At 37.2% G+C, this 72,089-nt stretch overlaps 1 protein-coding gene across 1 annotated transcript; it reads left to right on the forward strand.

The window, feature by feature from the left end:
* The first annotated feature begins 3,814 nt into the window (after positions 1 to 3,814).
* OPRM1 (opioid receptor mu 1) lies at positions 3,815 to 58,965 on the forward strand. The gene is made up of 4 exons (XM_019831412.2): positions 3,815 to 4,330; positions 43,862 to 44,214; positions 45,178 to 45,698; positions 58,495 to 58,965. Exons 1-4 carry the CDS (start codon positions 4,038 to 4,040, stop codon positions 58,531 to 58,533), a joined length of 1,206 nt encoding a protein of 401 aa, XP_019686971.1. The 5' UTR covers positions 3,815 to 4,037; the 3' UTR covers positions 58,534 to 58,965.
* The last annotated feature ends 13,124 nt before the right edge of the window (positions 58,966 to 72,089 follow it).

Raw genomic sequence — 72,089 nt, forward strand, 5'->3', positions numbered from 1 at the left:
CAGAATATACTGACTTTAAAAAAATAAATGTTATTATTATACTCATAAAGGTGTTTTGTTTTCAAGCTGTGCCATTTAAAAATCACCCAGATTATTTTAGATGAAGTATTGTCTTACTCAGTTTGGGCTGCTATGATAAAATCCAGAAACTAAGTGGCTTACAGACAAAAGAAATTTATTTCTCACAGTTCTGGAAGCTGAAAGCCCAAAATCAGGGTGACAGCATGGTCAGATTCTGGTAAGGGTCTTCTTCCAGGTTGCAGATTGCCAAACTGCTCTTTCCTCATTGTATCCTCATATGGTGAAAAAAGAGCTGGAGAGTTCTCTGGAGTTTCTTTTATAAGGGCAATAATCCCATTCCTTTTATTTTTTAATGTTTATTTCTTTGTTTTGAGAGAGAGAGACCAGGCAAGAGGCAGAGAGAGAGGGAGAGAATGCCAAGCAGGCTCCAAGCTGTGAGCATGAACCCGACACAGGACTCAATCCCATGAACCATGAGAATCTGACACTTAACCCACCAAGCCATTCAGGCACTCCAACAATCTCATTCCTGAAGGCTCAACCCTCATTATCTAATTGCCTCTCAAAGACCCTATGTCATAATACCACTACACTGATTGTTAGGATTTTAACATATGAATTTGGGGGGGACACAAACATTCCATCCAAAACATTTATGAAACGTATGCTGGGCACCTGGGTGGCTCAGTCAGTTGAGCCACGACTCTTGATTTAGGCTCAGGTCATGGGATTGAGCCCTGCATCAGGCTCTGCGCTGAGCATAGAGACTGCTTGGGACTCTCTCTCTCTCTTTCTTTCTCTCTGCCCCTCTCTCCTGCTCACTTGCTCTCTCAATAAAAATAACAACAACAAAAAAAACATATACTAATTATGTCTCAATTAAATTAGCATATTATAGATGGAAATATATTATACATTTAATACATACAGATGAAAAAGTCCACTATGTATTAAATACCATGTAGTGAATGGGCCTACCCTCAGGAATCTTCTTGCACAGTGTATAAAGCTGAGAGAGTAAATAAAATATATAAAGTAGGAAGTAGGCATACAAAAGATGACAAAATCATATTCCAAAAGATTTTCTTAGATTTGAATCATGAACTAGATCTAACAAGATATCATTTTAAAATTAAAAATCTATGGGGCGCCTGGGTGGCGCAGTCGGTTAAGCGTCCGACTTCAGCCAGGTCATGATCTCGCGGTCCGTGAGTTCGAGCCCCGCGTCGGGCTCTGGGCTGATGGCTCAGAGCCTGGAGCCTGTTTCCGATTCTGTGTCTCCCTCTCTCTCTGCCCCTCCCCCGTTCATGCTCTGTCTCTCTCTGTCCCAAAAATAAATAAACGTTGAAAAAAAAATTTTTTTAAAATAAATAAATAAAATTAAAAATCTATTGTGTTGTGCTCAGATCCCTCTAAACAACTATAAATTTATAGGACAGGAGAAACATGACTTATAAGGCATAAGAAGTAAGCTCCAATTGTATCTAACTTTTAAAACTGCAGAACTTGGCCCAAAGTAGACCTTTAATAAATATCTATTGAACTCATTTGGCTCATGTTTAGGGAATGTCGTCAAGACTAAACATAAGGACATAAGGAGAGTCAAGAAAGTAATGTGACTTCAAAAAAAAAAAAAAGTCAATGGGGCCTTCCAATAACTATATTGGTAGAAAGAAAAGTTTGTAATATTGCTAAGTTTTTATTGGTCAAGCCAAACTTAAGGCACTGTTTTTAGCTCTGGAGCTGTACCTTAAGAACGGGGGGGGGGGGGGGGTGAAGGGAAAAAAGGAAAGGGAAGGGAAGGGAAGGGAAGGGAAGGGAAGGGAAGGGAGGAAGGAAGGAAGGAAGGAAGGAAGGAAGGAAGGAAGGAAGGAAGAGTGAAAGGGAGGGAGGAAGGAAGGAAAAAGGAAATAAGGACATACAAACTATAATGTGACTAGAAAAAAGGCAAGGTTACAGAAAAAAACCAAAACTACATTTTATAAGGAACAGCCAAAAGAAAGTAATATTTAAATTGTAGAGAGACTACTTAATTATTGTCAAATATATGAAGTGGAATAATAATAAGTTATCATTTATTAACTACTATGGTATTATATATCTCATTTAATCCTGTTAACAGACCTATGAGGTATTATTAACATTTTTTTTACTGATAAGAAAACTGTCACTCAGTGTGAGAAAGTAACACATTCAGATTCACACAATTAGAAGTTATAAATCTAAAATTCACAAAATGATTTGAGTCAAAGGCCAGGGCTTATTCCATTGTGCCTATTTGTCTTTCACATCAAGTAAAGCTTAGACTGCTTCTATGTGTCCTCAAGAGACTAAATAATGTCAGAGAGATTTCAGTTCATTGTGAGTGAATTGATATACAAGTTCATACAAGAATATGTGGTAAGGTATTTTTATTAGTCTTTGGGAAATCTCTGTAAACTTTTATTGCTGAAATTACACCCTTCAGTATAAAAGGATAAAAATAATACTGAACATTGGCCAAGTAACTTATGGTTAGTGGAGTTTACTTATGAGTTATCTGTTTTCAAGAAAATGATAAAAAAATTGGAATTAAATGTTCTTTCCAAGCTCCTTAACCTACTCCTCTCTCTGTTCCCCAAGAAGGTTGCTTTTTACAACCAATTGGGGATACCTAATCCCAATGCTTATTGTTAAAAGACATATACATACACAAATACACACATGTACAGATAGGAGAATTACTTCAGAATTAGTATTAACTTACCAAAAAACAAAGAAACAAACAACAACAACAAAAACATCTTACCCCTGGTTGATTTAAATTTTGTTTCTAAAATAAAAATATTTGGGGTCTTGGAAGTGAGGTATCAAATTTTTAAGTGTATCAATATTCTTCAACCTTGTGTGGATATCAACCAGTTCCAGATATCTATGAAATTCCTCTAGGAATCTCTATAGGAGGAAACAGACTGAAATAATGCGAATGCTTGATGTTGACACGCTTCTACTGAAAAGCACATTTTCATGTGCCTGGCAATAAAAGAAGTAATAAATAATTCTAAACAGATCTGTGAGAGTTAAGTGTGGAGGATCACCTTTATCTTTCGTTGACTTTCCTGAATGCCACAATCCCCTGATTGCTGTAACCAGTTCTTGTGCCTTTTCCCCACCAGGATAGAAATCAGTTGCAACTAAAGCTTCTGCTCTAGGAGAAATTAAAGGAATATGGACTGAATGAAATAAGTTTCCTACACAAAAGTTTGTTTCTCGCTTCTTTTTCAGAAAAAGGACATTTGTTTCAGACAGGTTTGTAGGGTTGAAAATTCTCGTTCAGTGATGTAAAAACACCTTTGCTATGTGTAGACACGCAGGACTGAGACAAGGAGACTAAAGACGAGGAATTTGTGTGCCCTATGCCAAAGATTTCAGCAGACTAGAGGGCTGGAAAAGGGTTGGGGGGTAAGGATTACTCAGGTTGTACCAGGCCAATGTGCTTCCTGTCGTATTGTATTATACAGAGAAAACGGCGCTAGGAAAATAGAGTGATGTCAGCCCCCTTTCTTATGCTTTACTGCTGCCAAGAACTAACTCTCTCTCCCCCCAACCCTTCCCTCCAACTCCCTTCCCCATTCTGCTCCTCCTTAGATGTGTTTGCAGGGACGAGTGCCGAATGGGGAGACAGACCAACTCGTTAGATCGCTTTGCGCAAAATCCACCCCCCTTCTCTCTTCTCCCTCCCCTCCAGCCTCTGGATCCCGCACAGCCCTCCCTCCCCTCCCTACAGTGGTGTTGGGTTGAGGATGTGTCTCTACTACTAAGGCGAAAGGGGGCTACAAACAGTGGATAATGTCAGATGCCCAGCTCTCCCCTTCTGCCTGAAGCTCCTCTCAGGCTGCACCAGGATTGGTCTCTGTAAGAAATAGCAGGAACTGTGGTAGCGGCGGCGAGAGGAAGCAGCTGAGACGCGTGGAACCTGGAAAAGTCTGGGTGCTCGCTGTTACCTCACAACGAGGTCCCAGCCAGGAGTCAGCACCATGGACAGCAGCACCGTCCCCACGAACGCCAGCAATTGCACTGATCCCTATTTGCACTCTTCAAGTTGCTCCCCAGCACCTAGCCCGGGTTCCTGGGTCAACTTCTCCCACCTAGATGGCAACCTGTCCGACCCATGCGGTCCTAACCGCACGGAGCTGGGCGGGAGGGACAGCTCGTGCCTTTCGACCGGCAGTCCTTCCATGATCACAGCCATCACCATCATGGCCCTCTACTCCATCGTGTGCGTCGTGGGTCTCTTCGGAAACTTCCTGGTCATGTATGTGATTGTCAGGTAAGGAAGGCGCCAGGGCTCCCAGCAGAGATTTCAGCAGCTAATAGGGGCGTAAAGGGACACCTGACCCCTGGGTAGTGTCTGGCGGGAGGATGAGAGAAGAGAAGTAAACAGGGGGGTATTATGGGAGCGACAGTGGATAGAGTGGTTGTTGTGAGTACAAAAATCTACTTTTCTGTTTTTCTCTCCACTGTTAAAGAATCAAAAATTTCAGAAACAGAGAAGTTGCTTTGGTAGAAGCTGTAAAGCTCCGGGGGAAAAAAAAATAATGATAATAATAATAATAATAATAATAATAATAATAAGCTCTGTCTTAGAGCTCACTTAAACTGAGCCAAGGGGGCTCTTGGGCACAGGAACCCACAGTCCCTTGCACAGGAGCTGTGGACACAGTAATCTGTGAATAATGAAAGAGAAATTTTAGTTAGATTTCCTAATTTGGGGGCCGATCTCCTTTTGAGTTCTTTTCAGAGAAGAACCTTGGCAACTCTCCTACCCCTGCTGGTTTCCGTGTCCTTTGCTGCACCCCCTGCCCTCCTCTTTCCTTGTCACATTTGTCTCACTTCCCTTGTGGCCATCCTGAGGCCACACTCAGTGAGAAAGTTTTTCTTGTGTCTCTCCACAGTAAATAATGTTTTGTTGTAATAAATATGACAGTTGGGCTGCCTAGACCATTTTGCAGTTGGCAGCTGTAGATCTGCTATGGGAGTCACAAACCGAATTGGGAATAGAGTGTGGTTCAGGAGAAATGCAGGGTATGACTGTTTTTCAAATCCTCTGAAAATGAGACCCAGTTAAAAGTGACCAAAAGCGACATAATTCTGGGTTATAAACTATAATATAAAGAAGTTACAGTGGTTGCTCATGGGGAAAAAAGTGTCTTTACCCAGTGAAATTATTTCAAAAGAATTTGTGGGCCATATTCTGTTTACTCATATGCTCCAGGTTTGTTTGGCAAAGAGTGTACGAGTTTTCAATATTAATTGAGATTAATGTAGACTGCGTTAGTGCTGGTGTGTATATTCAAATCCTACATGCTAATATGGAATATGATATATTCATTTTTGTTAAAGTAAATAAATATTTAACACCTTAAAATGGGGTTTTCTTCCTACTAGGGGTTATTTGTATGTAGTGAACATGGTATTTTCATATTTAGTTACAATATTCACTCCATCTATTCAGCAAGTATTGCAGGGCTTAATGGAGCTCCTCAATCATTAAACAATCATGTTCCCTATTATACTTTCATGATCAAGGTGCTGCAAGTTGCTTGTAATCGATTCTTTCTTATATGCCTGATCTCTTTAATTAATGATTGTTAAAGAATAAAACTAATTTCTCTAATCTTTTGCTGAGGTATAAGATAAGTAGTGTCTCTGAGAAAAGAGCACCATCTATTGAGAAGAAGGCTAACAACAGAAGGGAAAATGCAGGAAGGAAATCAATGGAAGAATTTATTTTTGAAAACATTTACCTTGTAATAATCCAATACAAAGATTCAAAGATAAAAAAACAAGTCTAATTTGCAGTTATGATAATAAAAATAAATAAATAAAGCATAATTAAAGGACTGCTTTATAAAGAGAGAATACGATTCTCATTTGTCCTAAGAAAATTCATAGAATCACAAGCTGATAAGGCTGGAAGGGACCCTAGAGATTACCTATGCTAGATGAGTAAACTGAGGCACAGAAAATATCAGTGATTTCTTCAAGGACAGATAGTTCATTAGTTCTATAATACTGTTAGTTCAATATAATATCTATATTAGCCAATATAATTTTCTTTTTATTAGAGTGGCAAATTATGATTTGAGTTAATTCAACTAAAAGACTGATGGAATAGATTTAGTTAGCCGTCATAATGTGGAAATAATAAAGTACCCCAAATTTATGTCTGGAATCATGGACACAATGAAGAGAAATTACTAAAGTGTCTAGAAATCCTGCTGTTTGAAGCATAATCTTTTATTTCCTTTTATTTCTTCTCTTGGTATTTTCCTTCCTTATTTTTCTCCCCTCTAGTTTATGCTTTTCTATAAAGAGAGAGCCAGTAAAGCAGCAATTTGGCTGTGAAATAAGAAGGCCGGTCTTATTTCAGTGTTTAAGAGATTGCTGGTTAGGTGAGTTTGTTTTAAAGGCATCTGACCTCTTGATGGCTTGGAGACAGATAGTGACATTGCATCTTAGTGAGAACACGATATTATGCTTTACTTCTCTGTTCTAACAAAATGCAATATGATTTGAAAACTCACCCCCAACACCCACCTGTGGCAAGTTGGGTGTTTAATTCCACAGTCAGGTAACCCTCTGGGAATATGACTGTGAAACAGAAAAATAGACAGTATAGTGACTGATGAAGTGATGAAGAAAGCATCTGGGGTTGAAGAAAATATGTTTATTTAGCTTAGAATATTTAATTGGACTGTCTCCAGGCTGTGGTGTTTTTACTACCAAAGTTATAGTTCGGAGATATTATTGCCCCTGTTAAAAAGGTGAGTAAAATGATACACCCATTAGAGTATTGAGGTAAAATGCTCACTTCCTGCTATTATTTAAAGTTCAACAAATACTTTTGAAAGGTCAAGTACAATTAATGGTCAAGTTGCAGTTTCCTAACCAGATTAAGGTAATATTTATTAGTATGTTTTAATACACCAAGTGAATCATGAGGCTCAGGTGACTATGGCAACCAAAACAACAACAAAAATAACTGCTAATGCAGATACCATGATTAATACTGCTCTGTTCTGTCTCAACTCCATCATCATCATACCTTCATCAACATTATTAAATAGTATAACTTAAGTAGGATTCTTACACAGTGCTGTTCTGAAAAACATGAGGGAGGAAAAGAGATACCATCACCATCATATGATCTAAAGATTTAAAATCCAGATGTCAAATGATAGAAATGTTATAGCTATTCATCACACAAAAACTTTTTTTGGTTTTAAAGAAAAAAATTACTTGCAAGATAATATTATAAAATTTACCACACAAATTCTAAAAACTGTGGTGATAAAATATTACAATATTTTTTTAAAAATCAACCAGAATAGTACACAGAGTTATAGCCACCAGGAATGTTTCATTTTTTGAGAGCACTTATCCAAAGCATAGAATTAATCATAAATATAAAAGTTGATATTGTCCCACATGTATTTATTTTTGTTTTTTTTCCAAAAAGATTTGTCCATGTAGTCATGAACATTGTCTATGCAGACACTGTTAAGAAAGAAAGAAAGAAAGAAAGAAAGAAAGAAAGAAAGAAAGAAAGAAAGAAAGAAAGAAAGAAAAAAGAAAAAGTAGAGAGTTGGAAACTGTTAGATCTCTATGAGTTGTATAAATCATCCTGACCAATAAAGTTCCAATGAAGAGTGCCAAATAAATGATATTGCCTTCATTTTTCAGATTACTTCTTAATTTGACTAGATAAATTCTCAATATGACCAGTTACCAGAGCAGAGAATGTATATATATGCAAGATGTTATTGTCATTTTTCTTTCACTAAAAAGTATTTCTGACTTTAAAACAAGTCCTATGAGCACATACTTGTTTTATATACTAAATATTTGATTCAGATTTAAACTACAAAATTAACAGGCATGACTGATTAGAACAGAAGTATAAGCTTTTTTCCTCACTTCAGATATAAGTAGCTGAAAAAATAAGCAATAACAATGTTTTATCTAATATATATAAATATTAGATATATATTTTATATATATATTATATATATATATTTTATCTAATACACACACACACAAATACGTATATGCATATGAGTTAATTTTAATGCATAAGTCCCTGAATATGGCCACTAGTAATTTTAATAAAATAAAAAAAGATAATTGTTTATTTAGAAATCTCAAATACTAACAAAGCTTGCTTTCTTTTTTAAAACTATAAAATATCCTAGTTAGAGGATGATTTTTTTTGAGGATGGATTTAAAGGAAAAAAAAATCCTACTAAATAAAAATCTGTCCTTTACATAATAGTTTACATGAATAGTTTAATAAAATAAAAAAAGATAATTGTTTATTTAGAAATCTCAAATACTAACAAAGCTTGCTTTCTTTTTTAAAACTATAAAATATCCTAGTTAGAGGATGATTTTTTTTGAGGATGGATTTAAAGGAAAAAAAAATCCTACTAAATAAAAATCTGTCCTTTACATAATAGTTTACATGAAAATATAAGAATTTAATTGTATTCCTTTTACTTGCAATACAGAGCTCCTGGTAGTATTTCTTACAGTGGCAACTTTAACTATTTCACATATAGGTGCTAATTCTACCATAACACTGTTCTTCAGTGTGTCCTAAAAACACTAAGTTGCTTTTCATTTCCTCTGTGGTAGGTTGTGTTTCTGTCATCTACATAGAGTTATCACTGAGTTTCTTTTCTTTCTCTCCTTTCTTTCTTGAAAGAATGAGCTATCTCATATTTTATTAAATGTTTCCAGCACAAATGAATGTATAGAGAGTAATAAGATTCTTCACCTTCAAAAATTATATGTATAATTATAATAATTATATATACTAGTAATATATATTATATATTACACATAATAATATATATTATATACTTTATATAATACACAATACATGATTGTATGTTTTATATATTATAAGTTGGGGCGCCTGGGTGGTTCAGTCGGTTAAGCATCCGACTTAGGCTCAGGTCATGATCTCATGGTTCGTGGGTTCGAGCCCCACATCAGGCTCTGTGCTGACAGGCCTGTTTCAGATTCTGTCGATCTCTTTCTCTCTCTCTCTCTACACCTCCCCCACTCGCGCTTTGTCACCCTCTGTCTCAAAAATAAATAAACATTATATATTATAAGTAATCCATAATATATAACAATTATATATACATAATAACATATAATATGTAAATTATATTATACATATGCTACATATATATAAGAAGCGGCCTCATTTCTCCTATCATACTGACTCCCCAGAGACTATTATTATTGTAAATTTGGTGGTTATTATTCATAGGCATATTTTAAACTTTTATTTTTGCTGTGCTTCCATAAAGTATAATCTTTTAAACATGTTCTTTGAACTTTATATATTAAATGTTTATATTTTATATTAATGTGAATAGACATAATTTCACTATTTTCCCAGAGTTGTTCTAGTTCCAGCAGATCATAGAAACGAGATGTTGAAGAATTAACTTTCCTTAATACTGTTAACTTATCTCTAAATCTGTGTTAAAAATTATTGTGAAGATTTCTTCACAAGTGTTTTCCTGAACAAATATTTTCATTAATACTTACATGCAGTATTTGGGGAAAAACTTCCGGCAACTGCTACAATAAGTAAATTTTGTGAATAAAACCTAGGTATAATTTCTCTACTTCTAAGGAGGAAATAAAAATAATTGGTTTCTGACTACTTCAAAATGTCATTCATGCTAAATGCAAACAATCCTTACTTTGGGATTTTGAATGTCTTAGAGAACTCTTTACACATAAAAGCTTAAAATGTTATTTCTTCTAGAATTCCGCTTTAGGTATTAATTGAAATAAAATTATTTTGGTTAGCAGGAGCAGATAAACTGGTTTTGATAAATAATGTAAAACAGTGTGACATCTTAAAATATATTAACGATAAATACCAAGACTAAATGTTGTGTGAAGTTTTTAAAATATGTGAATTTCATATTTTTAATCTTCATAAAGATTAATGTATATTAATTAACTAAAACAACGATTTATGACTATAGTCTCCAAACTTGAGTTTAGATGTAGACACTTACTTCAAGAACTCCTAAGTCAATATATTGGAGTGCCTGGGTGGCTCAGTAGGTTGGGCAATTGACTCTTCCATGGGCATTCAGCTCAGGTCATGATCTCATAGTTCATGGGATCAAGCCCTGTATTGGGCTCCGTGATGACAACATAGAGCTTGCAGAGAGATCAATCTCTCCCTCTCTCTCTGCCCCTCCCCTGCTCCTATGCACTTGTGATCTCTCTCTGTCTCAAAATAAATAAGTGAACTCTATTTAAAAAAACAAACTCATAAGCCAATATATAAAGGAAATCAAAGGAGCTATTCAGGATGAATCACATGCTGGGGCCACAGAGCACTGCTCAACTGCTCGCCCCATCCTACCCTCCATTGCTGTCCTCAGAACACTTTCATGGAATTTCCAGAGCTCTCTCAGGTAATATTTTAAAATAGTGATTTTCATATCATTTCAGACCTTTGTTGTACCTCACCTCTCATCCTGCTGTTCACCTTTGACTTCAGTGATTAGTATGGCAGTTAGTTTTGCCCGGATATATCTTGGTAACTTTCTACCCTAGCTGCATCTATAGCCCTTGTTTTCATCCCTGGAACTTCTCTGACTCTACCACCCTCCACAGAAATCAGCCTGGTATTCACAGGTGAGAATGTGTGAGGAAGTTGCCACCCAAGAAAGACACCTTGACTGGGGAAATGGGAAGCTGTGGACAAATGGTCCCCTGTGCTTCCCTCTACCCTTAGGTACACAGTTCTGAGGAGCAGACCACAAGGCACATTAGAAACTCTGGTCTTCATTGTGACCATTTCAAGAACATGCTTTTCCTTCTTTCCTTTTTACCTTCTACTCCCCCACTTCTGTTCCCACTTGTATTCCCTGCAAATGCTTTCCAAAATGATTTACCTTCACACCAATTTCTGTCTCACTCTGTAAAGTGCATCATTCCTGTTATTTTTATGACTGGTTACAATGTGTTGGCACAGTAAAATCCAATTAATAAATAGGCCTTTGCCAATTCATTAAATATAGGTTTTCCTGAACAATTAAAAGTTCTTAAGAAAAATTCTAATCGGTATCCCATATTAGAACAATGAAGAGAATTCATGAGCGAAGATTTTCCTTTTATTAGTTTTCCTGTTTCAGGATTCAGGAAAGGTTTTAGTAGATTTTCCCTTAATGGACAGGAAGTAGGTAACAGTCATGTGTAGTGTTCAGATTCCTTCTTGAGTTCAGGGTGATGGTAGCAATATGCTCTCAGATATGTAAAAGAAATAAATAAAGCCTCCTGTGCCTTCTAATAAATTATCTGAAGACAAAAACTACCACCCCCTTCTCCACTGGTTCCAAGTTATATAATACCCATAAAAGTTCTTATGATAACTAAATTCAAGAAAATTTCAGGGTCCTCAAAATGAGCTGAAACAACAGATAAAAGAAATGTCGTATACAATAAACATCATGTAATGAGTTTGTCTTCGCATCTCCTTTCCCTAGTCATCCATTCTTGCTTCAGGCCATTTTATTTCCCCACAAATTCTTCAGGCCGAGGGTCTTTGAATTCAAGATATACATTGTAGAATATAAAGGTCACATAGAAAAAATGTTTTTTTGCTTTGGCTCAGGACCCCAAGTGCCACTTGTGGCTCAATTTCAAACTGTTCTGTGCCTCATTCTCCTCACCTGTAAAATGTAAGAATTGAACTGAAAAACTCTTGAAGTCCCTTCTAGTACTAAGAATTCCTATGGCAACTTCAAGGACTACTTCTCCATAATTTTGCAGCTATACTATCTAGAGAAAAAAGAGTAATGATTTACCAAGTTAAATAATGTTGTGTTCAATTACATCTCACCCTCTTGCATTTTAGATAAGCTCAAATGGATTCTGTCAGAGAGAGAAATTGCTGAGATGCCAGTTTGGTGGTAGTCAATTAATATAATGAGGCAGACTGAAGGCAACAGTCAAGGCTTCATTCACTTACTGTGAGAATATAAGCAAGACACAAAACAAGATAAAAGCGTCCGCTCCCCAGGGTTCTGTTTCTCCCCACATTAAGGCACCAGGTCACAAGAAGAGCTAGGAGCGGGAAAGTATTGAGTCAGAGAGAAGAGTTTCTTCAAGGACTCCTGATAAGGAGGTCTCAGCAGAGACACCTGGAAATAGCTTTGTCAAGGCCTACTCAATAAGAAGGCTCCAAATGGAGGCAGTTGGACTAGTGATGCATATACATCTTAGAGCATTGCTGTTGAGGTGGAAGAGGGGCATGAGTCCTTGAACACAAATTCCTCCAGATTATATACCAAGTCTCTTGTGGGGAGGACAGCTTCTCCCCATGAAGTCTACCAAGCAGAGCCTTTGTAGTTGCCTATGATTGAGCCTCAAAGGTCACACACAGTATATGGCCTGGACTCAGACTTCTCAGATTCAGCTTAAACACTGACACTTCTCTTTCCTCTCCTGTTCTCTCTCCCTCCACTTCTTTTCTCCTCTCCTCCCTCTCTAACTCCCCCTCTCCTCCTTCCCCCTCCCTCCCTCTGTCTCATTCTCTTTTTAATTCATGTAAAGATTATTTTAATATTTGCTTTCAGAAATTAATTATATTCAGGATGTTGCATTCTAAAGTAGGGCAGATAGGACTGTTACACATGAGGGAACCTGGATGGGTTCAAATGAGAGAGAGATCACTCTGTTCTGGATATAAGTTTCTGCCCAGGCAAGAATATTGTCAAGTATGTTTTTTAAATTTGATCATGTGTTATCTTATTAGTTGCATATAAGTAGGTGTCCTAAAGAGATTCAAATGTAACCATTCACACTTAGTAAAAATTATTCTTTGTAATTTAAGGTTTAAATATATTAAACCAACATGATACATTCAGTCTCCAAATATGCTACATATTAATTTCTTCTATAAATTTTTATTTTCCCCTGTCATCTACTTTTTCTAACAAAATCCTTATTCTTCAAGTCTCAACTTAAAGCCATTTCTCTTTGCAGCCTCCCCATAGTACTTCTACAACCAAGTTCCCTGCACTGTAACCCATGATAAAGGCTCTGATTGTGAAAAGTCTGGACATTTTCTCATGCTTTTACAAAATGTCACTTGATAATCCTTGAAGACTTGATATACAACTATCTCTCTGTGATAGTTAAGAAATGTGATAGTTGTTCAAAGTTGAACAACAGAAGCATGCATCTTTGAAATATTTTGTAATTCCAAGTTTTCAGCATTTCAGATTCACCTCAAAGTATTCAGATGTAAATTTTGATTCAGACAATTCTCTCAATTCACTGCTTTATTCATGGGTATTTAGCTTTTATAACTTGAATCATGAAAACTGATCTGTATCACTGGATTAATATCAGAAAATCATAAATTCACACACACACATATATATCTACATGTGCATATATGTGTAAGTCCAAAAACATTAAATTGGAAATAGATTGTGCTCTTATGATTGAAATACAGAAAGATTTTAAAGAGTGAAATTACTAAAAAGTTAATAGTCAGTTCTCAATATTCATGATAGTTATGTTTTATGAAGTCATTGTGATTAATAAATTAGACAAGACTGAGCTTTGCTTCTAGGGAAGATTTAGGGTTACGTTCCTGTGAGCCACAGTCACATTTGCATCAGTTAATCAAAACATAACTTTCTGTTATTTGTGGTTCTGTATAAAGGCATCCATTTAATCTTTATTGTTGATTCATTAACATTGAATGCACAGTCAACGGCATTGTAACCAATGTCTGCATGAAACTCATCTAAGATATTAGACACATCACTGCCATCTTATACTTAGGCACACCAGACAGCACTTCAGCACTCTGTTTGAGGTCAATTTTAAATAGTAAGATTACCGACAAACAACGCAAAAATGTTATAAATGTGTCACAGAAAGGAGACATTTGTAGTCTGAGAGTTGAAATGGGAAGGCAGAGTGTTGCTTTGTTTGACCTCCGCTGAAAACTTGTCCATCAAAGCAACTCAAAGTTTCTGTCACTCTGTACATAACTGCAAATGACCATAAAAACACATCAGTATAGAGTTTAGGGTTAAAATAAAATTTAACAAGCAAGGTTGTTTGCAAATACAGAATCCATTAATAATGAGGATCGACTGCATATACAAATGTTTTCCCAGGAAATATTTTAAAAACAGAGCTGAAGAAAAAAATCAGAAAGTATGTTCTATATTAAATATGATTACAATTTCATGTCATGAAGGCACGTTTTGTATTTTTAATCATTATTTATCATAATCAAAGGGAATAGCTTGAAGACAAAATGGGTTCCCATATGAATCAGTATATCACTAGATACCTATATTAGCACACAAATTTAAGAACATGCATGATGCACAAGAGTCTCTTTTTCTCCATATCCATGCCAGTATTTGTTATTTCTTGTCATACTGACATTCATGAAGTGATATCTCACTGTGGTTTTAATTTACATTTCCCAAATGCCTAAAGATGCTGAACATTTTTCCATGTACACATTGGCCTTTTGTATATCTTCTTTGGATAAATGTCTATTCAGGTCCTTTGCCCATTTTTTAATTGGGTTTTTTGTTACTGAGTTATATGATTTCTTTATATATTTTGGATCTTAACCCCTTATCAGATATATGGCTTGAAAATATTTTTCCCATCCCATGGATCATCTTTTCACTTTGTAAATGATTTATTTTGTGTGTCTAGAAGCTTTTCGGTTTGATATAGTGCTGTTTGTTTATTTTTTATTTTGTTGCCTGTGTTTGAGTTGTCATATCTAAAAAATCATTACCAAGACCATGTCAAGGAAACTTGTTCCTATGTTTTCTTATAGGAGTTTCATGGTTTCAGGTCTTACATATAAGTCTTTAGTCTATTTTGAGTTAATTTTTGAGAGTGGTGTAAGATATGGGTCCAGTTTCATTCTTTTACATGTGAATATCTGATTATCCCAGCACCACATATGGAAGAGACTGTCTTTTCACCATTGAGTATTCTTGACTCCATTGTCAAATATTAGTTAACCGTATATGTTTGGGTCTGTTTCTGGGCTCTTAATTCTGTTCCTTTGGTCTATTTGTCTGTTATTATGCCAGTACCATACTGTTTTGATGACAATAGTTTTATAATATAGCTTGCAATCAGGATATGTGATGTCTCCTGTTTTGTTCTTCCTTCTCAAGATTTCTTTGGCCATTCAGGATCTTTTTTGGTTTCCTACAAATTTTATAAGTGTTTTTTCTACTTCTGTAAAAATTCCATTGGGATCTTGATAGGGGTTGCATTGAATCTATAGACAGTTTTTGGTAATATTGACATTTTAACAATATTAAAATGGGTTGGGTTCTTCCAACACATAGTATGAGATACTTTTCCATTTATTTGTGTCCTCTTTGATTTCTTTCATCAACATCTTATAGTTTTCAGAGATATTTTTTTATCTCCTTAGTTAAATTTATTCCTAAGTATTTCATTGTTTTGATGCAATTGTATATGAAATTATTTTCTTAATTTCTCTTTCTGATAGTTTGATATTAATGTATAGAAGTGCAGCAAATTTTTCTGGATATTTATTTTGTATCATGCAACTTTATTGAATTTATTTGTTAATTCTAACAGTTTTTTGGTGGAGTTTTTAGGATCATGCATATATATAGTATCATGCCTGCAAATAGTGACAGTTTTATTGTTCCTTTATAATTTTGATTTTTATATTTCTATTTCCTTTTCTTTTCTTTTTTCCTAATTGCTATGGCTATGACTTCCAATACTATGTTAAATAAAATGGCAAGAATGGGCATCCTTTTCTAATCTTTATTCCTGAGAAAAATTTTCAGTTTTTCATTGTTGAGTACTATGTGAGCTTTGGGCCTGTCATATGTGGCCTTTGTTACATTGAGGCACATTCCCTCTATACCCACTTTATTGAGATTTTTTATCATAAATGCGTGTTGGATTTTTTTAATGTTTTATATGCATTTATTGAAATGATCACATGATATTATCCTTCATTTTGTTAATGTGATGTATGTGTCACGTTGCTTATTTGCATTCCTAAAATAAATCCCACTTGATCATGGTGCATGATCCTTTTAAAGTATTGTTGAATTTGGCTTGTTAATATTTTGTTGGGGATTTTTGCATATGTTCATCGGGAATATTGGCCTGTAATTTTATTTTTCTGTGGTGTCTTTATCTGATTTTCATATCAGGGTAATGCTGGCCTTATAAAATAAATTTGGAAACATTCCCTTCTTTTCAATTTTTTGGAAAATTTTGAGGACAGGTATTAATTATTCTTTGAATGTTGGGTAGAATTCACCAGGAAAGACTTTTGATCCTGGACTTTTTTTGTTGGGAGGTTTTTGATCAACGATTTGACCTCCTTGCTAGTAATCATTCTTCTCAGGTCTTCTATTTCATCATGAGTCAGTTTTGTTAGGTTGAATGTCCTTATGAATTTATCTATTTCTTCTAGGTTGTCCAATTTGTTGACTAAAGTTGTTCAGAGTAGTCTATTATGACCTTTTTTATTTCTGTGATATGAGCTCTAACTTCTCTTTTTCATTTCTGATTCTATATCTGTCTGTATGTCTATTTATCTTTCTCTTAGTGAGTCTAGCCAAAGGTTTGTGAATTTTGTTTATCTTTTCAGCTCTTACTTTTATTAATTTTTTCTATTGTTTTTTTAGTCTCTATTTCAATTATTTCCATGTTATCTTTGCTGTTTCCTTTCTTTACACTACCTTTGGGGTTTGTTTATTCTTTTTTTTTTTCTAGCTTCTCTGGATGCAGAGTTAAATTGTTTATTTGGGCTTTCCTTGTTCCCTGAAATAGGACTGTACTGCTGTAAACTTCCCTTTTAAAATTGCTTTTGCTTCATCCCGTAGATTTTGGACTGTTGTATTTCCATTTTAATTTGTCTCCAGGTATTTTTTGTATTTCTCCTTTGATTTTTTTTTTTACTCATTGATTTCAATAGCATGTTATCTAATATCCACACATTTGATTTTTCAAATTTTCTTCCTGTGATTGATTTCTAGTTTCATTATATATTTAACAGTCTATATCAAGTTAATAGCATCTTAAGTTTGAACATGTTCTAAAAGTTCTATATTTTTACTCCCGCCCCCATGTGTTCTGTTTCTGATACCATATTTTGCATCTTTTCTTTTGCCTATCCCTTAACTAATTATGATAGTTATAGTTAATTTTACTACTTTTGTGTATTAACTTTCATATTAACCTTGTAAGCGGTTAATCTACTGTTTACTATATATTTGCATTTATTAGTGAGATTTTTACTCCCATATGTTTTCCTGTTACTAATTAATGCATTTTCTTTTCAGCTAAAAAAAAAATCCCTTTAGTATTTCTTGTCAGTTTAGTGTTGACAAACTCCTTTAGTATTTGTTTGTTTGGAAAACATTATCTCCTTTTCAGTCTGAATAATAACCTTGCTGGGTAGAATATTCTCATTTGGAAGTTTTTTTTTTTTCCTGTCAGCACTTTGACTATATCATGCTACTCCCTTCTGGCCTGCAAAGTTTCTACTGAAAAATTAACTGATAGTCTTATCAATTTCCTTTGTATGTAGCAAGTTGTTTTCTCTTGTTGCTTTTAAAATTTTTCTCTTTATATTTAACTTTTGACATTTTAATTATAATGTGTCTTAGTGTAATCTCTTTGGGTTCATCCTATTTGTAACTCTGTTTGCTTCCTGAGCCTAGATGTCTCTTTCCTTCACCAGGGAAGTTCAGGGAAGTTCACCAGGGAATTTTTCAGCCATTATTTATTTAAATAACTTTTCTACCTCTTTCTCTCCCTTCTACATCTGGGGCCTCTGTATGTAGATGCTTTTTCTTTTGATATTGTCCCAAGGGTCCTTTAAACTATCTTCATTTTGTTTAATTCTTATTTCTTTTGTTCCTCTGATTGGGTAATTTCCGCTGCCCTATATTCCAGGTTGCTGATCCATTTTCAGCCGGTTTTGTCTTGTTCTTTCATTTGGAATACATTCTTTTGTGTTCTCATTTTGGGCAGCTCTCTTTTTCTCCTTATTAGATGAAACAGCTCTCTCTTCAAGTCTTGAAAGAGTGGCCTTGTGTAGGACATGAACCTTATCATTCAACCTTGCCCTGGATTGTGGTTGTTTCTCAGACTTCTTTGATTGTCTAAATAGCATGATTGGTTTTTGATGGGTCCTAGTTGTTGAGAGTATGCCAAGACCTGTCAGAGTTCCAAAGGTTTGGATCTCAGACAGGGCCTGGTTTTAGGCTAATTGTAAGCCAGACCCTCTGGCACCAGCTTTTAAGATGATAGATAGATGATAGATAGATAGATAGATAGATAGATAGATAGATAGAGATAGAGATAATCTTATGTATATATAGATGTGTCTGCAATCATAAACCCTGCTGATTTCTAGACCAGGAAATTTGGAGGTATCCCCTCAGCAACACTGGCAAAAAAATGCATTAGTCATATATATAAAATCTCATTTCTTGGATGCATCAGGGAGCTGTAGCAAGGTCAAGGGAGGGCTATAATATGGTATCTCCATGCCCACACTCCCTGGGAGCACTGCTGTAGCATCTGGATATGTGGCAAAGCCTGAAGCCTGACCAAACCTGAAGCCTGACCCTCAGGCTGAAGCTCCAGGACAAGAAAATAGGCATTTGTCTCATGAAGACTGGGGACATGTTTTAGTCAGCTGTTTGTTCAGTACCTAGGGATGGCAGGCTGCTAAGAACTGTCTCTCTGATTATCTCAGACTCATAAGGCTCAGAAACACAATTCCCACTGGCCAACAGAGCAGGCACTCAAGAGGCCTGCCTTGTGTGGGCTGCACATGTCTATCATCTGTGGCGAGGCTGGCTGTGGTTGTGACGTACCAGGACTGGGACAGGACAACCCACAGCTGAGATGCAATGTGAGGTACTTGTATGTCTAGCTATGGTGCAAGAGGGGCAAGGCATTCAGCGACAATGGCTGCAGTGTGAGGGAGTGAGGCTCCCACTAGAACTAACAGACCAGAAGATGGGTGCAAAAAATGGTACCCACCAGCCCCAGCACCAGTAAGGCAGAAGGTGAATGCAAATATGGCACCTGCCAGCACCTCCACCCCCAGAGTGAGTCTCAACAGGTTCTTGCCTTTCTGGCAGATGCTTTAAGGTTAACATAATGAGTCCCCTGATATGGATTAGTCGCCTTTCAAATTGTTGCTCTTTTTATGGGTCCCCTTGTAGTGGGTCTATGCTGAACCTTTTGAGTGGATTTCTGTTCCTCATAGCCCTATTGTTCTCCTGGAAGTAAGCCCTGTTTGTTTATGTTTTTTAAAGTTTATTTATTTATTTTGAGAGGGGGGGAGTGCACACAAGCAGGGGAGGGGCAAAGAGAGGGGACAGAGAGAGAATCCCAAGCAGGCATGGGGCTTAAACTCAAAAACCATGAGATCATGACCTGAGCTGAAGTCAAGAGTCTGACACTTGACCAACTGAGCCACCTTGTCGCCCCCAGTCCTGTTTGTTTTTAAGGCCAAACTCTAACTCTTTGGTGGCTCATTTGTCTGATGCAGTTCCCAAGGGTTGGGGTGTCTGATATGTGACAAAAAAAAAACCCCTCACTCATCAAGGGACAAGTTCTGTATTATAAGAACCCTCCTGACTATGGTCATTACATCTGGGGTGGGGTTTCTTACAAGGCCATGTCTCTGCCTCTTGTACCCATATTGATGTAGCCTTTTTATCCTTTTTTGTGTAAACACTGTTCAGCTAGCTTTCAGTTCCTTTTCAGAAGGAAATGTTCCACATATAGCTGTGGGTCTGTTGTGTTTGTGGGAGGAGGTGAGTTCAGGATCCTCCTATACCACTACCTTTAACCCTCATCCCCCCGGAAAATCAGCAATATTCATTACCATCCTTAGCCAGTGATTAGGGAGCAAGTGCTTAGAAAATAGCGTGCTGAAAAATTTCCCTCAATTGGACATGCTTTGTGGTTATCTTAAATCAGTGCAATTTTTTAGGCTCTCTCACAGTATTTTCATCTTCAACTATTTGAAGCTTTCAGGAAAAATTGAAACTGTCATCTGCAAATTCGTATTAACTTCTTAGCAGATACAAAATCTGTCCTCAAAGACACCTATGTCTGCACACCAGCCACTCTGCACCCACCCCCATGCACCCAGATGGTGACTGGCAGCTTCATTTCACTCAACCTCTCATTATGCCCTTTCAGGCACAAAAGCTCACTGGTTGGATTTTTTTTTCTTTTCTTTCTGATTTATGTAACTTGCTCATTTAAAAAAAAATTGTTTTCTGCAGTTCTCCAAGTTTCCTTTGAAAAATGTTATCTTTTGTGTTTTAGGACCAGACTGGCTAGCTCGATAAAAAAGAGCACTAGTTATGCCAAAGTATTCTGTGGTGTTTGTAACCCCTTGGTTTCTTGTCCATGGTTTTACTCAATGGTTTTTCTAAGGACTCTCTGAAGTCTCTTTTCTGCCTAACTCCACATCTTTAATTTGGTTCCCATCTGTCTCCAAATGACTGAATCTTTGAATAGTTGTGCTCAGATAAAACTTTCTGGCATGTACAGGAATTCTTTAGATTAGCCAGATAGCTGCTGGGTCTAAGTCTGCAAGGAGAGCAAAGTTGAGGAGAGATTTAACTGGGCAATATACAGTCCAGCCAAAAATTCTAAGGTTCCCAGAATCTCTTAAATGAGAATGAGATCTATATTTTATCAAGGAATCCAGACAGGTTAAAATAAATCATTATTTTTTTCCAATTAACTTATTAACTCATGGAACATCATAACTATTGCATAAGTCCTTGAAATATGCTTAGACGCATAGAAGAAGGCCTTCCAGATCATCTATTCCAGTGGTGCTCTATCTTCGTTGCATATCAGAATCACCCGGGAAGCCTTAAAACAAAAATAAAAGCCTAGCTCCACCTAAGGCTATGGTTGATTAAATCAGAATCTCTGGGTTAGTTTTTAGACATAGGAAAGAAGGCCTCTTAATGTGCAGCCAAGATTTAGAGGCACAGATCTGGTTCAACCTATTCACTTCATGGAAGAGGAAATGGAGTCTTATCTGTCCAGGAGGTTTACGAGGTCTGTTCATACGCCTTGCTTCTCTGAACTTTAAGTTGTTTATAGTAAAAGTAGTAAATTAAACCACCTCTCAGAAAAGCTAAAGTTCAGGGTGTTTTCAAAATATCCCTAAAATTGACCAATTGGCTCTCTTCCTAATAGGCATGGTGGAGCGGGTAGAGTCCTAAGAAGACTCATGTTTTAATCTCTGCCCCTTGCTAGTTAACATTGTCACCCATCCTCCCTAAATCGTACTAGTAAAACTTTACTAGAGAAATAATAACCATATTCAATCTCACATGGATTTTAGGTCCAAATTAGATAAGATATATGGAAGTGTACATTGAACATTAAAAGTGCTATATAAAAGTAAGGAGTTTTGTTACTTGTTCCCCTCCTACTGAGAATTCATCTTCCCACCCATTAGGCTCATGCCATTAGCATGTAGTGTCTCAGCACTCACCCAATGCTTTGCTTCCTCATAGGTCAGATATATTACCCATTATAATATTTTGAAATGCAGTTTATTACTTAGAATCACAATTTCTGCAGAGGCAAGGCAAGGCACTGCATGGGTGTCACTGTTGTCATTCTCTTGGTTCCAATCAGTTCCTTCCCAACTGGATCATTCCAAAATCATCTTGCTGACTACCAAGATGATGTGAAGAGAGCTCTAAAGACAGAGAAGTGCAACTTACTTGGTTCCTTATTGATAAGTCTTTCCATACTGTCCACTGAATAAATTCAGTGGGTAAAAAAAGATGCAAACCAATTATGGGGGAGAAGGAAAATAGCTATTTTGTTACTTAAGTGTTTCACATTTAAGTTGAGGTTACAGTCAGGGCATCTGAAGCAAAATTTAAGTGTAAATGCTGACTGCACGTGATGAAACTCTTTTTAGCCAGCAGCATTGTTTATTTACTTATAATACTGGTGTTCTCAGACACTAGCTTTGGAAATTTAGTCATTTAGATTCCATCTCTGATAAGACTCCTAGCTTCTTTTATGAGTCTGTGTCACTCACTAATCACAGTAAAATTGGTCAGAAAGGTGGAGCTCTTCATAATGGATGCCTTAATGATAATACAGTGAGTCTGTGTGTCTATCTTTTCTAACACCTTCATGATAGATTTTTTTTTTTTTTTTTTTTTTTAAATTTTTTTTTTTTAACGTTTATTTATTTTTGAGACAGAGAGAGACAGAGCATGAATGGGGGAGGGTCAGAGAGAGGGAGACACAGAATCTGAAACAGGCTCCAGGCTCTGAGCTGTCAGCACAGAACCCGATGCGGGGCTTGAACTCACGGACCGCGAGATCATGACCTGAGCCGAAGTCGGCGGCTTAACCGACTGAGCCACCCAGGCGCCCCCATGATAGATTTTTTTGTCAGAACTTGCAAAGCAATGTCCATAAACGTCCTAAGGATAGTAAATGGTATAAATAAGCAACCACAGGGTAGGAAATAACATCCATGGGGCTTAGTGTTTTCCAGAATGAAGATCATTCTAAGTACAAAAGCTGTGGAAAACAAGATCCATGAAAGGGAAGGTCTTCTTTGTTTCTGAACATTTTCCCACTGAAACAGTGGGTTCAGTGCCAACGAGAGGTTGAGCATTTTCTGGGGGAGTATTAAATGTTAATTGAAAAATTCTGCCAGCAGTATGACCTGAACATCAGAAACTGATTGTGCCTGCCAAGAAGAACAGGGGAAATTATTACAGACATTATAATTTCATACTTATTCAGCCCCCATTGGCTATGAAAAGGCAACCACATGAGTTGAATGAAATTAAGAATGAGTGTGCTTCTGATGCTGCTGTGATCCAAGACCAAAGAAATAAGAGGTCCTATTAAAATCAGACAGTGCAAATTGAGATCCTGCAGTCTGTTCTTCTGAGAACAACAACAACAACAACAAAAAAAGCTTATTTAACTTCTTTGCAAAATAAACGATACACATATCTAAATAATAAAGATTATACCTTACAATTTTAAAGGACTTTATATTTTTCATTACATTGAGTAATTTGAGTTTCAAAAAATTTTTGTGATCATAGACAGGGAAAAAATTGTTAACTCGACTAATATTGAAGAGGATGAAACTGAGGCTCTGAGCATTTATTTGCTATGCTTATTGGCCACTCACCATGTACAAAGCACTCCCCTTGGGGGTTGTAGATATACCAGTGAGAAAACTGATACAGTGTTCCCTGTCCCCAAATGTACAGTCTGGTGGAGAAGAAAATCAAACGATTTAGCCAGTTGATAAATGCCTAGGATAGGACCATAACAACTAACCTATGATCTTTAACCACACTATCAGGCAAACACTATTCCCAAGCTTTTTAACAATCAATCAGTATAGTTTTTCTTTCTCTATCACCAATCCCAGCAATGGGATACTCCTGATTTAAGTGTTTATTCACTTTCCAAATTTTTTAAAGGTATTATTTATGTCTCAGAGACAAGATAGAGAAAAGTGAGTGGACAGGGCTCTGGTTAATTTAATAAAACAATGAAAGAGAATCTTATCAACCATAATTTACAACTTTCTCAAAGCAGTTATTATAAACATTTTACAAATAATAAGGATATTGCAGCAGAATAGTAGAGTCCTGAATGAATGGGATATAGGGGAAGAAAAATCTCAAGAATCATTGCTAAGAGATTCATTAGTGTCACTATACTGTAACCATGGCCATCTTCTTCTGAACATTTTGTAACATGCACACACACAGGCAACAGAAAACTCAAGCTGGAAGTCAGACAGGAAACTTGTATTCTTTAAAATTACTATCCTTTGTGTGGAATCTAGGATATAAATATCAAAGGAAAAATTGATACCATCTTTTGAAAAGATTATTTCTCTGAACATAAGAGATGTTTCCTGCATACAAATAAATATGTCACATTTCCACAAAAGACATTGTTCCATGAGTCAATGCCACAAAGCGTATATTAAAACACATAAACCACACCAACGATCATTTCCACAAGAGTATTATTTTCTCAACAATTTAGAAACTCAAAATAATAGTACATGAACAAATGAAGTAGCATGCCCATCTACACAGACTTGCTTTAATTGCCTTTTAAAATACATTTTATATAAAGTTGTAGGTCTTCTGCACTATCAAATTAATTCTAGTACAGTGACAGAAACCATGCTTTGGTGTGGCTGAGATGTTTTGTTCACACAGTTGTTTGAAGTTAAACTGATGTAAAATATAATATAGCAGTCAGCATTCTAATTAAAATAGATGATGTTATGGAACTTAACAAACCAAAACATTTTGTGGAGAGATAATTGGTCAAAGAAAATAGTTGTGTTTTTTAGAACAATCATTGGTCAGGATGCATCTTTAGCACACTTGAAAAAAATGTTACAAACATTATTAGTATAAGCAAAACAAAAGTAACACTTTTATAAATATTAACATTTACCAGGGTCTTTTGGAGAATAGTGTCAGCCTCATTAAATTTGAAGCCCATGAGAAGCATAGCCATCATTTTAGCTAACATTTGTTGAAAGTTAATACGTGTTAGACTCCATGTAAAAATCCTTAAATAAACCGGGTTTTTTTTTTAATTTCATCATTACACAAACCATCTGAGGAAGGTACTAGTTATATTCCAAGTTTTACAGAAGAGAAAAATAGAACTCAGAAAATTTAAGTAATAAGCCCAATTTGTCCAACTAAAAATTAGAGAGCTAAGATTTGAATCAAGATCTATGTAACCCTGAAACTTAACTTTCAAAACTGTTATGTGTAATTGAATCAAGCCAGTTTGCAAGGCTTCTATCTTCTCTTCTACAGCATACTTCTAAGAATATTCTCTAATTGACAATCTGTTCATGACTTTTCCTTTATTGATTGGCTATACTCCCACTGAAATGAAAATGAATTAAACAGAACACTTGTCTCCTTATAGGTCTAAATCTGGAGTTTTTCCTTAAATTGGACTGTGACATTTTGAACTGAACTTATGTCTTTGAACTAACTGGATCTAGGTCTCTATCTTTCAGCTGAAAGGTAGACTGATTGGTTCTGATTAATAGGATCCATTAATTATTTGTGAAACTGTTAATTACAAAAGCTCAGCCGTCATCTAAAAGTGCAGTCATATAGGGGATAGATCCCCAATAGCATAACTTGATCTGCTGACAAGTGGATGCTAATACTTCGTATCTGATGAATACAACACACTGATCAGGGGAAGGTTTGTATGCCAGACTCAGTGCTGACAGCTATAGGTCAAGCTTGGTTTTGGATCTATTATCTAGCCAAGCACCATGCCATTTTCAGATTTCCATTTACATCAGCAATCCCTTTCTACATTTTTGGAAAAAGGAAGTTTCCAATTTGGAGAAGGTAAGCTCCTTGAGGATGTGACTGTATACTTTTTTTTTCCACTCTTTTATCTTGAAACCAAAAGAGTAAGAAACAGTCATAGGACATAGGACATTGCTGAAATGTTTCAGTCCACTTACTTGATTATACTGTATATTAATGCCAGATTCATTTCAGCCCTCTGTGTTTAAATGTCCTGATTCTGGTTTGTGAAAATTGTAACTTTCGTATCATTGCTCCTATGAGAGTTAATGGTTGGTATAAACTTAGAATTCCTAAAAGTAAAATTCTTATAAATATCATTGCCATTGTTTAATTTGGGAGCAAAGATATTTTCTAAGCTTATTTTCCACATTCAAGAAGAGAACCTGAGTCCATGGAATCTGCTTTTTCCTTCTTCCAACTCACTGTCCCGAGGAATCCAAATGGGATATGGGCTAGAAGGAGGTAATAATGAATGAGAACCATTGAATCTGGGAGAATTAACTCTAGAAGAATCTGAGAAGAACCCATCTGGAAGAAAAGATAAGCTTTTATTCAGGATTTTGCTAAAAATTCACCTAATTAAATTCAAAAAAAAAACATCTTATACCATGCCCTTTTCTCCCTGGTGAGCAAAACACCAGATGGAAGGCAAGTTAGCTGGAATTACTGCCGATGAAAGTAGCAAGATATGTCAGTGTTACTCCAGAGAGCCTAAATAAAGTAAACAGAAACCTTCCCTTGTCACTCATGACTCTTACCTGTGACACTTGTTTTTGCTTCTCAAATGGCTTATGGAGCCACTTATGAAACATATGGAACTATATGGTCAACTGATCTTTGACAAAGCAGGAAAGAATATTCAATGGAAAAAAACAGTCTCTTCAACAAATAGTGTTGGGAAAACTGGACAACAACATACAAAAGAATGAAAACTGGACCAATTTCTTATACCATATACAAAAGTAAATTCAAAATGGATGAAAGACCTAAATGTAATACAGGAAACCATCAAAATCCTAGATGAGAAAGCAGGCAGCAACCTCTTTGACATCAGTCACAGAAACTTCTTACTAGATATGTCTCCAGAGACAAGGGAAACAAAAGCAGAAATAAACTATTGGGACTTCATCAAGATAAAAAGCTTCTGCACAGCAAAGGAAACAATCAACAACACTAAAAGGCAACCTTTGGAATGGAAAATGATATTTGCAAATGACATATAAGATAAAGGGTTAGTATCTAAAATCTATAAAGAACTTATCAAGCTCAACACCCCCCCCAAAAAAAAAAACAAACAAACAACCCAGTTAAGACCTGAATGCACATTTTTCCAAAGAACACATGCAGATGGCTAACAGACACATAAAAAGATGCTCAACATCACTCATCATCAGAGAAATATGAATCAAAACTACAATGAGATATCACCTCACACCTGTCAGAGTGACTAAAATTAACATATCAGGAAACAGATGTTGGGTAGGATGGGGAGAAAGGGGAATACTCTGACACTGTTGGTGCGAATGCAAACTGGGGCAGCCGCTCTGGAAAACAGTATGGAAGTTCCTCAAAAAGTTAAAGAGTAAAACTACCCTAAGACCCAACAATTGCACTACTAGGTATTTATCCAAAGGAGACAAAAACACAGATTCCAAGGGGCACTTGCACCCCAATGGTTACAGGAGCACTATCAATAATAGCCAAATTATGGAAGGAACCCAAATGTCCATCAACTGAAGAATGAATAAAGAAGATGTAGTATATATTTACAATGGAATATTACTCAGCCACCAACAAGAATGAAATCCTGCCATTTGCAACAATGTGGATGGAGCTAGAGTGTATTATGTTAAGTGAAATCAGTCAGTCAGAGAAAGACAAATATCATATGATTTAACTTATATGTGGAATTTAAGAAACAAAACAGACGAACATAGGGGGAGAAAGAGAGAGGTAAAACATAAAACAGTCTTAGCTATAGAGAACAAACGAAGGATTGCTGGAGGGGAAATGGGTGGGGGATAGGTTAAATGGGTGATGGGGATTAAGGAGCGCACTTGTTATGATCAGGCTTGAGTGTTGTATATAAGTGATGAATCACAAAATTCTACTACTAAAAATAATATTATTCTATATGTTAACTAACTGGAATTTAAATAAAACTTAAAATAAAAAATACATATACAAAAAAATTAAAATGTCTTTATTCTAAAAAAGAAAAAATAAATATATTCTATGACAATTAAAGACATGCTTATAATTCTTCAGATGTTCTTTTTCATAATATAAAGTCTCATGTAACTCTTCTCCTAAGATATAAGAAATGTGAAGTGTTTAACTTTGATCACAAAGTTAGAGTATTAAATACAACAAAATATTATCAGAGTTTGTCTCTACATGTTAAGCTTATGATGTTTTGTATTTTACTTTTCATATATTCTCCAGATTTTTTACAATGGATATGCAATGGTATAATGAAGAAAAACACAATAATATGAAAATAAAAGAGGAAAAAATTTTAATGTAATAGATGATCTTGAAAAGCAATAAAATATTCATCAGATGGCTTTTTCACTAAAATATAAGTTGAGACATGTTTGAAGTTCTCCCATTAAAAATACAGTTACATACATTAATTTGTGACTAAAAATGTTGATAGTGCCAAATAAGTCTATTCCAAGTTGGAAGACAACTCCATGTCGACTTAACAACTCGTTTCACACCATAAGACAAAAATTTCAAATTTTAAAGACTAATGGGACTTTTTTGCTTTGCCAAATTACTGGTTTATTCATGAATCATTTTTTTTTCCTACTAACAAGTGCTATTGAATTCCCCACAGGGGAAAGAAATACCTTCCAAAAAATCTCTCTGCATGAAAATACTTAGAAAAAAAAATCTCAATAAACTGCCTTCTTTTTCTTAGAAAAATCCCAGGTCAGCATGATCACTAAGTTATAAAAAATTTATAATGCTTGGATGGAAAACAGTCATCATAAATACACTACTTTACATAAGTGAAGATTGAGAGGAACTAATTGTATTAACTTTATTTCTCCTTCAATTGGTCTTGAAAGATTTTGGACAGCTACTGTCACTGGAATTAATTGAATGCCAAAATATTTAGATATTAGCAGGTTCTATGACACATTAAAAGAGATAGGCAGGGAATGCTCATCAACAGTTTTGACAAACGGAATTTGAAATTAGGTCTTCGTGTATCTTAATTAAATCTCTCAATTGCAAAACTCAGGAGTGGGGCACCTGGGTACTCTGTCAGGTAAGCAGCCGACTCTTGAGCTCAGTTCAGGTCTTGATCTCAGGGTCATGAGTTCAAGCCCCAATTTGGGTTCCACACTGGGCATGAAGCCTAAAAAAGAAAAAAAAAACCCACTCAGGAGCAATGAGAACATTCCTATTTCAACTCCCTACATGATAAATGATTCTTTCCAACATGCTAGACTATTGTTAAACACTGGTAATGTTTATTTCTATAGGATACACACACAAAACCACACACAAAACATCTAAATTATATAGGCATTTTGCTTGCATAGCAACAAAACACCCAGGTATCTCAAATGTATAGTGCTAAGCGTGTCTGTCTTTGACACTGCTCCAAACCTTTTCAAAGTTCTCTTTTTTTTTTTTTTTTTTTTTTAACCTTGGAGTTGCCCTTTGGCCAAGGGTCTGCCTGCTGGCCTCCTGAATAAAGCTCAAACTCCTTTCCTTTCCTTTTTTTTTTTTTTTTAATTTTTTTTCTACGTTTTTTTATTTATTTTTGGGACAGAGAGAGACAGAGCATGAACGGGGGAGGGGCAGAGAGAGAGGGAGACACAGAATCGGAAACAGGATCCAGGCTCTGAGCCATCAGCCCAGAGCCTGACTCGGGGCTCGAACTCACGGACCGCGAGATCGTGACCTGGCTGAAGTCGGACGCTTAACCGACTGCGCCACCCAGGCGCCCCTCAAAGTTCTCTTTGAAACAGGGCCAGGGGCTCCTAGGTGGCTCAGTCAGTTGAGCATCTGACTCTTGATTTTAGCTCAGGTCGTGATCCCAGGGTCATGGGATTGAGCCCCAATTCAGGCTTCACACTGAATATGGAGTCTTCTGAGGATTCTCTCTCTCTCCTTCTGCCCCTCTCCCCCACTTGCTCTCAGTCTCTCTCTCAAATAAAAAAAAAATAAATTTAATAAAATGGGGACAATAACCATAGTTGTTTCAGCTATCAGTAGGATTTTTGTGAGCATCAGTTTACACAAATGTATGCAGAAACCTTATTGCACTTTATAAAAGTATTTATTATATAGATAGCTTGTATTGCATGGTGTGTGTTATAGCAGTGCCATGTGATAGTGAAGAATATAAACTGTAACAGATGTGGATTTACATCCTGCTTCTGTCACTGTCATTCTTCAGTGGGTTGTTTAATCTCCATGAAGCTCTTTTCGATGATCTACCAAAGAAAATGGATATGCCATCCATAAGCCTGTTACAAAGATTGAGTTAGGAAATCCAAGTAAACTGCTCCTGGTAGTGCCCCCTTATCTTCAGTTTCACTTTCCAGAGTTTTGGTTACCAGTCTCTTAGCGGAAAACGACCCTTCTGGTGAAAATAACATCAGAAGGTCAATAGGCTAATGCTACATCACAATGTCTGTCATCATTCATCTCACGTCGCCTTATCACAGGGACATTTTATCATCTCATATCATCACAAGAAGGAGGGAGAGCACAGTACAATAGAAAATATTGATGTTTATGGAGACCACACTCACATAACTTCTATTAAAGTATATTGTTATAATTGCTCTATTTTATTATTAGCTACTGTTAATCTCTTATTGTGCCTAATTTAGAAACTAAACCTTATCATAGGTATGTATGTATAAGAAAAATCAGTATACACAGGGTTTGGTACCATCTATGGTTTCAGGCATCCTTGGGGACGTATCTCTTGAAGATAAGGGGACTACTATATAGCAATGCCCAACATAAAAGATTCAATAAATATTGGCTAGGGTTAAAATAATTTAAAATAGCACCCATTACCATCATCATTTAATGTGTTCTCATAGTAATTTTTAGAAGTAATGTAATCACCTCTTTACAATTGTAAAAAGTGAAATTCAACCACTTGGCCAAGATCACAAGACACAGTACTCAGACCTGTGTATCCTAATTCTAAACCATATCTTCCTACTAGGCTATGCAGGACTGTTTTACTCTTATCTTTTTTTTTTTTCAACGTTTATTTATTTTTGGGACAAAGAGAGACAGAGTATGAACCGGGGAGGGGCAGAGAGAGAGGGAGACACAGAATCGGAAATAGGCTCCAGGCTCTGAGCCATCAGCCCAGAGCCCGATGCGGGGCTCAAACTCACGGACCATGAGATTGTGACCTGGCTGAAGTCGGACACTTAACCGACTGCGCCACCCAGGCGCCCCTGTTTTACTCTTATCTTGATCACGAAGGTAAATTGGGAGGAAATTTAAAAAATCAAGGTAGTTTTGGTTATTCACTGCTCTGTGGGTTCATAACACTTTAACAGGACTGGCCTTGCTCCTCAAAGTCAACAGTTTCTATGACTTGAGAATTGCCAGGAATGTTCCTACCTTAAAAGGTAAGATTTTTGGTTACTTAATCTCCCAACACTTAACATTTTAATTAAGGAAATACTGGATTTTAAAATCTAAAATATCTCTAGAAGATATTGTAAAGGAACACTATAAATATAAAACATAGGGCTGTAATCGAACAAGAAGGTTTTTTGCTTCAATGACTCCTAGACCTAAGGAACACTACTTGAAGGAATGGAATGCATTATAGGTGAACGAGTTACCAAGGGCCTGATGAGGATCCAGCCAATGGCTCAATGCATGGTCGTGGGCTCTGAAAGAAGGGAACAGCCCTGAAAAAAGGGGAACCCCCAGTAGCATCTGCTACAGGCAGACAATGAGTGAATACATTTGCCACGATTCCAGTGGTGCAGGCAGCTGTTGTGGCTGCAATGCCCTCTAAGTGGCCTGTGCCCATCTGTGGACATCACTGGAAAATTCCTAATGCTCCTTCCAATTGCTGATTGCTGTTGGCCCGCTGGTGCTGGTACAATCTCCTGAGCCAAGTACGCTCTACTATCAATGCTCACCAGCTGATAGCCACAGGGAATACACCTGGAGCCAAAGACAATTAAACTTATTAAGCTTGCTGCAATGAGAACACCACAGGAATTTTAGTGTCTGGTGATTTAGGATAGGCTTCAAGGAAGCAGAGGTCTATTTGCATAGGGTGCTATCTCAAAGCAAGAGTAATTTGATGCGTGAGCATCAGTGATTTTTTATCTAGGACACAGAATTCACAAAGTAGGGCTGGAGTCATCACTGAATAAGAGGCAGCCATCACTTAATGTTAACCAGGAGAGGGAAATGGTTAGCATTTTTATGGCTGTGGGTGATTTGGATTTTATCTCTGTTCAGGCGTAGTTATAGAGTGGATTGTTTTTGTCTTGTTGCATCACGGCCATGAAGAGTTCTCCTATGTTGATATTCTATAGAGCTATGTTCCACAAAAAAATACCACAGCCTGGCTGTCAGCAACTTGGCTAACTCCCTGAAAGCTCCCTGGGGCTTTTTCCCTCGGATTCCTCAGCCTCACTACCATTAGGCACCACCCCCTGCTCTCCTCTGGCAATAGGGGAAGGATAAAAATGGGGATCAATACGGCGTGGTAAGAGCACATAGGAGGAGAAGATACGATTTGTTTCTGTTGGGGATGATGAGAATCCCTTAAGAATATGAGATGAACAGGAATGTCATATTTAAAAAGATATATAGATGTCGGCATTTGGGTCAGGAGAATTCATCACGTTGCTTGGGCAAGCAGACAGTAGGGTAGACAAGGAGCATGGTCTCTGGACTCCAGAAGCTTACAGACCAAGAAACAACACAGCTAATTCTAGCATAATCACCACATATGTTACACAGCACTAAGATTTCATGCACGAGCATGCGCAAGGTTGAAATGTACTCTCAAATTCATTAATAGCACGAGATTTCCCTTTATTGACTACTCAAATATTTGTTGAGAGTAAATATTATACAATGTTTCACTTCCAGATTTGAGAACAAGCACAGCACTCCACTCTCATCCCCCAAACTCTAGACCAACTTTCAGAAATTATTTTTTAACTAACATAATTTTGAGCAATAAATCAATGAATAGCCAGATATAAATCTGTGAAAATTAGAGAGGAGTTCTTGATAGGCCATGTGGATGTTTAAAGGGACCCATTAAATGCCATGCCTACTTTCCATGAGAATGTTTGAGCCAACCGAGAGAGATGTCATGATTCCGTGAATGGAGAAAATACATCAGCATGATTAGGATAAGTACTTTGCTGGTAGGTATGCCTTAGATATGTAGTATTAACAGTTTCCTAATTCTAACCCCAGAATGAAATACACTAACCCACCTATTTGTAGTCCTGGACCACCAGTGACCTCCCTATAAGGAAATCAACCTCTTTAATATTTAGAATGTGAAGTAGCTGGATATGACATGAACAGGAATGCCAACTTTTAACTTCCCTTATGGTGTGTGTGTGTGTGTGTGTGTGTGTGTGCACGCACACACACATGCATGTTTTTCACAAAGGCCTCTTTTACTCTATTTCAGACACTATTAAAAATTGTCTCTGAAATTTCCTTTCAATAGTTTAAAAATGTTTTTTAGAATGTATTATTATTATTTTTTAATTATCATTATTTTTAGAGAGAGAGTGTGAGCTGGAGAGGGGCAGAGAAAGAGAGAGAGAGAATCCTAAGCAGGCTCCATGCTCAGCACAGAGCCTGATGTGGGGCTCGATCCCACACCTTGGTATCATGACCTGAGCTGAAATCAAGAGTTGAATGCTCAACCAACTGAGCCATCCGGGCACCCCAGAATGTATTTTTAAATTAAAGAAAACAATGATGCATCTTAATGTAAAAATAAATAATACAGGGAAGTACAAAGAAGAAAATAAAAAATAAATTGGAACCCAACTTCCTGGAGATAGCATTTTGGCCGATATCCTTCCAAACAGCTCATACATGAGAAGAGTAACATTTATTAACACTGCTACATTCTTGTTATTGAACTAAGCAATTTATGAAATTTAAGAGAAATTGGCATCTTTCATCACCAGGATGAAATTATATTCAGGGATTTCTTTGACAGAGATTAAGTGTATTTTTTTTAAGTAACTAAATAAAATAAGCATTTTTGATTGCCTACTGTGGGCTGGAGGGAAGAGTACCAAGACTCAAACTCTGACTCTGAGGGACTTTTTGTTTGTTAAGGGGGAAGGAACACAGAGTAGTAAACAGACATGGGGTCATCCCAGTTCTGTCCCTCACTGGTTTTACAACCTTGTGTTAGCCTGCTTATCACTGAGCCTTAGTTTGCTCATCTGCAAAAAGGGAAAGATAAAGTGCCTGTTCCATCATGAAGGACAGAGTTTGAATTGGACTCACTGGTGATAATTCACTGTAGCTCGATTTTAGCCTCAGTTTTCCTAGTCACACCCTAGAGCTATTCTCCATCAAGAACTCTGAAATTTCCCCTTTAAGGACCCCCTACTCCTTTCAGACTAATAATACCTCCTCATTCTCTAGACCCTGAATCTGGTGCTCCCTCAAAACTGACCATCCCCATCCATCATTCTAACCACTTGTTTTGCAAACTACAAATCTCAAGTGAGCACCCAACACCGCCAACCAAATGTTTCTTTGCTGAATTTGCTCTCCTGCTCTCCTCCCTGGCAGATCCCCCACCTTCCTTGCTCCATCACCTTCATTCATTGATGCCCAGACTTTTACTTTGTTCACTCATTTAACAAATATTTATTGTGTGCCTACACGGTAGAATTGAAGGCTGTGAACATGGATTGTTTTTTTTCCAGCAGCTTTGCTGAAACAAAAAACAGAAATGGACACCAGGAAATGAAAAATGAGGTCAAGAGAAGGATTTCACTGGAAAAAATATAAGCAAGCAAAAAAGGTCTTCAATGAGTCTGCAGACCTTTTCTGTATCTGTCCCCCTACTTTTAGTCTTGCTGCTAGTAATAATCAAGAAGAGACCATGTATGCTATGAGTCCCATCTCCTTTCAGTTTCTCAAGGACATTGCTGCCACCAGTGCCCTCTATTTCCTCTGATTCATCAGATTCCCAATGCTGGTGTTTCTATCAGCGTACATACGCTCACTGATATATACCAGATATATGATATATACCAGATCAAGGTTTAAAAAAAAAAACCTTTCTTGGGGCACCTGAGTGGCTCAGTCGGTTAAGCGTCTGACTTCAGCTCAGTCATGATCTCACAGTTCATGAGTTCGAGCCCCACATCAGGCTCTGTGTTGAAAGTCCAGAGCCTGGAACTTGCTTCAGATTCTGTGTCTCCCTCTCTTTCTGCCCCTTCCCTGCTCACACTCTCTCAACAATAAATAAATGTTTAAAACAAAATTTTTTAAGTAAAAATTAAAAAACCCTTTCTTGACTCACATTCCCTCTGTTCTGCATAGCACAACATCTCAAAAGCATTCTATACTCTCCTTCCCCCTTGCTCCCCTTTGCTTTTTAACTCTTAACTAAATATCTCCCAACCCCACCACTCCACGGCACTGGTCAAGACTGTTAATAATGTGTATTTTGCTAAAGCCCATAAACATATCCCTGTCCTCATCTTACTTAATCTCTGCAGCATTCCATGACTTTGACCACTACAGACTTCATGACACTCTTTATTTTCTTGGTTTCCTTAACCCCAGCTCTGGGTTTCTTCTCTAAACTGGGGCTATTCAAGGGCACCTGGGTGGCTCAGTTGGTTAAGTGTCCAACTTCAGCTCAGGTCATGATCTCACAGTCCATGAGTTCGAGCCCCGTATCGGGCTCTGTGCTGACAGCTCAGAGCCTGGAGCCTGCTTCAGATTCTGTGTCTCCCTCTCTCTCTGCCCCTCCTCTGCTCATGCTTTGTCTCTGTCTCAAAAATAAATGGAAACGTGAAAAAAAAAAATTTAAGCTGTGGCTATTCATTACCTGCCATCTTTATTAGGACTTTAACCTGGGCCCTTTTTTCTACCCTATACAGACTTTCTTCTTAAGCTTTATATATTATATATTATATACCTTAGTAATTAAGTCTTATTGATCCTTCTTCCCAATTATCTCAATTCACCATTTGTTACATCTTTTTAAATTATGTTACTAATTATTTTGCTGTTGTTGATTATGGTGATGGTGGTGGTAGTGGTGGTTAGGGGGTAAGAAAGAATAAATACTTTGGGGGATATATTGCATTTGAGAAGCCAATAGCAGGTGGAGATGTCCAAAAGAGAGCTGCAAAGGCAGTCATAGAACTTGAGAGAGAGGTTGTGGATCAGCTAGGATTATGAGAAAGTAAAGCAAAAGACATGAACTCAGCTCTTCTTTTAAAAATATGATTCTGCTACAACATTCAATATAATGAGAAAATGTCTCAAGATTTCCAAGATGTTCCCAGCATGGCCATTTTTGAGAGGAAGATTAAGAAGCTTTGCATACCTACCATATTTTAGCTAGATAGTGAGTCAAATATTGCTGGGGCAAACTACTTTGCAATGTTATCAGCAATGCACTCCCAGAAACGTACATGACCCACATCACAGTACAGAAAGCACATTATAATTTTAGGTGGAGCCTAAAGAAATGGAGGGGGAAAAAAATCTCAAAATTTGTACATCTCTCTGTTTCAGGGTCTCTTATCATAAAACAAGGTGACCAGACAGCGTGGTTTTGAAAGCCCCTCTCAGTTCCTACTTCTCATTACATGACCTTTTTGACCAAAGTTCTCTTTAATATGACAGTGATTTGACAAGGAAAAAAGAATATTCCCTCTTCACTTTTACTTTAAAAACTTCTGGTTCCCAAAAAACGTTTGGCTTATCTTACTACAATAAATAAAATAACCCAAGCCCTTCTTTCCATATTTAATTCAACAAGCATTTACTGGTCCCCATTTTGTGCTGAGTTCTGTGCTAAATGGACAATTTTCTCTATTTTTATTTCTTTTATCTTTTCCATTTGTGTTATCTTTCATATTTTACTTATATTGAGTGATTGTATGCGCATCAACACCAAAAGTGTAAAGGAAGCCTTATATTCATTCTTTCATTAAGTACAATAGGTAATAATTTCACAGGCAGACTATGCCTCCTAAAAATTTATAATCTTTAGCATATGCTTGAGCTTCTTCAGAAAGCAATTTTCTAATATTGATGGTGGTAGAATTGTTTTATCATATTTTGAAGTTGTATCCTTTTTTGTTCCTTCATTATTAAATAAATGCCTAGGGATATATTATTATTTGAAGTTAGTGATAATGTACAACTCGATTATTTTTTGTGTACAAAACTGTCAGATTCTAAAATAGAAGAAATTTCTTTTTCTCTTAGAACTTCCAAATTTGAAATCTAAGATATTTCTAAGTTCTCAAAACCAGGTCTCTAAAATAAAAGTGAAACATTGTTTCTATGAACCAAAAGGCTTTACTCTGAGGTAGATAGTCTCATGGTATATTTGAAGTCCGTTAGTCTATAGAGATGAGATTTTCTTGTAAACAAAAATATAAAGTTATAGACAAGAATATTTCAACCAGCAATGGTGGTTAAACACATCAGAAAATTTAGCATAGTAATATTTTTCTATGATACATAAATATTATTTATCACAGAATATAGGTATTAAGTAGGCAAAATATATTTTTTTTCATATAAGCTTTGGATGAAATAAATGCTATCCATGTCCTGAAGTAAAATTTTCAGGAATGAAATAAAGCAGTAAGTAAGCCCTTCCAAAAGGCATAATCCAAAAAAATGGTTAACCAAAGTCTCTTAGCCAGAATGGAAGCCTCTCATATTTTTTTCCTCTAACCAGAGGCCATGTTCTCACTCCATCATCCACCTCAGTTCCATTTCCGAAAGGAGAATTTGAAAAGCCTTACAAAATGCACACAATAAAATAAGAGAAATAAAGATGAAAATAGGCAAAGAGGAAACCGAAAGAGAATGAAGTGATGAGACCATCAGTAAAGTTGATAAGATAGAAAGGTATGCGATTTTAATGTCATTAGGATTCTACGCAATTATTAATAGGAAATGCAGATTTTACTTTGATTTTTCCAAGCCACAAATGCAAAAAAAATATGTAATCACTTATTCATTTCACATTTTCTATTTAAAAGATTCCTCAACTCAATCTACTTCAAGAGAGCAGATTTTTCCCTCACTGTGTGTGAAAGATATTTTTCTCATGAATTGTCATTAATGGGAGATGGAGGAGGAATAAAGTAAGAATAAAAAGAGAGAACAAAAAACGAAGGGGGGTGTGGATAAAGAGAGAGCAACACTCAGCCAAAAAGATTCTGATTGTCCCCACATTCTGGTGACAAGGAGACGGAAAGAGCCAATTAACCTCTGGAAGGAGGTGCCTCTGTGTTTATTTCCTGTAAGCCTCTCTCTGTCTTGTCTTGTGAGTCAGACTGGCAGGCAACACTCACGTTCTTGTCCACAGGACTCAGAGGTCTGAGGTTACTACTCTCTCCTTTTTCTAGTATAAGCTTATTGGAAATTTATTTCAAAACCACTTTGAAATAAATATAAGTGAAATATTTTAAAACATTCTATAACAAAGTGAGGAAACCCCCTGTTCCCTCTTTCCCTAACCTAGTGGAGAATATAACAGAAAATAACAAATGAGTATACGGTTTCTTTCTATGTTAATACCTAATGAGAGTATTATCACTGGCTTTGGTTTTGGTTCTTGTTTTACATCTCTCTCTCTCTCTCTCTTTCTCTCCCTTCCTGCCTCTCTGTCTCTCTCACACACACATACACACACACACATGCTTGCCAGAAATACAAGAATGAAATGGACAATAAATGAAAATTTTAAGTAGGTAGTCATATGACCATTTTTGTCCATGCACGTAATAATTCATTTTGTCTATTAAAAGTGTGAATTTCTTTTTTTTAAATTTTTTAATGTTTATTTTTGAGAGAGACACAGAGTGTGGGCAGGGGAGTGGCAGAGAGAGAGAGACACAGAATCCAAAGCAGGCTCCAGGCTTTGAGCTGTCAGGACAGAGCCCTATGCAGGGCTCAAATTCACAAGCTGGAGAACATGACCTGAGCCGAAGTCGGAGGCTTAACCGACGGAGCCACCCAGGTGCCCCTAAAAGTGTTAATTTCTTTTTTTAATTATTATTTATTCATTTTGAGAGACACAGACACAGCATGAGTAGGGGAGGGGCAGAGAGATAGGGGGAGAGAGAGAGAGAGAGAGAGAGAGAGAGAGAGAGAGAGAGAATCCCAGCAGGCTCCATGCTACCAGCATGGCTCAAACCCACAAAGCAGTGGGATCATGACCTGAGCCAAAACCAAGAGGCAGAGGCTTAACCGACTAAGCCACCCAGGTGCTCCAAAAGCATGAATTTCTTTACGTGAGGTAGACAGAAAAGTCATGGCAGATGCTAGAGAAGTATCTTTCCAAGCACAGTGCTAGAAAGGGCTCATTGAGTCTTTACTGGGTTAGAGATCTTTCTACTTCGCTGGTATTAGCAAACGGGAAAAAGAGCGAGAAAAACTCCATTTGGTAAAAACACGAAAGAGCAGCAAATTAGCCCAAAAAGAGGTGAAGGCTCTGTTGTGAACCCCCAGAAAAGGTGGTAGAGCGATATGAAGGGGGACATGTTAGACAGCTGACAAACTGGATTCTAAAATATGCTCTTCCTCTTTTCAAGCTTCCTTGGCCATTCTTTTTCTGGCTAGAGACAAGGCCATCATGACTCAATAATTAACTCTAAATAAAAGAATAACAAAAGGTTTGCAAAGCCCATTTACACAAGCAATTTATTCAGCGTGGCTTCATTTAACACCTGTTGGTCACAATCAATGGTGTTTTGGCAAGTAGTAATAGTTGCAAAAATGACATCAAGAATGGGTCTGAAGATGAATAAGTATTCTTTTATAACCACAAAGAAAGGAAGGGCATTGACACACAAAAAGTGTGTACGAAATATGGGAGAATATTTGAGCTGCCAATGAAATGGGCTTCATAATGCCTCTTCCCCAACACAGCATAAATATGGGTCAAACATTGAAGGTCCTGAGAATACAGTTTCTTAAAAAAATAATAATTGCATGGTAATACATTTGGATTTTAATATGCTACTCAATCACCTAGAACAGTTTTAAAGAAATATATACCAGGAAAGATTTAGTGGGATAATTATAAAATAAATAAATGAAAAAAGCTTGAGCCTCTGCCTAGAGAAAAAGCCCCAGTTCAGTGGGCAGAGTAAGGCTGGTCAAGGTCACGAAGGCCCTATAATCCAGGTGAGACACTCCAAGGACATGCCATGTATCCCTCCAGTCGTTACCCATTTTGTCACCAAACTCGTTCATGGCACAGTAAGAAGGAATAGATACAAAGGATGGAAAGAGGCTTGCGTGTTAATATCCAGGAGCTCTACTCAGATCCACTCAGGTGAACCAAGCAGCAGAGATGGTCCTTCCTTCAGCTCACCTCTTTGGTAGGTTTGCAAACTCTGGTTTGTATGCTCCTATAATTTGTGGGGTGACTCTGATTGTTCGTGTAACTTTTCCGGGGCAACATTCATACCACTGCATCAGAGCAGAACAGAATGATCAGCTCGTGTTTGCTGGACTGAAGGACCCCTTTTCTGATCAGACTGTCCCTTTAGAGTAAAGCCTTTAGAGATACATTGGAGGCAAACTGGAATTCTGAAACCTTTGGTCTTGTATAATTCTCTTACATATATTTAGGAAATTGCAAAACCCTCATTTATATTTGCTGTGACTCAAAGTGTGAGTAACTGGGGTAAGAACACTGGCTATCTTTAGAGGAAGACTCTTTGGATAAATTGAGAAAATTCAAACAGCATTGTTCCTGTAAAATGCCATTTGAAACAGCTTTTGTAGACGTCCACTTTTTCTTTTGTGATGTAGGACCCTAACCTAATTTTGTTACACAAACATCTCTTTCTGGGGGAGGAACATCTTTTTAACTGAAATAAACACACATTAATAAGTACCTAGTGCTATAATGAGCCTGAAGGAAAGGTTAGAGGTATGTTGAGTCATAAAACTGACAGTAAAGAACCTGAATATTCAACATGATACACTCTTAAAGATAAGATGTGAAATGGAAGGTCGGCTGGGTGGGAAGTGACTAATGCAGCGGCGTGTGCCTTTGTATCGTGCACGTCTGGAATCAGTGATGGAGCTAGCAAGGGTTTTGTCTGCTTTGTGGGAGAAATTTCTTTTTATAAATGTCAAAAATTTTTTTTTAATTTTTTAAAAATTTTTATTTGAGAAGGACAGAGACAGCATGAGGGGAGGGAGGGAGAGTGAAAATCCCCAGCAGGATCCACACCCTCAGCTCAGACCCCAACACGGGGCTCAAACCCATGTGACCATGAGATCATGACCTGAGCTGAAACCAAGAGTTGGACGCTTAACCAACTGTGTCACTCAGGTGCCCCATATAAGTGTCAAAAATCTTTAAACCTCTTGAGCATCTAAGTCACTTATTCTGAAATCCTAAGTTGTAGTTTTGATTTTATTTGTTTGCTGTTGGGAGTTTGGAGGATCTTGTCTAAATTACCTTTTTTATGTTTGCCACATTTAGAGTCCTCACTAAAATCAAATTGGTTTACTTCTTCAAGTTAAATGGCTTTCTCTACCTTTTCCTTTTGAAATCTTTTAAAGGAATAAAACTTCTAAAGCAACTCAAAAGGCCCCAAGTCTGACTCTCCTGCATTAATGCAACGTCTGCGATTATAACAGACAAGATCGAGTATCAGAATTTTAGAGCTCAAAGAAACAATTCAGTCCTGTTGACCATAAGAGGCTCATGAAATCCTCCATTATAACTACAGCTTCCTGGTGCTTCTTGAAAACCAAAAAAAAAAAAACCTTTCCTGAACACTGAATTAAGGCCCTAAGAAATGGGTCCATAATACTCTAGCCTCCAACCAACAATTATCTTGGTCTGAGTTAGCTTCTTAATCATGTGACTGAAAAATGTACACAGGCTGAAGTTTAAAGAGAATGTATTGCACCAAGTAAACAAAAAGTACAAGGCTTCAGGTATAGGTTCCTGTCTTACTCTCCCAAATTCACATCCTCTGTGTTGGATCCACTTTCAAGTAAGTTCTTCCAACAACTACATACCCTACATTCTCTCAGGTTTAATTATTTTAAAATATTATATTATTTCTCCAGAAGTCCCCCCAAAATCTTATTGGCTCTGGCTGAAACATGAGACTATATCTGAACATTCACCATGGCCCCGATCACTTTACATCATGGTGCCCTGAACTAGTAATAGAGCAAATTGCAAAGCACACAGACTAAGAGTGGAAAAGGAGTGGTTCCCCGAGTGAAACTGAGGTACTGTTCCTAAGGTTAAGGTAAATAGATGTGGAATGTCAAATACATCTGGCAATTTGACAATACTTTTGCAGGATATCCTTCTACCATCAGATATAATTTATTAGTGCTGTCAATATACCTACTTATCTCTTCTAATTTCTGTGACCTTGAAGACATATAAAACTCCTAGAGTACTTACAAAGGGAAAGAAAAACCTATGTCCATGCAAAGTCCTAATGTTCATAACAGCTAATTCTCAGTATCCAAAAACGAGATGCAACTCAATTCCCACTAATAGATGAATGATAAACAAGTTTGGCATAGCCATACTATAATATCCACGTCCATACTCAATACTAATAATAATAACCATACTCAGCAATAAAAAAAGAATGCATTATTGATCCATGCAACAAAATGTGGATGCATCTCAAAATAATTGTGCAGAGCAGAAGAAGCTAAACAAAAAAAAGGGTACCTACTGAATGATTCTATTTACATAAAATTCTAGAAAATGAATGAAAACTAATCTAGAATAACGGAAAGCAGATCAAGATCAATGATTGCCTAGGGCTGGGGTTCAAGGGAAGAAACTAAGATGGAAAGATTAAGAGCTGCACAAGGAAACTTCTGAGGGTGATTGATAGGTTTATTATCTTGATCAAGAGTTGGCATTTTTTGCTGTAAAAGGCAAGATAGTAAATATTTTAGACTTTGCAGGCCATATGGTCTCTGTCACAACTACTCAACTCTGCCATTGCATTATCAAAACAGCTATAGATAAGAAGTAATTAAATGAATGGGAGTGTGTTCCAGCAAAACAGGCAGCAGCCAGACCCAGTCTGTAGGCTATAGTTCACCAATTCCTGATCTTGATTAAGATGCCTGTTTCACAAGTGTGTACATATGTCAAAAGTTATCAAATTGTACACTTTGATTATATGCCATTTATTGTATGTCAATGATGCCTCAATAAAGCTATTAAAAAATAAAAAAAAAAAAACACACAGCTTTACCTTCCTCATCTTGGATTGGATAAAATCCTACCTCCCCACCATGGCACAAAAATCCCTCCATGAACTGGCCTCTATATGCCCAACCTATCAGATTTATTGCCATTCATTATCTGGTAGGATTTTATCCTTTGGCAGTGCTAAAACTCACATGTCATGCCTTTGTTTAGGTGTTCTACCTATCTAGAATGACCTACTCTTACCAACTGTAAGATTATACTTGCACATTTACAATTCCAGGATGCCTTCCTTCCTCCCTTACCTTAACCCTTCTATTCCCTTTGTTTCTTTTTTGTGCCACCATAATAGTCTTGTGTGTGTGTGTGTGTGTGTGTGTGTGTGTGTGTGTGTGTGTATGGACATATGGACATACATACGTATAAACACACTTGCACTAATACACTGACATATATACATACACATTCCTGCATGATTACATTTTTCCATAATTTTAACTATATATACTGAAATTTTTCTCATAGAGTTAAAATGAATTATTCATTTTATATCCATTTCATGAGTATCAATATACTTGGATACGTGACTGAGACCTCCCTGTGTCTATTACATCTATCACAGTGCCTGGCACACGTTAAAAAAAAAAGCTAATAAATCAGCATGCAGCTATTATAACCATTTCACAGATTATAAAACTGATAGGCAAAGAAACTATGTATTTAGCTCATAGGCACATGGTTATAAATAGTATTAGTATTAGAAAGAAAGCTCGCATATCTCATCTCAAATGCTTTCCACTAATCCTTGTGATGTATTTTATTACTGGAAGCTCATCTGTATTTCATGTTGGTCTTTTTCTGACTCTGCCACTGTTCCTCCTTCATCTCCTAGATACACCAAAATGAAGACTGCCACCAACATCTATATTTTCAACCTTGCTCTAGCAGATGCCTTAGCAACCAGCACCCTGCCCTTCCAGAGTGTCAATTACCTAATGGGAACATGGCCGTTTGGAACCATCCTCTGCAAGATTGTGATCTCCATCGATTACTATAATATGTTCACAAGCATCTTTACCCTCTGCACCATGAGCGTCGATCGCTACATCGCAGTCTGCCATCCCGTCAAGGCCCTGGACTTCCGTACACCCCGCAATGCCAAAATTGTCAATGTGTGCAACTGGATCCTCTCTTCAGCCATTGGTTTGCCTGTGATGTTCATGGCAACAACGAAGTACAGGCATGGTAAGTTGCAAGCCTGCGGGATGAAGGGTTTATAGACCGACATGCTGGTGAAGTCATGCGTCCAGTAGGGAGTGGTCTAACATCTTAGTCAAATTGTAATTTTAATGATTTTTTTCTAGCAAAATGCCTTTAAAGTTTTTGTAAAAGGAAGTTTTCCCTAAATTGTAAGCCCACTAAGCATTTTAAAGAGAATATAACCTATTGCTTCCTGATTTCTCTACATTTACTTCATCAAAATGATGGGAAAACAAGAAGATAGCTCTACCAAGAGTAATTAGAACTTAACCCCCCCCTCCCAAAAAAGAACACTAAGTGGAAGCTTGTTTTAAAACTTTGAGTGGCTGTCTCCATGACAAATTTATCTTTCTAAAATGATGAATCAACCACCCATCAAAAGGTGGAATGAAAATATCCATTAGCTGGAAACTCCTATAGACTTCGGACAGTGATTATATTTTTGTGGCAACGTAGACCCATAGAGGATCTAGCTCACAGTGAAAGGTCTGCAACTGTTGACTGAATTAAAGCAATCAAAATGGACAAAAAATGAGATATGTAGTGGGGAAAAAAAAAACTAAAAATAAACTCTCCCTAAGGGGTGGAGCGCCTGGGTGGCGCAGTCGGTTAAGCGTCCAACTTCAGCCAGGTCACAATCTCGCGGTCCGTGAGTTCGAGCCCCGCGTCAGGCTCTGGGCTGATAGCTCGGAGCCTGGAGCCTGTTTCCGATTCTGTGTCTCCCTCTCTCTCTGCCCCTCCCCCGTTCATGCTCTGTCTCTCTCTGTCCCAACAATAAATAAAAAACGTTGAAAAAAAATTTAAAAAAAATCAACAGAGAGCTGAGTTTCTCCCTCAATTGCTTTAAATCTTCCCTTATTGGCTTCTCTTCATGGCTTTAAGTTAGCTCTGGTCAAGGCTGCAATTAGATATTGCTGCTAATTCTCCCTTATAACCATTGTTTCCTAGGTTCCATAGACTGTACACTCACCTTCTCTCACCCAACCTGGTACTGGGAAAACCTGCTGAAAATCTGTGTTTTCATCTTTGCCTTCATCATGCCAGTCCTCATCATTACAGTATGTTATGGACTGATGATCTTACGCCTCAAGAGTGTCCGTATGCTCTCTGGCTCCAAAGAAAAGGACAGGAACCTGCGAAGAATCACCAGGATGGTGCTGGTGGTTGTGGCTGTGTTCATTGTCTGCTGGACTCCCATTCACATTTACGTCATCATTAAAGCCTTGATTACAATCCCAGAAACTACATTCCAGACCGTTTCCTGGCACTTCTGCATTGCTCTAGGTTACACAAACAGCTGCCTGAACCCAGTCCTGTACGCATTTCTGGATGAAAACTTCAAACGATGCTTCAGAGAGTTCTGTATCCCAACTTCCTCCACCATTGAGCAACAAAACTCCACTCGAATTCGTCAGAACACTAGAGACCACCCCTCCACGGCCAATACAGTGGATAGGACTAACCATCAGGTATGCGGCTTCTGGAATTGGGTATACCTACTGGAGATGACATAAAAATTATAGAGTTTGTACCAATCCAGTTTTAATCCATTAGAAGTGGATTGGTAACTAAGGGATAGAGGTTCCTCCCGTGAGGACTGAGGGAGGAGAGGAGTAAATTATGGTCATTGAGACAGAGGGGTACTTCATTATATAAACAACTCTAGGTGCTGGTATGTATTTATTTAGATACAGAGATATGCCTACCAGAAATCCATAAAGCCACTAAAAATCACTATCTTCACAGCTGTTATTTCTATGCAAAATTTATGACGTTAGCACATGGTGGAAGTGATCCTGTTCTGAAACTCTTCTCATTTCCCCCCGTGTTCTATGTTTCATGCACATCACTCCAATATCTCTGTCACTTCTCAAAAGCCAGTCCTGCTCTGGCTCTGTGGTTAAATGGGAAGGGTTATCACTTGCTGACCGTGGTGATGAGTGTCAGATGTTCCCAGCAAATCAGGGTCACAGCAAAGGAGAAAAGAGAAGGAGAAAAAAAAGGCCAGCCCTAACCTGTTCAGCCATTAGTTTGTCCATTTTTACACCTGAACTCTAGAGGACATAGCAATCATACTACTTAATTACTAGAACTAACTTAGTTTTATAACTGCCCTTATACCAGTCAGGGTTAATATGGTGAGGAGTGACTATTTTTTGGAAGATGTATTCCTAGGCACAGAGTACATATGCGGGGCTGCACAGAAGAGTCAAGACTTATACACAATATTATAATCACATGAGAACCAAAAAAAAAAAGAAAAGAGAAAAATTTGTCTCTAACTTACTATGACCTTGATAAGCCACTGATGTGTAAAATTTGGAATCTGACCTATAAGGTAATTCAAACATACCGCCTAACTATTAACATTAATTGAAATAAGTAAATTTTCAAATGATAGTGCCAACATCCAAAAATCGCAGCCTCTGTAATTTTATAACACAGAACTCAAATTCTAACATTTTGTGAAGTAAATCGTTGAGTCAGAACCTTAAAACTTCTTAAGGTCTGGGGGCAGGACTGTCTGAACAGATGACTCCATGAAAATGACAAGGAAGTCGAATTGGCGAGGGAGAGGGGAGAGCCGTGCAGCACAGAGCAGCGGCTTCCTCTCCGTTTTCTCTTCCCCGAGCCCCACTCTGTCTCCTCTTACCCCCGCTCCGCCCGCAACCCCGCCCCGCCCCGCCCAGGCTCAGCCTTTCCAGTTGACCACAGACCCAAGGTAAAGTGGTGCAGAGGGTCTGCGTTAGGGGGCGCTGATCCTCACATCGCTGATACTGAATAACGCCAAAGGAGCAGGGGCCATCGGGCCCCCTAGAGGGTATGATGGCAGCTCCACTTCCAGCCAACGGGAAATTACTAACTTACTAAGTGTCACCTCCAATTTCATTTCAGAAATAAAAGCCAGAGAGAAATGTGTTTCTATTCTGCTTCCTTTCTCTATATTTTTTCCACATCAAGACCTCTACACCTGCTTCTTCTAGGTCCCTCTCAGGAGCTAGCAAAAGCTTGTGAGTAATTTAAAAAAGGGTAGGGATTTAAATAGATTTTCTCTGACCCGAGGATAATATGTTGCGGAAAGCAATTTAAAACCCTCAGTCCTAAACCCAGGTTAACATATTTTGCATTGGAACAAAGTACTTCCACGGGAGCACAGTGATGGAGCCCATTGTAAGTGCTGAGTCTTTCTCAGTCAGGGCCTGCCCTACCTTCTCTCCCTTGCAGGCACTCTGGGGTGTGGCTGCGGGTAGTGTGACCCAGGCCACTGATGAGGCCTCCAGTCCCATCTGATCCTCTCAGCGCTCTTCCCTCACCTGCTGTCCTGGAAACAGCTCAGCTCCTAGCCTGTCTGGTGAAGCACTTCTCCTGAGTTCACTATGATTGTCCTTTAGTTGCCCAGACCCTGCCCTTGACTTCCATCCATATCCAGCATTTCCACATTAGTGTGGTTCCTGCACAGCCAGAGAGAGGAGAAAGGAAGCTAATTGAGGAAGCTCTGTTCTAAGTAACTAAAAGGTTTGCTTTAAAAATACATCCAATTAGGGCTTATCTTCATCGCTGCCTCTATGAAGCAGCATCAGTGTCAGATAACAGCAGAAACACATTAGCCCTGGAATTGGCTGCTTTCCCAAAATGCCCAGCTGGGAGGGCTGGACAGAGAAGAGCGGCTGCCAGGAAAAGAGGAAAAGACACTCTGACATATTTGGAAATTAAGACAAATCAAAGATCTCTTTCACTAATCTCCACTGATGTGTCATCATTAGAATCAAGGCAGTTACGCGCAGGCATCTGGAACAATACATAAGCCTTTGGTGATAGTTTCAATAATATATCAAAATAATAAAACCATTTGAAGGAAAACCAGAGACTTTATGGTTATATCTATACTGCATAGTTGATTAGTCATACAAATGCAGAATCTGAAGGACAGGTTTGGGGGGGTTTTGTTTGTTTGTTTGTCTTTTTCTGTTCTTAAACCATGAGCCACTATGTTGGGAAACAAAGCTAATTGGATTTGCATGAACTTTTTTAACTGCTTATCTGGAGTTGGTACTTGTAGATGTATTTGTATTTTCTCCAAGAAATATACTATCTATGTCATGTTTCAAGCACATTAGTCAACTTCATATCCTGCAGATCAGAGATCCAATATCAAACCTTCCCAGGGTGTCTGTATTCTGACAACTGTACACTGAGACCATGTCCATACAGCGCAAAGCGAAGAGTTGCCAATTATCAAGGTAATTTGATAAGCCATCTGAGAAAATTCTGTGCCCCAAATAAAGTTTGAATCATGGTTACATAGTGAAGGGCTGCTCAGTCAGCTTTTGCTACATAAAAATCATTCCAGAACATAGCACCCTTAAGCAACCATTTATTTAGTTTGCACTTCCATAGATCAGCGGTTGGACCTGGGCTGGGCTTCCAGACAGTTCTTCCGGTCTCAGCTGGGCTCACGCTAGGGACAGCAGCAGGTGTCAGAACTGCTGTCAGCTAGCTAGTCTGGGATGACCCCTGCAACAATTGCAGACTGTACATGGGTCCTCATCTTCCTTGCTGTTCTCATGGTGGTCACAGATTCTAGGTTCAAGGGGTGGCCAAAAAGACCTCACCTCTTGATGGTAGGAGCTGAAGTTACATTGCAAAGGGATGTGGATATAGGGAGGGAAATCATCGTGGCCCTTTTTGCCAACTACCTCTGTCGTAGACATGTGCTGCATTGGGTAGGCATAGCTTCCTGAGAGCACAGAACACGTCTGCCTTCCTCCTTCTAGTTCCTCCAGCATCTACCTAAAACAGTGTCTGACACATTAAAAAGTACTCCAAAAATATCTGTGGAATGAATGATGATCAGAGGCCTCATGATATTTCAGGAGATACAGAGGGTAGTAAGGATGACCCCTTTCTTACACAACCGATTGACAGCGTCAATGCTTATATAACACTCTGACGTTATTCCCAGCTCTCCCTTCAGTAACTGGAAGCTATTCACAGCAGCATTCTTCATATTCTACTCTCTGGTCCTCTGACCAAAAGTTCTACTTTTCAAAAAAAAATTGTCACACTCGTACTTGTCTTCTAATTTTATTTCTAACAAGTGCTATTGATGAGGAAGCCAAGAACAGGATTTCGTGCCCTAAAGAGGACTTGACCCTGGAGAAGCATAAAAAAATAAATAAATAAGGAAAGAAAAGATGTCTCATGTCCTTTTGTCCATTCCAGGGTTCAGCCTCCCACTCCAGCTGCAGGATTCCATGCCTGATTTATGTTCAGCTCGTTGTCTTTATAGCTTCTGGATTTTTATTAGGGAGAGTCAGGCATAGACATTCACTTTCCATCTGCTCTCAGTGCAATTTAATTTCTCTGTGCATGTACCACCCTGCCATTGCTACTGGACTCCACCTTGCTTCAGAACACTTCCCCCATTTGCTCAGATCAATCCAGGTCACCTTGGACCTGAGATGCTGGCTTGCCTTCACTGCTTGGTTTCCACCCCGACTGCATTCTATAATGCATTTTCTGTTTTGACACCTAGACTACGTCCTTTACTATTTAACATTATACAGGAAAAGAAGCAACTCTATTAGACAAGTTGGACTGTTTTTTTAAGGAGCTTGTATTAACCACAACTATAATAATAATGCTGTCTTACATTTATATCACAGCAAACAAATTAAAAAGTGCTTTCGTGTGCACTATCACATTGGCTTCATATAACAACCCTGATGGGTAAATATAAAAAAAAATAAATGCTCAGGGAGGCTAAATGATTATAAAAGATCAAACCACCAGTAAGAGGCAGAACCCAGACAAATATCTGGGCCTCTAATATTAATCCAAAGCTTTCCTCTGCTTTCTTACACAACGCCACATTGTACTCAAATATTACGTGGTCTCACCCAGAGGCTCTCAAATCTTACTGTGAGTATAAGTTCTGAGGAACTTCTCTAAGAAATTCTGGTTCACTGCCTCAAGATCAAGGTGGGGTCCAAGAATCTGCCTTTAGAATAAAACATGAAACTGAAAACTGATTTAAACTGTAACTTTATCCAAATACTACCAAGGTTACCGTTTTGTCTAACCCAGCTACCATTTCAGTCAATCTGATGGGTAAGAATTTTTTCACTAAATGCATCTTGCTAAAGCAAGGTAACGTAGCTATAGTTGGACAAATCCTTAACTTTCTAATGTATCTATCAGTGAGTCTCATAGGACATAGTAATGTAACAGTGATAAAGCTAACATTACAGTACCTCCCGACAGCTTCTTCTCAGTAATATGACAAGTTGAACCCTAAGCCCTCTGGTTACCATTTTTTAAGCATTTTCTTAATGTTTTAATCAAAGTAGTAAGTTAAGAAATTAGGAGATGTTTTGCATTTGTATTTACTACAAAGCTCTATTATCCCCAGGTAAACTAAAAGCAGAAGACTATTTTTTAAACCAACTGTGTCAAATACCAGATCTTGATTTTTTTAATAAAACATCTGTGGAAAGATCATTAGAGAAGAAAAAGCATTTCAATTCCATCACAAAAGCCCCAAATGTGAATAGCTCACAAAACTACAGAGCTTGACCTCATTAATGCATATTTTGCTAAACCAAAATGGTTGTTCTTTCAATTCTAGGGTTTAAGAAGAAAATCGTTCCAGTTACAAGTGTGTGTGTGTGTGTGTGTGTGTGTGTGTGTGTGTGTGTGTTCATGTGCATGATCTTGTTGTGCCTCGTTAAGCATGTGTAGTACTAGAGTCTATTTAGATTTAAAATGAATATTATCTTTAATAAATAGCAGAAGAATTTCATATGCTTCTATAACTTGGCCATAATCTGGGAGGAGAAAATATTGTTTAATTGAAAATATGTTTATTCACAGAAAATATTTGGCTCTAAGGCTATTAGAAATAACACTTACTGACCAATTTGTGTCCAGTATATCTCAGTCATATGAGGTATGGATTCTTATCTCTACAGTTGAGGAAACCAATGTCTACAGAATTAACTTGCCCAAAGTCATAGTTACAAAAGTAGTGACTGAGGAATGAGTCCAGCTGAATCTGATCTTTATCTATGTGTCCTACTTCTCCTCCAGTGTGGTTGACACTCTTCTCAATGGTGACTTTTAGAATTAAATTTTAGCATTTACATACTAACAATTCAAACGCACAAAGGTCTTTATGTAGGCTTGTTTAGATGTATTCATAGGATATCTGTGTGTCTGTGTATAAAGATAAACATCAATATAGATTAATGAATATCATGGGGAATTAGAAATTCAATGACGAGAATTTTGGTTATCATTATATGAGTTCAAATTATTTGAACTAAACTCTTGCCATCATTAAGTCCATGTTGATTCTCACCATATGATAGTATTTGCTTTTCCATAAGTTAAAATTTTTCATTCATGTCAGAGAGGTTCATATAGTGTTTTCATAAATCATATTTATCCTACTAGACAAGGCAACTTGGTGGGTGATGATGCCAGAGGAGACCAGGACAGTGGGTCAGGTGAAAGTTTGAGTTGGCATGCTATGTCTGTCCAACATGTGATGGGGCAAGCCCCCTTCATCTTATAAAAACTCAGTTTTCTCAACTCACGCATAAGAGGACTGAACCAGAAGATTGTTCTGTATACCAGAGCCATACGGGGATCATGAATTGGCTAGTGGTCTTCCTGAATGAATACCCTCATCTTTCAGGGAGGGTACTCATTTTACATTTTACGTTTTAAAGATTAGATTAACCAATATAATTACCGCAGGATTCTTCTGTGCTTGTTGTTTCAATTGACGTAACTAACTGATAAAATAAAGCAACATATTTAGCTTTAAAAAACTAACTTTAAATGAGATGTTATTATTTGGCTAACCTTAAGTGGTGAGTTGATATTTCATAATCACTTATCATGGAAAAGTCCTCACATGGAGATTGAGTGCTTTGGAACATGTCAGTCTTTATTCTCTATCTGTATTTATATCTTGGGAGCTAAATATGAAGGGTGGACATTTTGCTCTTTTAACTTTCTACAACACATTTATTATTCTACCTATATGAACTTGAAATGCAGTGACATATTATTATTTTGCTTTTGCATTTTTTTTTCCTCATCCCAAACAAACTGACCATCTGAATATAAAGGACCTACCACAAACCAGTCATTAATTTTTGAATGCCATTCAACCTATTTTTTGATAAGCTGCAATAAATCTTTTCAAATTGCTAGTTTTTCACATAGCAAAAGGATTTGGGGAATGACACTATGAGAAGTACAAGTTTCTAAAATAAAACATGTCTTCATTTTTCCTTTCTAATTATTATTTTCATGGAAGTCAAGAACCTAGAGCCACAAATTTTGTTGCCCTTCTCCTTTTACACTAAGGAATTTCTTTCTTATATAATGGAGTTTCTGGCTTTGACATGAGTAGAAACTTTCATGACAAAAGGAAATATTAGAACACTATACTGCAATAAAAGCACATACATACACACACACACACACACACACACACACACACACACACGGTGAGGGTAAGGGGAGTCTACAAACAGGATTCATGTTGAGTGCTAAATCATTGTAATAGTACTTTTTCAAAACATGAATGGTTTTCGTGATCAACATATGCAAAAGATTATAATGCCAACTCTTAAGACCCCATATGAGCTTGATCTTCTGCATTACCAGTGATGTATCCTGAAGGAACGAATACCCATTAATATTACTTTACTAACCATACCTGGGTGTGAGTCTATTTTACATTTAATTTAATGTTTGTTGCTTTACTACTTGTGAATCAAAGGAAATGAACTTTTTCTTTCCATAATACCTGAACTCATTAGGAACACATGCAAATAAAGAATTAGCCAGATAAATTAGCTACATATAATTATCAAATATTGAATAAATATAAATATAAGCTGCAAGTTTCATTGTGATTTAGAATAACGGCTCTGTCAGTCCAAGAATGAATATGGAGAAAAATAATTCACGTCATTTGTCTATAATGCACAGAATTTATAAAGTAAGAAGGTAGAAAGAAAGGAAAGGAGGGAGAAAGGGAGGGGAGGAAGAGGGGAGGGAGGGAAGGAGAAAAAGAGTATATCAGCCACATTCTTCCTACTATTCTGCTTTCCACATAGACACCAGAAATCCTAAGGATACCAGAAATCTAGAAAATCTATTAAGCCCTACCTAATTTTCCCCTTTTTTTCTACCCACATTATCAAATCTTCATAAAGGTCAATAGAGATAGAGATGATCCAGAATCCCAAATGGTATGCCTAAGTCCCTTAAAACATTGGAAATGAGTAATTTTTGCTTATTGTGGTGAAATATTTACCTCTAAGACATTTGATAGAAAAGCAAAAAAGTAAAGGCTAAAGAAAATGACATTAAGAAATAAGAATATTTTACTCAAGAAAAACCAAATGATTAAAAAAAAAAACCTTAACAAGAAAATGCAGTGAATAGTGGATGTGGAAGGGAATGTGGTCATTACATATTTGACAGTACAATCACGTATTTAACCCATCCTATAATTTACCAACCCAGCAAGAATAGTTCACTCTTTCTGTTCTTTCTTCTTCATCATGTTAGCTAAAATGTCTTTATATTCAAAAATCCCCAAATATAATTATATAGGCGTTCATTCAAATTCAAAACATCAACTTAAAAATTGATTTTCTTCAGCTACACTTCGGAAATGGAAGAGGAACCTGTCACTCTTAGAACCTTGCAATGCTGCAGACCGAAGCTTGCGATATGGCAAGCATACGTGTTACTGAAAAGTTTTCTGGCTATTTCAGAAATTCAGAGGGACAAGGAAACTCTCAAATGACTACACTATAAGTAAAGATCAACATCTAAATCCCATTCATGCAATTGGATTTATCAAGCATCTGCAAAATATTCACAGTTCTTAAGTGATGGGAACTGAAAACAAAAAACAAAAAACTAAAGATCGATTGTCCAGTCCAAACTTCCTTATTCTACAAACAGGGAAAGTGTAGGCCAGAAATGTACTTTTTTGACTATATGCTTTTTTTTTCCAAATATGAAAGATGATAGTGAGAATCTTGTCAAATATCTGGCTTTCAGGTAGAGTTTAAGAAAACTTTTATGACTAAAACAAAGTCAGGTTATTATGTATTGTGTATACTCTAGTATATATAAATTTAATTAAACATTTCAACAGGTAAGGGAACACTTTATAATTAGATAAGGATAGCAGATACAATATAAAATCCAACAGTCTAGGTGGCTCATTGATTTATCCAGATTCTGCCACCCATCAGCTGAATGCTTCTGAGTAACCTCTGGAACTCTCCAGTTTCAACTGCTACTTCTGTGAGAATAGTGGTATTTGTAGTAGCTAGCACTCAGTTTTGACCTGAACGTGTTGGATCATAGTCCGTGCACTTTGCCAGGTAACTAACTGGCTAGCATTACTATTATTCTGAGCCACTCAGTGAAGCTTTACACTTATCATCTCCTTCCTTCTCTTTTCCCCAGGAGACTAAATTACAGCTTTTATAAAGAAAATTTAAAAGGAATCAGATAATGGTGCCAAAAGGAATCATAAGGCTGATCTTAGCTAAGTCTTCTCAACATTGGCACTGGTGACATTTTGGGCCAGCTAATTCTTTGTTGTGGGGGAATGTGCACTTCAATGTTCAGCAGCATCCCTGGCCTCTATCCACTAGATGCCAGTATCACCCACCTACCCTGTTATGACAGCCAAAATGTTGCCAGACATTGCCAAATGTCCCCTGGGATGGGGGCAGGGGGCAGAAATGAATTGAGAACCACTGCTCTAAACTGACAGCTGTGTGTAACTGATCAAGAAATTCATTGTGATGTCTTTAGAGGAGTGCCCAAACTAGGAGCTAGACCCCAGGTGTTCTGTGAAACAGCACACCGATTTCTCAAAAGAAATCTTCCTTCTGCACTGCTAACCAGTTGCAAAGACTACGACTCAATATTAATGGAAGACAAGAGGAAAGGACAATTCTTCAATCTTTCTTTTATTTGAAGCTTCTCTCTCAGAGAAAAGATTTTCAGCCTGAAACATTATTAAGAAAGGATTAAAGGTCAATAAGGGTGAGGATAGTGTTCAAGGATCCTGGGAGGCTCAGAATGAGGTCAAGTCTCTTGGATGTTGTGACCCAGTAAGAGAACTTGTAAATGAAACACAGTGAAACCCAAATCATAATCTCAGAAGCAAAGAAGAATGGGAATTAGTCCTGGAAAACTAGTGGAAAGAAATAGAGTCACTGTTTTAATGGTTATTTTGTAGCAACTAAAAAGCACACTGAATATTGAGCTTTGTACTAATTATTTTTAGGATCTAGATCATATTATTAATATATATTTTGAGAATACTTAGAAAGGAAACAATAACCTCTAGGAGGTAAGATAATACCTCTAGGAATTAGTTATGGTAAAAGGAATCTTGTTTTCTTAAAGGACAAGGAAATCAGGTAAGCACAGCATCAATGGTGTTTTTAACAAGAGATTTGACAAACTCTTGCTAGTTTTTGTAATGTTATAGTATGTTGAATTATGATCTGGATATAATGGTATAATGAGTTAGGTTTATAAATTTGAATGGATTCCCATCTTAACAGTCCCAGTCTTAGATGATAGGATAAAGAACCAATGTACTAGAAGAGTAAGCAAAACCTACAACTATAGTATTTACTAGAGAAAAAGTTTAGTCTGAAAATCCAACTACAGACACACAGAATGTGAGTCATAGCAGATATGAAAAAAAAAAGTTACAGATCCTATTTCATGGACCAACAATATGATAGAGGCCATTTTTGAACTATTGCAATTATAGATAATCACATCAACAGAAGTCTAGTGTCCAGAGCCTAAGAAATGTTAGCTTCTCTCTACTACACCACATTTTTTAGGAATGAAATAAACAAATTATAATGTGTTCAGAGATGGACAACCAAAAAGGTGAAAGAAGTTAAAATTCCTCAATATGACAAATGGTTGAAGTAACTGCACATGATTCCCTGAGAAATAGAAGACTCTAAGAGGACAAGGTAGTTCTCTTTATATGCTTGAAGGGATGTGAAGAGGGAATTACATTTATTCACCACAACTCCACTAATTAAAGCCAACGGGTGGAAGCTATGGGGAAAGGGATTGCAATACAACCAAAGAAAGACTTTTCTAAGCCTTGAGATTCAAGGACTGCCTTGTTGCTGATTAAATCAGTAATAAATAAACAAACAAACAAACAAATACAATTTCTTAAATTCCCTTCAGGAGTAGTAAACAAACTCCAGCCATTGTATGGATAGAGATTAAAAGTGCTTCAAGTAAGCTTCAGTTTGAATCTAAAAGTTTTTCAAAACTTATTGTTCAAAATAGGCTAAAAAAATAACCCAAGGGGATTTGCTAGTTGACTTCCTGAAAACATAAATAAATAAATAAATAAATAAATAAATAAATAAATAAATAACAGTTCAAAAAGCTGTTGACAAAATTGGAAAACTGATGGTAGATTAAAATAGTGTATCACTGTCAAATGTCAAATATCCTGAAATCTGTAACAGTACTGTGGTTATGTCAGGAAAGAAGCCCCGTCTTAGAAAATGGCAGGGACTTACAAGTTTCCAAAGGAGGTATCTCAGCAAGCAAGCAGGTTTGGCACTGTTCCACGGGTACCAAAATAGACAATGTGATTCAATGGACCAGAGGAAACAATATCAATGCTCGCTGTACCCCTTTGGGAAGAAGTAACCAGACTCCAAAGAAGGTGACTGAGCAAGCAAACAGGTTGTCTTGCCACAACTCTTTGGATGCCAAAAGTAGACCAAATGTCAGACGGTTTAGCACTCACAGCACAGCAAACAGCAGACGCTTCACAATAGCTGTGTCTCCTCTGTCCCCACCCCACAGGGCAGTGGGATGGAACCATCTGCACACACGATGGGTCACAGTTACGGAACCCAGAGCTAAAGTCTCAGCCCCTTTTGGGGCAAGCTTTTTCCTCCCTAGGAAAAAGCACTTCACAGGGCAATCAGCGCTGTGGTCACCTTGGCCTACCTACTTGCCTGTGTGACCATCTGGAGAAACTGTTCCAGGTCAGAGGATAGGTAAGCTTTGCAGTTGGGCAGTCAACAAGGATGTGCAGGAAACCCAGAGCGCCTGGCAGACTGCCTTTCGAAATGGTGATCATGATCTTTCTATTCCTTATTCTTAGGAAACATGTTGAAATATTTAGTGATAAAAAAGTCAAGTTAGTATCAAATAGTTCAATAAGATAGTGTGTGTGTGTGTGTGTGTGTGTGTGTGTGTGTGTGTGTGTGTGTAGAAGGAGAGGGAAGAAAAGAATAGAAAGCCAATGATGAACAAATGGGATAAAAAGTTAATAGCAGGCGAATCCGAGTAAAGTAAAGGTACAACTGTTCTTTGTACCTTTCTTATTCTTGCATTTTTCCTGAAATTTGAAATTTACCAAAATAAAGTGTTTATGGTAAGTTATACTTACAGTAAGTTACACTTACTATATAAACACCTCCTTTTCTTCTCACCAAAAACTATAGTAACAATAACAGCAACAAGTACTTGTTAAGTACAAAATCTATTTCTTTTCCACAATTCTCCCCCCTTATTTGAAAATCTCAAGCCACATTTTTATGTGTGTGAACAAATTTCCTGGTATTGCTCAATATGTATGCCAGCTTTACCGTGGAGGTGGGGGTGGAAAAATTCCTGTATTTCAAGTCAGTTGCTTCAGAAAAAAATCCATTAATTTTGAGAACTGGGTGAAAAATAAAGATTTCTTTCTTTAGAAATAAAGAATATAAAAAAGTATCGCAAAGAGAGACACTGCTTTTCTTTTGAAAATTTTGTCAGGTCGTGAATAATCTGAGGCTAAAGAAGGAGGAAGAGGGTCAAGAACAGAAGGAGATAAGGGGGTTTGGATTAAAATGTATTTTTTCAAAGAAGCCATCAATAATATCTCTTTGAAGGCTAGTGTATAATTCTTATTCATTAACCTTATTCATTAGCCATATTCATAATGATCCAAGAGATTATTTGTGATGACCCAAGAGATTAATTAATGTCTTGACAATTAAGAAAAGCTCTGAGGGTCCCAGGTGAAAGTATACTGAGGACCCTCAGTGCAGCTCTGACATACAGAGCTGCTGCCCATAAATGCCCACATACAGGAAACGTCCCATAAATGTGCACTGCTACCCAATTTGAAATGCTCATTTTTTTTCTTCTTTTTTCTTCTTTCAGCTGGAAAATTTGGAAGCAGAAACTGCTCCATTGCCCTAAGTGGGTCTCATGCCATTCAGACCCTCACTGAGCTTAAAAGGCACCATCTCTGTGGAAGTATGTCGTTGCAGGAACATGTGGGAGGCTCTAGTTTCCTAGGAAAGTGCCTGCTTCTGAGTCATCAAAACTTGATCCTCTGTGGCCACTCCACTCTGCACATGAGAGGGACATCTAAACTAAGTGAAGTGCTGGGAAAGAGAGAACTAGACCGCACTGAAGAGTCCGGTTTGTGTACATAATCCCGAGGAAGATGCTCAATAGGACAGAAACACACCGTGGTATGTGAACTGAGGTCATCCTAGAAGGTGACCCCTTTGTGTGTAATATTTTGTTTGCAAGCAAACATTGATGGCCTCATCAAAGAAAACGCCCATCAATTGTTAAATTCACCATAGCGACATGAAAAGTAAATGCTACCTCTGATCAAAGGACCTTGTGTGGAAAGTCCAAGACTTTCTAGTCTTCTGTAAGGAATACTTTGTTCTACTTTTTACCTTTAATATTAACCTTAAAATTATCTTCTGGTTAAGACATCATGTCCACCTTCAAGTCTTGGTTTTGTATTCTTTAAAAGAATAACATCCCTTACCTAGCTCCACATAATTGCAAGAGAAGAAATTAACATGAAAGGTAATCTGAAAGCCAGAAATGTGTCAGCTGCAGAAAGGTTGATGCTTGCGCACTGAAAGTACTTCCTGAGAGTCTTAGTGGGAGATTGTCCATTCTAAGGCTTTCAGTGGTTTACTCCCTAGTTTCAACTGTGCAGTTTCCTTCTTCTATCTAAGTATTCATAAAAGGTAACAGTGGATCAGTGAGCTCATCATTGCATCTGTGCAGGAAGTCAAGCATTAAAATGTACTTACTTTCCATTTCTCTGTAGTTTCTCCATACTGCATGCTCCCTTTGCATATTATTTTCTCTCTTTTTTTTTTTTAACTCTGCTCAGAATACTTATGCCTTTTGAGTCAATGTGATAAAATGACAGGGTTTTTTGGTTGATTTTCAGAACACTTTAAGCCTTTTGAAAAATATGGATCCAATAAGCTTAATCTCAAAACAGAAAGACTCAAATGACCATAGATAAAAATGGCTAATCTTTTCACTCCTGTGTAGTTCCTTGGACATGAAATATTAACAATGACCCAAGAATATTTTCCTGAAGATTGTGTTTATATAATGTCACCACCAGTATGTTGGTCTTTCTGATCTTTGCTAAATTATGTCAAGATTTTCTTTGTAAAATTTCAGTCTTATAATCAATTTCTCTAAGACAATTCTACTCTATGGTTTTCTTTGTTGTAACACACAGTAGAGATTAGGCAATCACCCGTTTTATTTTATCTATGTAGACAGTCAAGTTAGATGCCTCATGCCAAAAAGCCCTCCACTTTGAACTTTTGTCTCTATTAATTACATGAATCAAGCACACTGAAGTTATCTATGAAAACATCATAGAAAACAGGGTGCCAGCTTCCCTTATAATAATATTTCTGACTCTACAGGCTGCCGGTAGATTCAATGTTAAAATCTGTGTCTGTCCCTCAATATAATAAGGCACAAATATGCACCGGACATCCAGAGGCAATGTTTCAGGAAGACAGCTGTCTTGGATCAAGATAACTAAATTTACTGTCTCAGATCTAGTTGGCTGTAGTTAATGTGGACCCAATACATATATCCATTGGATGAGAAAAAAACAAAAGCCAGGATAATATTTTATCTTGAACATTGAAGTCTTATATTGGCCTCTAAAAACCTATTTACCTATTTCTCAAGTATCATGTCCCAGAATGGATATGCATTATTTTTTATTTTTTTCTGATCAGAGTAATTAAAACTGGAGCCTTAAAAATTTTTAGAATGTTAAATAAATGCATTTGTGTATAAATACATATATGCATATATACACTATTAGATATTTCACAAGTAAAAGGATAATTCAAATAAAACACAATAAGGGAGAATAAAGTATCTGTATGTAAGTCACTAGGGAGGAAAATTCTTCCCTTTAATGGGCTGTAATAACAGAGGTTCTCTCAAGAGATGAAGTATTACTGCTTTCTGCCCATAGGATGTTTCTCAACAATCATTATATCTGCCTAAGGACCAGCTTTAGTTAAGACATTCTAAGGTAAGTAACAAATAGGTGTGTTTTTTCAGTAGTTTTCATTCAAAACCATTTTTTATCAGAAATGTGCTAGAACAACCTTGCTTTTCCATGACAAATAGGGAAGTGCCAGCCCTGACTCAGTCTGATGAGCTTAAGTTCCTTATGAAATCCGAATATAAAGAAAATGCAATGTTCTGCTTTGTTCTTCCTTCTCATTTTACCTTCCTGTCCTTATGGATAGGATTTCTTCTGGCTTGGCATTCCAGTAAAGGAAACTGTAGATGTGAACTAAGGATAAGACATAGTAGCCTCAGCTTCTCACCCTCTCTATGAGCCACACATGCCCCTGCTGTGGCTGTGCATATACAGCCACAAACACTACCCTTTTCATAGAAATATCCACCCATAGGAAATGGGTGTCTTCAGAAATCCTCACTGCCATTGTAAAAGCATCAAGATTTTTGCTGAGATTCTCAACAGAATTCTTTTTCTCACAAGCCATACTGCTTGGCTGAAGGGAAGGGATGGAAAGAAACATGAACTTTCATCAGTGCCTTGTCCCAACCACTGTATTTTCCCTCGTATGAGATGCTTCAGGATCACAGTGACATAATATGGTATCCAGGTTATATTTAAGACTACTGCCATTAGGACATTAGAGCCTAAGAGTGACGAGTCAAAGGGTCTGCTTTGTGACATCCAGTCAGGAGCCAGTTAAATGTAATTAGAAAGAATTTCAACCTAGTCATTGGTTACCCCTGAGATCAAACTAAAACCACAAGGAAGTATGTACATTACTAGCTGTTCAAAAGTAAGCAAAACCAAATTGCAAAAGTTTAGTGCACTGTGGTGTGTGGCAAATAAATATTCAAGCTCTTGCCATGTAATGCCATGGCATTTTTTAAAGGAGTCAGAACGTAAGTCAAGTTCAATTTAATTTACACAATATTTTTGTGTCCGAGACACTTAAGTTACAAACATAATGACCATTGACACTGAGATTTTAGGATTACAGAAAATGGGTTGAGGGTGGGCTGAAAATGCATCCTGTAACAAGGTACTTTTCAAAGAACATTGACTAGCTGCACGTACATTTAAAGGAATTTTTAAGACTCAGAAAAAATTAAATATATAAATCTTTGAAAGCATGTCTTGATTCAAATATGTGAAAAGATGATTCTAGACCCTGGGCACATATTCAGAGAAAGATCAGTTTGGGGGGTGGGGTTGTTCCCATTACATATTTAATGCAAATTTAATACTATACTTTTTCAATTCGCTTTGCGTTGTCTGTAACCTTGTGTGAAGTGAGAATTCCATTGAAATCTGCACTTGGAATTGCACTTAAACTTTACAAATTTACAGAGGAAATTAGGACAACTACTGCTTCATCTGCTCTTTGAATGAGGTTCAGGTTTGCATTTCGTGACCAACTCACTCGAAAACTAATGCTTGGAGTTCTGAGTCCCGAGGTCCCAGAACCCACACCTAGAAAAAACAGCCCTGTGATTTCATGTGGTACAAGGTATGAGCTCTTTCTTTCTCTCTCAAGCTCTAGAAACTTAAAGTCTCTGATCCATTCACATCTAGAAAAGTACCCCATCTGCTTGAAGACAAAATAAAACTCCATGCAATAGAAAAAGATGTTCCTGGAGTGTACTACCAGCCCTAAGATAGTGCAAAATGTTTATTATTTATTTGGGGGAAATTAGTTAAGAATCAAGTAGAACCAATAAGGGGTAAGCAGGGAAGGAGAGAGTGTCTTCATTTTTATCATTGTCCCATCAGACTTATTTGGCATCATACTTCACTACCACCCAGAGGACCTGGTTGGCACTACTACCCTTTATACTAAGAGACTGTCTTTAAAAATCGTGCAAACATTTTGCAGAGCAGGTAGTAATCTACTCAAAGCTGCGGTGGTTCTTTAGGACATATTAGACCAGAAACAGAACCTACATAAAACAAGCAAGTTTTACAGCTCTGTGTTTCAATAAAACCCCTACATACTTGTGGAAAGAACACAAAACAGCCCTCTGTAGTATGAAAATTGCCCAATATTAATTTTAACAGCCCCAAATGTCTCAATGTAAGCATAGATACATTTCTATTTTTCAGACGGAGTATCTTAGGTTTTGGTTTTGAAATAATGGTAGTCTTAAATATATGTCATAAGGGGAGATGCTCATAATCTTTGCAGTAACTGAATTTGCCTCTGTACACCTCAATAACTGCACACACATCTCAATGATTTGTTGTCATTCGGAGCTATCTCCTGAGTCAAACATTGTTTTCTTCTCCCCCTACAATTATGTGTATGAAATCTAAACCAGTGTAACTAGAAAAAGAAAAGGCTTATTGCCTAAGTTCCAACTAATAGTGTCACATTCTTAGTGATGTATGCACTGCCTGAAAAGAATAAATGTATATTTGTTCATTTATGGTTTCAGAGAAAGAACATAGAGGTCTTTCTGGAGACAGTGAGGAAAATACATCTTTGTATTGTCACATGCCTTGTAATAGGAATGTTTAGCAACAAAAATCCTCCAGGAATAGGTGGATTACCTATTTATTATTTAATAGGTGAATTATTTAATAAGAATATTATTTATCAGTTAATAGGTAGTTTAAACATTACCTACAGCTTCCTTCTTATTTTGCTATTTGATTTCTTAAAGAACCTAAATCTTGAGAATAGGCTATAATATATACATTTAAGTCTCTTAAGAGATATTTCTATTGTTTTCCTTCCAATACATAAATGTTTTATTTAATTAGTATTGCCCACTAAAGTTAGAAAGTCTCTACTGAATACAGAGGGTTATAGAATGCCAAATGGAAATGAGAGAAAAAGGGATACAAACAGAGGAAGATTTGAGAAGAGAAAGGGAAGGAATAGAGAAGACACTATGTTCCTGAGAGCCTGGGTAAAACTGAACATGGTCATATACCCTGAACAACCATAGGTGAGCTTCATTAATATAGACACAGCAAAAATAGTTGCAATTACTGAGCCCCGGAGAAAAGGGAGAGATCACATTTGTGTGACCCGATGACTGATTTTACTATCCATCGTGGAGGACACAGCAGATGAATCACTGAGAAAAACAGCAAATTATTTTCCCCCATTTTGAGGAGGGAAGTAATGTCCCAACACGACATGGTATTTGCAACATTTATACGTCTCATTGGCTCCCCTTTCTATGGTTCCCTCAGAGAAGGGCTTCTGGGACACAGAGATATTTTCACATCCCATATCTGGTTCTGGCATAATGTCACTGCCCCCACTGCTAGGGCATCAAAACAACCAAGCCTAGAGATCCATTGGTGCTTCTTTGGGTCTGCAAATGCCTACGTAGATTTGGCTTCCACAGATATTCCCAGTTCTGAGTTAGAAAGGACCAGTTACAGGCATATAGTCTATATTATCCCCTCAAAAGATCTCTAATCAGACGCTAACCTGTGGATTCCACTGGTTTTTGAGTGACATGGTTTTTACTTTCCCAGAATAATACAATGCAATTTGCATGAAGTTTCCATTATATGGCATAACATTAAGATGTGGTATTAATTTCTCCAGTTTTCCTGACAGAGTAGTACACATGACTTTTTTTCTTGCCATGCTCAAGACATCATGTTTTAAAATTAGTGGACATTATTGCCTAAAGAGTCTGACTACCAGAGACTTCCAAAAGAGATTTCCCATTAATAAAGTAAATTAGGATAAAACATCAGTCAGATGTTTCAGACTGCCTATTCCTTATTTGCCAGCTTTTTGAGGGTTTTTTTGTTTATTAGTTGCTTGCTTAGCTGGTTGATTTGGGGAGGGTTGTTGTTGTTGGCTTATTTTTTGTGGCTGTTCAAAATTTTTTACTTCTCCCTGGGATATTTGTCATCGCACACATGCATGCTCTTCAATTTTCTCTGCTCAACGGATTTCCCTTTGTAATGACCAGGGTGGGAGGTCATCATTGCCAGAAGAAAGTAGAAAATCGAGACATACATTTGCTCATGGTTTGACATCATGGTGGGCCACCTACATTTCCCATTTCATCCAATAATGTCCCCCTTCTCTATATCATTTTGACTTTAGAGTCAGTCAGAACTCAACCCTTAATATCCTGACTAGCACAAGAAACCTATCAGCTGATTGTTTTCCTGCATCTCTGCAAGTGGTAAACCTGATTCCTATTCCTTGCTCTTGCCTCTGCAGGAGTCCATTCAAAAAACAGAAAAATAACAAGGCCTTCCTGTTACTCTTTGGCTGTGAGACAATTTGTTCCCATCTGCCCCCAGGCTCACCCAGTGTTCTTACTCAGTAGGAAGCTGCTACTGATCATTGCTGTATTAGCTCAAAACTCATTTGCCTTATGAAATCCATGGCCCTTATTTCTCAAGAGAATAGAGAAAAACAATAGGCCTCCTACCCAGCTAGGCACTTTCCATGCAAGCCACTACATCTATATAAATTAGGTTCAAATAGCATCAGGTTATTTTCGAGATTTACAAACTCAATATTGCAAATAGTAGAACCTGGCAAGTAGCTCTTAGGATCCCCTTGCTGCCTGTCAATCAGTCTCATAACTTCCACATGGATTAAGTGAGGGGGCAGTGGGGGGAGGAAACAACAAGAAAAACTTATGTTTACATCAACAACTGCTGCGTGATTTTTGTTTGTTTTGATAAATTTCATCCATTTACTAGGGATGTTGATTACACGATTTCTTTTTCATTTTTATTATGAAATTCTTCCTTTTCTAAGAATGAACTAAATCATTTTTTAATATTTATTTTGAAAGAGAGCAGGGAAGGGTCAGAGAAAAAGTGAGAGAGAACCCCAAGCAGGCTTCACACTGTGAGCACAGAGCTCAACGCAGGACTCGAACCCACAAACCATTGTATCATGACCTGAGCCAAAATCAAGAGTCTAACATTTAACCAACTGAGCCACCCAGGCACCCTTGAACTAAATCTTATCATAATGAAATTCACAAATCAAATTGTATAATACAATTCCTAATAATGACTGGTGATCCCTTTATTTTAAGTAATGTTCACTACGATACAATTCCAGTGAAATCCAAAAGCAGGAATAGGTCACTGAAGTTACTTGCACCAGGATGTAGCTTGGCCCATAAGCATGGATATGCACATAAAAAATATGAGTATCTCTTTTAAAGTATCATTTTCTTGGGGCGCCTGGGTGGTGCAGTCGGTTAAGCATCCGACTTCAGCCAGGTCACGATCTCGCGGTCCGTGAGTTCGAGCCCCGCGTCAGGCTCTGGGCTGATGGCTCGGAGCCTGGAGCCTGTTTCCGATTCTGTGTCTCCCTCTCTCTCTGCCCCTCCCCCATTCATGCTCTGTCTCTCTCTGTCCCAAAAATAAATAAACGTTGAAAAAAAAAATTTTTTTTAATAAAGTATCATTTTCTTATAACAATGCTGAAGCTTCTGGTAGGAAATTGGGAGATCAGTTTGGTTGTTTTCTTATTGATCCTGAAGACCATTGACATGATCATGTTGGTTATTCTCTAATAGGCTAGTTTCCCACTTAGACAGCTGGACGGTGAGCAGTTAAAGACACCATGGGGAAAAAGCCACCCTATACTTCATGCAGAATTGAACGAGAGGAAAGGGGAAAGCCACTAAATGCTAACTGCCAGGTAACAGCCACGCTGTTTCTGGCATAAATTTAAAAGCAAGAAGTGTTTCCTCTGGCTCTGGTTTTGCATAGTGCACTGATATCTTTGTAAAAAGTAGGAAATTAATCTTAGATTGGATCTATAAACTAGTCATTTTTTTTTACTCTGTTGTGTTAAAAGAGCATAGTTTTGACCTCTAGCTGTATTTTGTAATATTTTGAAGTCTAAGAAGCTCTTGTCAGCACTTTATAATGTTGGAGACTCCCACACACAAAAGCAATTCGAGTGTTAAGTGCCCACTGTGTGAGAAAATTCATAATGGGAAAAGTAAAACGTCAATAATATTTTTGATGTGTATTTTGTTTCCTAAGAACATCTATATTCATTTGAAAAAAAGTTTCTATACATTTTCTCAAGCATATTTATTTAGTTCTTGGCTGGATGAACAGGTGACTTCCCGAGCTGTTGGGAATATCTCTGCAGCCTCTTGAAGATCAGAGGACTCTGTGATTCTTGAAATGTCTGGTTTGGTTGAACTTTCTGTTACCGATAAGGTCTTTACATTATGTGGCATTTTTTAACATAATTATCATGGACACACACACACTTAACAAAATGGAGCCTTGGAAATTGTATGGAAATTGTAATCAAAATAAAAAGCGATCAATGAAATAAAATTTACTAAGAACTTAGCTCCTTATTTGGAAGTCCAGCATCAACAAATTAATTGCAAGCTCTTTTACATTTATACTCGGGAAATAAAATGAAATTTAGAAAATTCTTTCAACTATACATTCTCTACTTAAAATCTTCATTTGAACTTCAAATTATGCTTTTATCTCCACCCAAACCATTAATTTCACTATAAAGTCTGAATGGTCATAAATTCTGATTCCATAAAATTCAATGCTACAACTTATAATTTAATACTCCCACCATAAAAATTGCTGCTCTGTGAATATAAGAATATAAATTCCTATTAATTTAATGAGAATTTTAAAAAAGAAGTGCCAGTTTCCACTAACACATCCTTCTCTTGGCCATGCATTTTCTGAATTTTTCATTTAATTAATAATAATTCTGAAAACTTAAAACAAGTGATCTTGTTGCTTTTATTTTGTCCTGTTAAATGAAAAAAAATTGCAAGTGGAGCTTTAAAAAAAAAAGAAATTGGAAAATCTGTTTAATCAGATGTAACAGCCAAGCTTTTAAAAGGTGTGAATCTAAGCATTGGGTGCTCTGTCACTTGTCATTCAATTTTTTGTAACACTAATGACACATTTTTGTTTTCCAAAGATAATTAGGATAATTTCCATTAGCAAAGGAGAGGAGGTGTGCTGCAGGCTTTTAATTATATTTGAAATTCAAGTAACTAAAAACAGTTTAAAAAGATACCCATGTTTCCATGGGAAAAATCAAAATATTGTTTCAAAATATGTTTCGTTAAATGAGATTCTCTGTGGTTGATTTGGTACAAATATTTTTGTACAGATTCTCTCACACGCTGCCCACAAACTACTTTTTTCCCCAGCAATAAAAATGGCAGCAGAAATGTTGCTTCCTTTTTCTATAGTTCGAAGTCAAACCTACCAGAAGCAATCAACTGTCTATGCATTGATTGTGTTCTCACAGCTCCCATTCAGAGGTCTGACAAAAAAGCTGTATTGATCATTTTCCTTGAACATGTTGGGGACAAAAGGAAAGAAACAGATCTGCTGCTCTACATATGGATTCAGCTTCTATGCAGCACATGTCCAAAGAGCTGATTATAGAAATGCCAAGTGGTAGCGTAAAAAGAGGGTCTAGAATAGTTCATGTTTTACAGATTTCCTACCCAAGTTAATGAAATGATAACCACACCATTAGAAAAATAGTACAAAGACCATAGATTTAACGGTGGGCACAACATGCTTCCTGTGTTTAAGACCTTCCCCAAATCTGCCCGCAGCACAATAAATCAAAAATATTTACCTAGGTGTCTGTATTTCACCTGTGTGCCCTTGCCAGGAAAATAGAGACAAATGAATACAGTTGACCTTGGATTTAAACTGCACGGGTCTATTTATAACTGGGTTCTTTTTCAATAAATACAGTATAGTCTTGTAAATGTATTTTCTCTTCCTTATGATTTTCTAATAACATTTTCTTTCTCTAACTTACTTTATTGTAAGAATACTGTACATAATATGTGTAACATATAAAATATGTGTTAATTGACTATGCTATCTCTAAGGCTTCCAGTCACCAATAGGCTATAGTTAAGCTTTTGGGGAGTCAAAAGTTTTATGCAGATTGTCAACTGCATGCTGGGGGGGGGGGGTTGGTCAGTTCCTCCAACCCCCTCATCCCTGCCCCCCCACGTCATTCAAGGATCAACTGTATAGTTTTGGTTGTGGTAACACCAAAGAGAAATGTTTAAAAATATATAACATTCTTTCCATGTTGATGGTCTGGTAGTTTTTCTTTAGTTTTTTGTTTGTTTTCTGGTTTTAATTAATGTCTTGGTCCCATCAGAATGTCTTTTTAATTATAGAAAAATAAATATTTCCATTTTCAGTAAAGACTAAGCTATCATTTCACACTTTATGCACATTTCCAGATAGGAGAGGATAGTCAGCTTTAGCTTTCAAAAGAATGAACTGCCAGATCCCAGTGGTCTCACGAGCAGGTCAAAATGTTGACTTGTACATCAAACAGTGAGCACAACAGTATATTATTTTTACATTATTCCCATTTGACTGTTGAGGATAATTGTATGTAAAAATATAAACTTTTGACTGTATTACTCTTACTGTGCCAGAATACATAACCATTTGGGCTATATTGTGATTGTCTTGCATGTAATGTACAATGATATATATGACTAATAAAGAAAATCTGATAGCGATATATAGATTTTCCTCGTCTTTCTCATTTGCACATCATAACTTACCTGTTTCAAAAGGATATTCTCCAGGTGAATGTTGCCTGTAAGGAGTCTAAGAATTAACTAACAGATGACTTTGGCACTGAATAAGTACTTTATTTTTTAAGTTTTTGCTTAACTTCCACTTAGTTAACATACAACATAGTATTAGTTTCAGGTATACAATATAGTGATTCTACACTTCCATACAACCTGTGCTCATCACAGCAAGTACACTCCTTAATACCCATTACCTATTTAACCTATACCCCCCGCCCACTTCCCTTCTGATAACCATCAGTTTGTTTTCTATAGTTAAGAGTCTGTTTCTTGGCTTGCCTCACTCTCTGTTTTTTCCCCCTTAGCGTGTTTGGTTTATTAAATTCCACATATAAGTGAAATCGTATGGTATTTGTCTTTCTCTGATTGATTTATTCTGTTTAGCATAATACTCTCTAGCTCCATCCATGTCTTTCCAAATGACAAGATTTCATTCTTTTTTGTGGCAGAATAATATTCCATTGTACATCTATACCACTTCTTCTTTATCCATTCATCAGTCGATGAGCACTTGGCCTGTTTCCATCATTTGGCTATTGCAGACAATGATGCTATTTTTGAATTAGTATTTTTGTATTCTATGGGTAAATACCTGGTAGGGCAATTGCTGGATCTTAGAGTAGTTCTATTTTTATCTTTTTGAGGACACTCCATACTGTTTTCCACAGTAGCTGCACCAATTTGCATTCCCACCAACAGTGCAAGAAGGTTCCCACTTCTCCACATCCTTACCAACATTTGTTTCTTGTGTTGTTGACTATAGCCATTCTGACAGGTGTGAGGTATTATCTCATTGTAGTTTTGATTTTTATTTCCCTGACAATTAGTGATTTTCATGTGTCTGTTGCCCATCTATATGTCTTCTTTGGAAAATTTTCTATTTATTTTTTCTCATTTTTTAAGTGGATTGTTTGTTTTTTGAATGTTGAGTTTTATAAGTTCTTTATATATTTTGGATACTAGCCCTTTATCAGTATGTCATTTGCAAATATCTGCTCCTATTCTGTAGGTTAATCTTTTTAGTTTTGTTGGTTGTTTCCTTTGCTGTGCAGAAGCTTTTTATTCTGATGAAGTCCCAATGGTTCATTTTTGCTTTTGTTTCCCTTGCCTCTGTAAACATATCTAGAAAGAAATTGCTATGGCCAATGTCAAAGAAGTTACTGCCTGTACTCTCCTCTAGCACTTTTTTAAAGTTCTTATTTATTTATTTTGGGAGAGAGAGAGAGAGAGAGGAAGTAGGCAAGGGGCAGAGAGAGAGAGAGAGAGAGAGAGAGAGAGAGAGAGAGAGAGACTCCCAAGTAGGCTCCACATCAACAGCACAGAGCCTGACTTGGGACTTGAACTCACAAACTGTGAGATCATGACCTGAGCCAAAAGCAGGAGTGTGATTCCTAACCAGCTGAGCCACCCAGGCACCCCTCTTCTCCAGGATTTTTATGTTTTGAAGTCTTACATTTAGATCTTTAATCCAGTTTGGATTTATTTTTGTGTTTGGTGTGAGAAAGTGGTCCAGTTTCATTCTTTTGCATGTTGTCGTTCAGTTTTCCCAATACCGTTTATTGAAGAAACCGTCTTTTTCTCACTGGATACTCTTTCCTGCATTCTAAAAAATTAATTTATTGACTATATAGTTGTGGGTTTATTTATAGGTTTTCTATTCTGTCCCATTGATATGTGCCTATTTTTGTGCCAGTTCCATAGTGTTTTGATCACTAGAGTTTTGCAATATAACCTGAAGTCCAGAATTGTGACACCTCCAGATTTACTTTCTTTTTCAAGTTTGCTTTGGCTATTCGGGGTCTTTTGTGGTTCCATACAAATTTAAAAATTGTTTTTTCTAGCTCTGTGAAAAATGCTGTTGGTATTTTGATAGGGATTGCATTAAATCTGTAGATTGCAGGGCAGCTGGGTGGCTCTGTCCATTAAGCATCCAACTTTGGCTCAGGTCATGATCTCACGGTCCATGAGTTCAAGCCCCACATTGGGCTCTGTGTTAACAGCTCAGAACCTGGAGCCTGCTTCAGATTCTGTGTCTCCCTCCCCTGCTCACACTCCTTCTCTGTCTCTGTCTCTCTCTCTCTCAAAAATACATGAAGATTAAAAAAAAATTTTTTTTAATCTGTACATTGTTTTGGGTAGTATAGACATTTTAACAATATTTGTTCTTCCAATCCATGAACATGGAATGCCTTTCCATTTCTGTGTGTTGTCTTCAATTTCTTTCATCAGTGTTTTATAGTTTTCAGAATACAGGTCTCTCACCTCTTTGGTTAGGTTTATTCCTAAGTGTCTTATTGTTTTTGGTGCATTTGTAAATGGTATCAATTCCTTAATCTCTCTTTATGCTTCTTCATCATTGGTGTATAGAAATGCCACAGATGTCTGTACATTGATTTTTGTATCCTATGATTTTACTGAATTCATTTATCGGTCCTATCAGTTTTTTGGTGGAGTCTCTCCTGTTTTCTATATTGAATAAGTACTTAAAATAAATGAAGTAAGTGGGCTTTTTCTCTTCGATTGTTTCTACTTTTAAAATCAAAATGTCCCTAAACCTTGACAACTGTGACTCCTTCAATTAGAACTGCCAATCCAACTATATAGGGAAATAATCCTCTGCTATAAAGTCCATTGTTGAAGAGAAATGTAGGCACTTCTAGTCTTCTTTTAAAAAATAAATTTGGTATCTTAAGCAGTGAAATTCTTTGCAAGAAACAAGAAGTTCAATGGGGTAAATTTTAGAGCATACTTTAAGTTGTTCAGCATATTTTTTTAAATGGGGAAGCTGTCTCCACGCAAAAACACTTTATGGTAAGAAAAAACTAGTGTAAAATAATATT

Source organism: Felis catus, chromosome B2 (genome assembly GCF_018350175.1).
Source record: "Felis catus isolate Fca126 chromosome B2, F.catus_Fca126_mat1.0, whole genome shotgun sequence".
In the NCBI taxonomy this organism is placed as follows: Eukaryota; Metazoa; Chordata; class Mammalia; order Carnivora; family Felidae; genus Felis; species Felis catus.

Coding starts and splice junctions, on each gene's coding strand:
- OPRM1 (XM_019831412.2), top strand. CDS start 4,038: ATGGACAGCAGCACCGTCCCCACGAACGCCAGCAATTGCACTGATCCC. Junction 4,331..43,861: donor GTCATGTATGTGATTGTCAG/GTAAGGAAGGCG, acceptor TTCATCTCCTAG/ATACACCAAAATGAAGACTG. Junction 45,699..58,494: donor TGGATAGGACTAACCATCAG/GTATGCGGCTTC, acceptor TTCTTCTTTCAG/CTGGAAAATTTGGAAGCAGA.